We start from the raw sequence: 72,089 nt of genomic DNA, 5'->3' as shown, positions 1-72,089 counted from the left end.
TTATTTTCAGTTTTTGTGCAATTCTCAAGCTCTGCAGCTCTGCAGCCTCAACTTACATTTTCAAAAACGTTAAAATGCTTAAATCGCAGCTGCAGAGCTCCAGAATTGCATGAAAAAATAGGGCAGAAGCCCTAAAGGCATGCTGGGTATGTATAAGGGAAGGTGCCAGGGTTAAGGGAGATGGCAGGAAGAGAGCACAATGGGGGGAAACAGCCCTAGCCGTGTAAATGAGAGAGGTGTGCAGATGGCTGTTCTACAAGCAGTACGTTTGCATTCTGTTTTACTCGTGTGACTGCTGTGAGAAATGAGCTGGTGTGATAATGTCCTTTATGAAGTATCAAAGGAATGGGATAGTCCATTATTATTCACAGGATGGCTTCTTTGGTGGTGCAAAATCATACAACAAATGTCATGCAAAACTGAAATTCATAACTGCAAGGCAAGAAAAAGAAGGCAAAAAGAACTGTAAACATCTTTATTTGCAGGGAATCTCTCCATTTTCCTCAAGTGACTAGCAATATAACTGAAAGAATTGTCCAAAACACCACAGAGTCTTTGGTTAATCACTGTGCTAATCTACCTCACCCCTCCAGAAACTCTATTCTAGCCATTGTTGCTTCAAAGCAATGCAGGGTGGGGTGCAGTTGGAACCAAAAGCTGTATTCCCCTTGACTCACATTGTCCTATGAACTTCCTCTTAACTTCAGGCTGGGTAGGAAAACAGTAGAGTTTATTACCACACCTTCTTAGTGAATAGCAGATAAGTGAAGGTGGTACTAAGGAGGAGTTCACCATAAAACAAAGTCAGTTTTCCCCTTCCACCCCATAGTAATATGGGATCAGCACCTATTTCAGTCTTTCTGCTGACATTTCAGTTTTGTGTTGACAGTGCTTTTTCTCTACTCTGCCACCAGCCCCATGCATAGGCCAGCAGCTTGCTCACACCAGCAGAGGCTCCATGACTATAACTCAGTAACTAATCTATTGATAGATGCAGTAGACAACTGATCATCAATGTATATGTGAAATTCTTTTATAAATAAGGAAACTGAGCAAGAGAATGATCCAGCACTTTGCCCAAAGTCACACAGGAAGTGCAGTGAAGAGCCAGGAAATGCAAGCAAGTGTTATAGTTCCACTTTAGTGTTGTCTTGAACCACAACCAATCATGCAACAACAAGCTGAATTCCAAGGAAGTGACTCTGTTCTGTATGTGGCTTTTAGTGTTAGCTATCTCACCTAGATTGGACCAGACTACTAAAAGGATTAATGTATCTTTGATGAGTCTAGGACATAAGAGAGACTCTGCACTCCATAAAGTTCTGGATTGCACTGAGGTTGTTACCTTCTTATTCTTTGTTGCTTTATGGCATAATATGAAACTTTACTTGCAAAGATCCCCAGGACTAACCAGCAGTGACCATAATAGTCAGTTGTCTGCATCTTCCCTTCCTTTTCTCTCACCAAGGCTCTATAAGTTATTCTCAGTCATAATAAAATGGTGTTCCTTATATAAAATAGCAAAATCAAGGTTTGCCTTTGGGAATTAATATATTTTAAATATATTTTTAAGCTCTGGATAGCTGATAAGAATCTGTGGATATGTATCTCTGAAGGCATCTTCTATTTCACGGTTTGTCCAGTCTAAGATGACTTTGAAGATAAAAAACCCTAAGAAAAAGATGGGGGCCTTGAAGTTACCCATCAATATAAGTTAATATCAGGGACAGTAGATTCAGTGGCAGGGACACATGGGTCACTTGGTCAAGATCTTCCCACTAATGCCTTACCCACTAATGGTGTGTTATATTATATTTAATTTAAACTACTTTAATTATTTCTATATGTGCATCTACACATATTCATTACCATATACAAATTCCATACAAATCTGAGTGTCTTTTGCCCTCTATTTTGATGAAGCACAAATGGCCACCCTAACCTTGGCCAGACATGGTAGTCTATACTTTTCTATGGTCCCACACTTTCAATACCACAATGCAATTTACAAAGTAAATTGAAAAACAGCAAGATATAGAACAGTTAAAAAAAACTGATACCTTTATAATCACACATAGAATCAGACAAAATTATTCATCTGTAATCAAATGTTTAAAAAGCCAGCTTTTCATTGTTCACCAAATGGCAAGCAATAATCAGGCTAGGTGCATTATGTAACCATGGTGTGATAGCTCATAAGGCCCTGTTTCTCAAGATAGCATGCTTTGTTTTTATACCAAGGGGAAGATGGGACAGAGACCTGGGTGCTGATCACAGCCCACAAGTTTCTACATGTGATGATGTAGTCCTTTAGATATCCCAGCCCCCAACCATTCATGATTTCTAAAGACTGACACCAGCCCCTTAAATTAAGTCTGGAAACAAAGTGGTAACCACTGATGTTGGAATAATATTAGAGTTGCATGTTCTGTGCACTGAGTGCAAGATGAAACCTGGCAGGTGCATATTGAGATGAACATCCCAAACCAAAGCTCAAACGAATACATTGAAGCAACTCCAACTAAATTGGTATTTAAATTGGCTTTCACCTACAAGTAAGTGTTTCTGGTCTACTGACAGTGTAAAAGCTATTGCCATGGAGGTTAGACCTAAACTAGTGTAAATCATGTGATCTGTTTCACTGTTGTGTCTTTTGCATTTGCTGAAGCATATAATCTCACTGGATTAGATGGGGTTTTGTTCTTGACAGTTCAGCCTAACAGACAACAGGTTAAAACACAACAAAATAGCTGTTATATAACCAAACAAGTTATTTCTTTTAAGAAGAAACTTCCTAGAGAGTGAAGACAGAATTTCAAGGTTGTGTTAAAACAGTTATAGACGAAGGCCAAAATTCTGTTAGTCCCAACTAGAATAGACTCATTAAATCAATTAATTTGCTCTAGCTGGGAACAGCAATAGGATTCAGACCAGTGTGTGCTAGTAGCTAGAATTCTTTTCATCCACTAAGGCCAGTCCTAACACTAGATCTCAAGCAGTCCATGATAAGGGGCAGAAAGTAGCAGCAAAGTGGTTAAATTGTGTGTACCATAGGACCTTTCATGACCTCTCCCCCTTAAAAAAAACCAAATACAATAGTCCCCTACCCTCTGGTTCAGTAGGATGGTGCTGTCCAGTTTTCAGTGCTGAAAACTGGACAGCATTGTCCTGCCAGTTGGGCAACTTTGCAGTTGCATCGTCCTGCCAGTTTGGGCAACTTCTACACATAGAATGAGAGCAAGGCATCTTTGCAGAGGGAGCAAAATATCTTGGGTTAGCTCTGCCGGGCAGTCCACATACACACATATACGCACACCTATTCTGCATAGCACTTGGAGCTTTTTCCACTCAGCATTCCTAGAAACCCAGCAAAGAGCCCTGGGGGGAAATTCAGAAAAAACAGAAACCACCTGCTAGCCTGAGGTCGAGGCCCTTTCACACTACATGATTATAGCACTATGGATCCACTTTAACTGCAAAGGCTGCATCCTGTGAAATCCTAAGAGTGGCAGTTTAGGCAGGGGCACTTAGCATTCCCAACCAGAAAGCTCCTCTAGTGTAGAAATGTAGCTATGTGTGGGGGGGGGGGGGGGCAAATGAAACCATTGCCCCACATAGGAATTCTAAGTGCCCCTGCCTAAACTGTCACTCTTAGAATTTCATAAGACGCAACTTTTGCAGTTAAAGTGGATCCATAGTGCTATAATCTATTGCTTCAGTCCCCAAATTTCTAGTTTTGCAGTAACTTAAAACTTCAGATGAGTCAAGAAAAGGGACAAGCAAAGATAGCAAGGGAATGCAAACATAACAAATAGCTGTGAACAATTTTCAGTGTCTCAATGTGCAATGCTCGAAATTTGGGGACTTAATGAACCTTTCATTGTGGAGGCAGAATTCTTATTTTCAGGGGGTCAATGCCCTCAATTTGACCATCCCCTGGTAGCTACATCCCTGCTCTAGTGTCCCATCAAACCACAAATCTCCACAGGATGCAGCCATGGAGAGCAAAGTGGAATCTCAGTGCTATAATTATAGAGTGTGAAAGGATCGCTAAGTGTTTGTAGTACTTGTGTACAGTGTCTTAAAAGACAGGCCTTTGGTCATTCTAATATCCAGGTAATGCAGAAAGTTAAGAGTAGCAGAGAGGACCAACTCACCCTGACACTTTTGGGGCTCAAGGCCACTGAAAAAAACAAGATGAGCAGCAGAGAAAACAAGGCCAAGCCAGTACATAAGGATCCAGTAACAGGGATGCTGCAGAGGGTACTGCCACTCAACAAAAAGTGGAACAAGAAAAAGAGATGCTTTCTGTTTAATTCTGATGAATTATGATCCTCTTATAAAATGAAATAGGATTCTTTTCCTCAGCTCATAAACTCTGAGGCCAGACTAGAAAGGTCATGGTAATGTGAATCTTGATGAAGAACAGGAGAGATTTTTTTTTCTTGGAGGATTCTATTTTCTCTCAAGCCTATGACAGGAAAAAGAAAGCAAGATTCTGAAAGAAGGTATCCATCCACCCAAGCAAGGCTTTCAACCCAGGTGGGAGTTGCACAGGAGTCATTTATACTCACCTGCTGAAACCAGAATAAAGAACAGCTGAAGATTAAAAAAAAAGTGCATCTACTGATTTTAATAAAGTCTTAATTTGTTCCCTGAAGCAAGAAGCTTTCTGATTAAGAAGAGAAAGTCTGATAAAAGATGGATGTAGGCTCAAATCTGTAAACCATGTATGTTGTAAAGAAGAACTAGGCACCTAAAGAAATGTAATCTTTTCAGAATACTGTTTATTATCCATATTATCCATCCTTATTATCCATATGAATGTGTTAATACCATTGAAGAAAATTTTAATTAGAGCCGATCATATATGTGTGTGTGTGTGTGTGTATATATATATGTCATCCAAAATGTAATTCATTCAAACTGCAAAAAATTGCTGTAGGCAATTCATATGAATAATGTGTGTGTGTGTGTGTGTGTGTGTGTTTAAAATAATTAAAGGGTATAACCAGTAACTTTTTGTATTAATAAAATACAATCCAATAAACAATTTCAAGATCACAAAGTTAACAACTAAGTTATTTCATCTCTACTTCATTATGCTTCCTAAGGTTACTGAATTTCCCTCCAAAGATAAAGATATTTAATTCACTAACTCTTATCTATAACTTATAAGCAGTAACTTTTAAGCCAGAAGACTAAACCATTTTGCTTAGGTGCAGCCAAAGTATTTTTATACCTGTGTGGCCAATTTTGCCCTACAGTTGCGAAACTATCTTCTATGACTCCAGAATAAGGGGATAATCTGGGTGTGACTTATTCTCGTAAATCTGTGTTTGCAGCAGGATTTCTGTAAATACTTAGCATTTTGTTTCATAAAGTCATTGCTGTTCCTGTACCATGTGTCTCTTTTTACTTACAGAGATTGCACGTGGTTGGGGAGGTAGTGAGCTTAGTTTGGAAACCCCTCCAAGTTCCAACAGCTTTTCTTCCTCTGTCTGGCATCACATCCAAGTAAAGTATGAGGAGTTGTTAGCAGCCTTGACATTCCCATAATCTACCCTGAACAGGTTTCTCCAGTTTAGGGATGAGTAAAATTGAGCTGAGCTGTCCACTTTGTGAGTTTTGTATTACTGTGGACTGACTGCAGGATGCTTACTAACTTATCTTTGGTTGCTGGCTTTTCTTCTCTTCTTGGAATGTTATCCTTTCATCCCATCAAAAATTATATAGCAATGAAACTATAGTGTGCCATTCCAGGGTGAGACAGCCTTCCCCAGCCCCACATCATCAGCAGTCAGCCAAACTCTCTATTTTCTTTTTCTCCCTTTCTCTCTTTTTAAAGGTTTACAGAGCGGAGGCATGGCATTACAGAGTGAAACTCCAGATAGCCAACCCTATCATCTTCATTCTCCAGAATGCAGGTTCCCCTAGGCCATTCTGAGCAGAGCCTGGAAAAGTTACATTTTGGATGACAGCTTCCAGAGTTCAATCTAGTGAGAGATTCCAAACCTAACTTTGCTGAGCTTTGTATATGTGAGCCCCGGAGATACTCTGAGAAAGGAAGGTTACAATTGTGGCCGTCTGGAGTGCCAGACCACCACGCATAACAGCACGCCCAATCCCACTCTCCATCCCACCCATAGGGAGAAGAAGGAACAACATTGTGACAGCTAGAGGCATTGAAACCTGCAGCTCTTTCACACTATACCATTATAGTGCTATGATTCCAGTCTACAGGGACGTAGCCGGGGGGGGGGGGCCGAGGGGTCCAGACCCCCCCCTTCCATTAGAAAAACAAATGGCATGCACTGCTGCACCACTGTGCCCAAGCCCCATTATAATGGTGGCACTTAGTCTGCCCCCCTTCCTAAAATCCTGGCTACCTCCCTGCACTCTAACTCCCATGATTCCATCTTATGATTCCAGCATAGCTTTCTGGATGGGAATCCCAAAGGGCCCTCCCTAACTTGCCAATCCTAGGATTCTCAAGGATATTGCCATCGCAGTGGAAATGGGATCATAACACTATATTTGTGTAATATGAAAGGGCCAGCGGTGACTGGCCAGATTTCTAATTGCAGATCTAATAACAACCCAACATTTGACTGATAGCTGGACATGCATTTGCAAACATTTTTGCAATTTTTTGCAGTTTGAATGAATTTAACAGCCTGAACATCATGCATTTGTTACTCAATAACTCAAAATATGGATAATAAGAGAAATTTGGGGAGATTTGGGAAGCAAATGGGGAAGATCAGGAAGCAAAACACTTTTCTCCTTCTGCACTGGACCCCTTAGCCAGTGGGGGGCAACCTGGAAATATTGCTTTGATTGGAGTACTCATAATCTAGGTTTGCCAGTAATAAGGAATGGTACGTATTGCAAGCTGCAGTCCTATGTACACTTGTATGTGTGAGAGAGTGTGTGTGCGCCTTCAAATCACCCTTCGACTTATGGCAGCCCCTTGAATTTCATGGGGATTTCTTAGGCAAGGAATACTCAGAGACGGTTTTGCCAGTTCCTTCCAGTGAGATGTAGCCTACAGCATCTGGTATCCAGTGTTGGTCTCCCACCCAAATACTAACCAGAGGTGACACTGTTTAGCTTCTAAGATCAGACAAAGATCTGGTGCCTTTAGGGTATTTAGGCCCCACTGACTTTAAAGTAAACTCCAACAAACTAAACTGGACTTGAAGTCATGTGTTTAGGGAGTAGTAAAAAGAACGTTGCTTTAATATAACATGAAATGGTCCAGTTGGTGAAGCCTATTTCTTTTTTTAAAAAAAATCACAGTTGGGTCCTAGGTGAAGATACTGCTTCAGTGTGACATTCAGATATGCAAGCTGTGGGGAATCTGGAATGCTAACTTACAATCTCATCTGTGTTTATAGTTGCTTACAAGAACTTCCAAAAAAAAAAATCTGTTTTCAAAATGACTGAGTATCACTGAGTAGTGAATTTCTCACAGCAAGGTGTAGAGCATGGTTTGCTTACCTGTGCTGTCATTTGCTGGCTTGAATCTCTTGTGAATTTTTGCTCCAGAAATGCTTTGATGATCTCAGCTCTACTTTGCCTTCCCTTGCTTTTCCCGTGTAGGAGCCTTTGTTGTAACCTCCTGCTCCCACTCGCAGTACATACTTCAAAGTGCTTTCTGTTCTCTGCCCATGGGTTGCGACATTGATCTGACTTTCCAGGATAACACCCAACACTGGCAGTGCTTGTGATACCTGTTGCTCTTGGGAAGGTGGGGCTGCTTTCCCTCTGACAGTGGCTCTGGAAGAGCACAAAATGAACTGGATCTGATTCTTGATCTCTTAGCAGAAAAACCATCATTTATTTCAGTCAGGAGAGACAGAAGCAAACCAAGCAGTCAATTGACCCAGCTTTCTGAGCAAGATGCTCCCTGCAGCCCAAGTGGGAAACTCTGTTTAAAGACCTCCAAAGATGGAAAGTCTGCCACCCTCTAAGGCAGTCTATTCTACTGTTGAACAGCTAGCTCTTGACAGTAAAAATGTTCTTCCTAATGTTTATGTGTAACTCTTTTCTTTTACTTTGAATCCATTGGTTTATATTCTAACTTCCAGAATAGCAGAAAGCAATCTTGCTCTAGCTTCAGTACGTGTGTGCCTTCAAGGCACATTTACATTTATCTCTGTTGAAATTCATTTTGTTAGTTTTGACCCTGTTCTTCAACCTGTCAAGGTCATTTTGAATTCTGATCTTGTATTAGCTGCCCCCTAATTTGGTGTCATCTGAAAATTTGATGAGCATGTCTTCCATTCCATCATCTAAGGAGGAAAAAAAGAGGATAAAAAAGGCAAAATCACATGATAAACGCACAATCGCATGTCAGATTTTCAGATGATGTCGCACTCAATCAGGGATTATCCCGGGAAGAGCCAGGAATTAAAAGGGAACAAACTATTCATGGGATATCCCTTGAATAGCCTTCTCAATACTGCGATTGAAGCACAATTAACAGGGTGTGAAAGCTAATTGTGCTTTAATCATGATATTGGCGAAGAAATCTGGGCATTTTAAAGGGGTAGCACTGGCCAGGGGTCTACCCCAACTTTATGTATGATATGTTCTGCATATAAAATAAACAGATAGGGTGATGAAATACAGCTTTGCCAAGACCTTCTTGCTAACTGGAAACTATTCTGTATAGTGTTCTGATGGTGGCCTCTTGTCCTGAGCATCAGGTCAGTCAAATGAGAGTGATCCATGATCTACACAATCAAAGGCTTTTATATAATCTATAAAGTACAAACTGATTTTTTTCCTGAAATTTCTTGTTGTGCCCCATTAGCCAACATACGTTTCCAGAATGATCTCTGGTGCCTCTTCCTTTTCTGAGTCTAGCTTGGGTTCCATAGATCAAAACATTCCATATCCATGCAGCTGCCTCCTCTAAGAAAGGAGAGCAATCCTATTTCATTTTCATTGCAGCCTGCTTCAATATTTAAAATCAGTCATAGGGTCACCCACTTTCTTGCTTTTTTAAAAAAAATGTACATCTCCTTGTACATTTAACCCACTTTGCAACCTTGACTCTTTTGCAATAAAGAAATTCCCTCACAAATGCTCCTTATCGACAGATTTCAGGATTACTTCACTCACTGTTGTATTGCAATAAGTATCTGCTGGAGATGAAATATCTGTAATCTTGATTAACACAGTACAGCATTGCACAACACTTGATGAAGGAAGCAAATCTTCCGCTGAAATAGCAGGGGATTCATAAAACAGGCTGGAATTGCTCAATTTGGGGAAAAGCCAAAGCACCTTGAATTTCCAAAGTTTGTTGTAGCTGTCTCGCTGCTGTAGCAGGTTCACATTTTCTAAGCAGCCATCTACAAATAAAAGACCCTGACAAATGAAAAGAAAACCCCTGAGACTCAGACTCAGTACTTATTAAAGATTGTGTCATTGTACACAGAAATTTAACTCTCTGTCTTTAATATAGTATCTGCATACAATATGCCGTTGCAATTTCATTGAATTAATTCATTTGTTTTGATAATTCTATTCAAAACAAGGGATCAAAAATCTGAGGCCAACTATAAACAGGCAGCAAGGGACAGCGAGACACCGCCCCTTTCTGCCCCGGATTGTTGCTGTATCAACATGTGAAAAGCAGTTACTTTCACCACTGCTGCCAAGGCACCATTAGTGCCCTGGAGCATATGGTGACGTCTCTTGTGCACCACCCCATTTGGACACAGCGCACAAGGCACGTCATCAGCGTGTGCAGCGTGTGGACGCACATGTGCCAAAATGGCACCGAGAGAGCACGGAGCATGCAGACACCCCACTCTCCCAAGCCCTAATTTCAGTCCCAGGCTGCCACAAAGTGGCAGTCTGTACCGGGCCTTAGTTTCCTCAATCATGAGCAGATTTTTAAAATATTACTGACATTCAGTATTGCAGTTACAGATCTGTAACCTACAGATCTGTGACATATCTTTATTTAGTAAGATTACTTAGTCTTACTGTAAGACTATGTAAATCCCCCCTCGCAAGCTCCCCTTAATAGCCAGCAGGGAGATTGGGTGGAAGAAGTCTGTTCAGCTGCCAGTCAGAACACAAGAAGGAAGATGTTTCGGGCTCTCTCCCACGAGTAAGTGAGACTGTGACAATCAGAAGCAGAAACCCTGTTGCAATTCCTTGTTATAGCATCACTTGCTTGCTGGTGGAAGGAGTTGGAACCATCATTCTACTTGATCCCAGATCAGCAGCTGAGTAGATCTCCTTTGCCCAGTCCAGTTGCTGGCTGTTAAACTGGCTATCAGGCCTGGATATGTTACTTATTTATGCATGCATAATTAAATAGCCAATGTAGCCAAAAGTGCTTGTTCTTAAAATAAGCCCTTGTGAAAATTGCAGTTGAAAATACCACCTTGAAAGATGTATTTTAGCATTTATCTCACCTCTGAGGGAATGTCTCTTCTCCAATGGTGCCTGCATAACAGCCAGCATCCTTTTAATGACATGTGTAAGCGTAGGTTGTACTACTTATTCAGAATGTTTTTTCTGGACAGTGCAGAATGGCTGTATGCAGCTGATGGCACCATAAGTGGAGTTGTACATGTGGGGTCATTGCACATACAGTAGTACATTAAAGTGCACACCTTAATATGTGGATTCACATTGCCTCTATCCATTATCTTTGCCTGTTGCACACTGTGGTTGCAAAATGGAATGATTGCCATCTGCTTTGACTATGAGTGCACATACTTGTGCTTCATATTCAGTCCAGAGACTGAGTAAAATAACTCTTCTTGCAGATGTTTACGCTGTGTTGAAACAATGCAGGATCTTAGCCAATAGGTGCTATGCAAATAAACATAAACATAAATAAGGCTACAACCTTGTCATAACCATGTAGAGGCTTATCTGAGAGTGAGTTTCATTACATAAAGTGGGAATTACTTCTGAGTAACCATGCATATGATTGTGCTCCAAAGCATGATCCTTGCTTCAGTGCTATTGTAAATTGAGTAATTAATACAATTAATTGAGGGATTTTTTTCACTGTGTGACGTTCCTAATACTCAAGAATACACTTCTAACAGTTCTAAAACTAGGGAGTATTTGCTCTGACTTGCAAGTGATAACTTTAGAGACTGTTTTTGTATGAGAAAAATATTTAATTTATTTGAAAAGTTTTATTCCATTTCTTTTATGTTTGTTCATACATACACCAAAACCTAAAGTTTGTGTTGGACCAAACTTGGACCAAAACTGGTATACCACCTTTTCAGATATACAGTGATTTTGGGTAAGAGATTTACAGTACATAAACACAAACACAATGCATGTGGGAATTTCAAACATTTTCAACAAAAGTAATTAAAAGGTTTTAAAAACCAGGATGCAGGATATGGCAGGGGGCAGCTCTCTCCATCCCCAACACTTGGCAGTCCCCCTTCCCACCATTTTAATGAATATCCTGATTGAGTTTAACTTTCTTCAGTTTATTCCAAAGTGAAGACTTAGTCTCAGGGCGACCATGAGGCAAAGTGAGGTGGCTGCCTCAGGAAACAGGTTTCTGGTGTAATGAAAAGGCAGCCAATTCATCATTATCAATGTATTACAATTGTGTTTTCCCTGCAAAGGAGGAGTAGAGTTGCTTACTGGATTTTCTGCCTCAAATAGCTAAACTCATTTTATTGCCTTTGATACTGTAATGAACCTTGATTTGGGATAGAGCCATGAGCTGTTTCACGTCAGGCAAAAAATGTCGAGTTCAGCAAGCCCTCTTTCTCCATGATCAGAAAACATGAAGAGAATGCTTCCTCACAATAATGCAACAATGAGAATTTAAAAAGCCCGCTTTAGACTGACATGAAGGGGACAAATAAAACACAATCTTGCTTTCTCAACCTAAATGTCAAGTAGTTTTCCTGAAAAAGAATGAGTTGGCATATTGGGAAATTAGCCAAATATCATATTCCCTTTTGTCATTGTTTTTACCTTTCTGAGCTCCACATCCTGTAAGGTAAAAGTAAAGGCAGTCCCTTGTTATGAATGTCTAGTCATAACCGACTGTAGGGGACAGTACTCATCTCCGTTACTAAGCCAAAGAGCCAGTGTTGTCCGAGAACTGCTCTGGTGGTCATGTGGCCAGCAGGACTGCACCAAACACTTTTACCTTCCCACTGAAGTGGTACCTGTTTATCTAATTGCATTTGCATGCTTTTGAACTGCTAGGCTGATAGAAACTGGGATTAGTGACAGGAGCTCACCCCATCATGCAGCACTCGGGCCTCAAACTGCCAACCTTCCCATCTTCTGATCATCAGAATTGGCATCTTAACCACTAAGCCAATGATTAGAATTCCTTTATTCTTGGGGATGGGGGCGCTTGGACCTGAGAGACATCCTCGTGTACAACTCAGTTTGGCATCAGTCTTACAACAATGGTAGTCCTGAGTGAACCTTGGTTTCTCTCCTGTAAAATGGGAACAGAGGAGTGTAGAACACATGAGCCTAAGCATACAGAATTGGAAACTGGCAATGCAATGAACTGAATTCTTTTGAACATGGTAAGTATGAGGCCTAGAGGAGAAGGAAGTATGCTATGTAGGAAAGTACAGCTGTTTTCAGAGAGCCAACTCAAGGACACTCACAAAGTCTAAGACAGTTTCTGCCTTGCAGGCAGAATACTTAAGAATACTGGAGGAAATGCAGCTGGCATTGGCCTGTGTATGGTTGCACAAGCCAGCTCTGCAGAATGAATTTGCTCTAGCCATAAATTTTGGGCATGTAATTAGCACGTGTGGTTGGCACTGCTTGGATGAGCCACCAAAGCCACTTGCTTCCAACAACAGCCAGGAAGCCTGTTTTAACATGTGATGAATTTAAGCACAGAAATACCAAGCGTTAGACTTGCTCTGCGATATCAGACCAAACATTTGGTCCTACTGCCTGCGACCATGACAGTTACATATTACCCTTCCCAGAAGACTACAGGAAGGCAGGATGGTGATTGCCATCCATGTTTGCCCCCAGCAGCTGGTACAGGTAGGCAGTTAATACTTCACTGCAATGAAATGGGCAGTTAGAGAAGCACTAACTGCCCAACTCATTGCATTGTCATTGCATTACATTGCCTTGCATTGCCACTCCTCAAAAAGGGAAGCTCAAATTTGTCAGCCGTCGATAGCAATTGTACACTTGTTCAGTCCACCTTGATAGTTCAATGTATCATGGATTTTTTTTAAAAAAAAACTGTTCAAGCTAGTATCCCTTACTTAGCACTACTTCTGGCAATTCTAATACCATTGTGAAATAAAGATTTCTTTTTTATTATTTGTCCTAAAACAAATTGCAATTTGATACCATCGTATGATATGATGGCAGCATTCTAGGATACTGGAATGTAAAAAGAGAGAGTACACAGATGATGATGTTATAAACCCTCTTGAATGTACAGTATAACCCATCTGGGGGTGATAAAGCAGGAAAGATTGTTTCTGTCAAGCTTGCCTAATGGTCAGAGCAAAATGAAAATATGTACAATTCCTTTTGCTTAGCTGTTTTTCCTCCCACAAAAGGACTTCCTCAGGGACATATGCCTCAACAATCAGACCTGCAAATTAAGTCCATGCTTTCCTTCGAATGACCAATCACAAAATAAAGCATGCTAAATGCTAGATACACAGGTGCAGAAAATCATGTGCTGTGACAAACAGATATCTTTCACTAAGTGAGGGAGCGCATCTGCAAAACTGTCAATTAATATATTATCTAGTTGAGTCCCTGTCTCCAATTACAGACCTTGGAAGGATTTTTTTTTACTACAGTTCCCAGAATACCTTTTGAAATGCCCTGAATTGCCAATGGCCATGCTAGATGGAGAATTTTGACAGCTGTAGTAAAAAAAACCTTTCCTAGGCTCTCCTCCATTATGAGGAGATGATTATAAAGTTGAATTTGTAGAGGCTGGACCACTGGCTGATTAACTGTTTCATTAATATATATCTGATCTGAAAACATCTGTTTTAGTGGTTCGTCCAAGCAGGACTAAGTAACACATGCCATTATCATGCCTAAGGAGCTTGTTGCAGCAGCAATCTCATTCTGGAGAGCTCACTGCATATGAACACAAGCTATGAAGCAAGATCTGTGGTTGTCTACACTGCATAGTTACAGCAGTTTGATGTAACTTTAATTCCCTGGCTTTGGCCTATGGAATTCTGGGGTTATTAGTTTGACGAGTTCCTTGGCATTCTGTAGAACTTTAGCTCTATGGCTCTCTGGCAGAGAATTTTAAGCACTTCACATAATTACATGGAGTCATGGCACTTAAAGTAATATCAGAGCACTATAATTGTGCAGTGTGGACAATGCTTCTTGCTGTGAGAGCAAGATGCTCCTCTGTTCTTTCACAGGGGTTTATCACACGGGGGAAATTGGGACTTAATCTGAGAAAACCACACAATTGACATTAAAATGAGATTAACACAAGAGCCATTATCCTGTGAAAAATAAAAACCTTGCAGAAAAGAAAAGAACTTTATAATATTCTGCTTCCTGATGGGAAATCAGACACATATATTGCCCAGCCTTGGTCAGATCTGTTTGCCTGGATTTTGAAACTGCCTCCTTCTGAGCACTTGGTGAAAGGGATACAGTGTGCTGCTTCTAGACTGGGATTCTAGACTGAGCAGTGCCATCACCTTGTCTCCTTCATAGAATTGGGAAAAGGGGGAATCCACCATGGATGGGTGTCCAGACATCAGCGCTTTCCATTGCGAACCCACCTATCTGTCTGACCTTGGAAACTAAGCATGATCAGCCCTGGTTAGAACTTAGACTACCAACAAATATCAGCTGCTGTAGGCTATATAGGAAAGCCAGTGTGGCATAGTGGTTTGAGCATAGGACTAGAACTCTGAAGACTAGAGTTAAAATCCCTGCTTGGCCATGGACACTCACTGGGCTACCCTGGGCAAGTCACACAATTTCAGCCTCAGGGGAAGGCTGAGAAAATCTCGCCAGGAAACCCCCATGATAGGTTTGTCTTAGAGTCACCATAAATTGGAAATGACTTGACGGACACCACAAAAGAAGAACATATGGAAGGAAGGAACTGGCAAAACCACCTCTGAGGATTCCTTACTTAAGAAAACCCTAAGAAATTAATGGGTCACCATAAGTCAACAAGCAACTTGAATACACACACACACACACACCTAACAGTTCAGAGAAGTTCACATTGCAGGCTCCATGCCGTTATACAACATTGGCCTCTCTTGCCCTAGACCTTTTCTTTGGGGAGAAGTGGGGCGAACAGGAGTCTCTTTGCTAAAATGGTAGGAAAAAGACTACAGATAAGAATGTAACCAAGAGCTTGAAGTTGCTCTGGAGATAAATCAGAATTCTATGCATGATGGATGCTATGTTCAAAAAGGTGGACAGCCAGACAATGGATGTACAGGTCCCTTCAGATGTTTTGGACTTTAGCTTCCAGAAGCTCCAATCTGCAGTGGTGTCACCTGGTGCTCATGGGTTCTCACACACACATTCTCCTTAGTAATATGTTTCGTACTAGTGTTACTCATAAATCGTAATTCCTGTATATCAGTGAAGGTAATGGAAATAGTTATGACAAACACAACTAACAAAATTAAAATCATACCTTTAAATTACAATATCATATACATAGCCTAAATGTATTTACATGTACATAGTTTCATGTGATTAAAGTGAACATTTGGTAAGTGTGATGTTTTTAAAGAAAATTTAAAAAGTATTTTTAAATTATTTTTTAAACAAATTTAATTTAATTTAATTTAAATCTTATTTTAAAAGAAACAACTGGGGCTTCTCCTTTCTCCACCTACTGATCCTGGCCCCACTCACATAATCTCTTCTGCATTTTAAAGAAACACAGGTGAATGCCATAGCCCATTTCTGCCAACTGGCAGATGCTCGGGGAGCAGTGGTATCAAACCCCACCACCACCTTAGGATGTCACCTGGTGCAGGCCATACCCTCTGGACCATCCTAGTAATGCCCCTGCCAGCCTGTTCAATTAATAGTTAGGGACTGTGGTAACTGTAGTAAAAACTATCTGAAAGACCAAAGATTGCTCATCCTTTAAGGAGGTGGCACAAGATAGTTTAAAATTTAAGTTGCAAAATAATGCATTTCTCTGTAATATTGGGCTCCAGCTGCATGTACCTGGAAAGCAAGCATTGAAATGTGCTCACTTCCCCCACTAACAACTGTGCAAATGTCAGTGGGCCAGCAAACCATGAACTTCTTACAGGCCTGCTCATAATTTAGCAAGAATCTCTCCTTTCCCTTTATGGTGTCAGGCATTGACTCATAGTGAAGGCACACACCTCCAGAGCTTTCCAAATGCTCTGCAAAATGGGTGCAGTTTCCTCTTGTCTCACGCCACCTCATTATGCTGCTTATTATCCTATTCTATCCTGTCAGTTAAGGATCTAAAATGCTTCCTCAATTGAAGACACTCCTGCTGGGTGTAAGTAACTGCTTAGTTTTGGTATCACTTCATTCTGTGTGCTCTGCAAGGTCAGAGAGGAGGGAGGAAGAATGAGAAGGAGAAACTAATATAAATCATGTGCTGGAACAAAACATGAGACAGAAAAAAAAGGCTTTCAGGGGCGGTTCTGAATTTTACAAATGAAGCCCACCTCCATATTTGGGAAATCTAAGGAACTGGTATTTTCAGCCATCTTGAGGGGGGAAATACAAATAGGCATAGATTTTAGTCCATTTATATGGAATAGCTTATTAAGCAACTAAACCAGAGCCGGGCAATTTGTGGCCCTCCAATTGCTATTGGAGTGCAACACTCATCATTCTTCATCATTGCCTATGCTGGCTAGGGTTGCTGGGGTTTGTAATTCATCAACATGTGGGAGACTAGATGTTCCCAAACTGTAATCAAAATTGTGGTTAGTTCTGTCTGTTTAGGTGTTGGTAGAGTGCAGTTGCTATCTTCCCTCACCACTGGTTGGGCTGGCTAGAACTGCTGGGAATTGAAGTCTAAATCATTGGGAAGCTCAAATGATGCACAATTTTGTCCTGTATGGTGAAGAAAACAAAAAGGAATGACAAAAGGAAAAAACAACAACAAACTTTTAGGAACTTTCCAAAACTGGTGACCAAATTTCAAAATTAAATAATTCTTACTTCAATCCTGTTTCCACATATCTGGGAGCAAGTCCCATTGAACTCAACAACTGGAGTGCAACGTGAACATGCTAAATCGGTAATCAAACATGCCAGTTAAAGCCCCATTTTTGGAGTGGGATCAATGGATTTTCCACATGTCATAAGCTAAGCTAACCACTAATAGTGCCTTTATACAATATTGCTGCTTCTTATTTTATTTGCAAGCTTCCTAAACCCATGGAGAAATACTCAGCAGGGTTTTAGAGAGTTAGTGACTTTTGTGTATTTCTCCAGCAGAGGGAGCAATTACATCACTGTTAACTAATCAATTAGCAAGGACAAGTTTAAGAGCATAGAGGGTTAATGCAAAGACTCATGGTACTACAAAAGGACATTGCAGGGCAGGCCACATGACTGATCCAATACAATGCTTGATGATAGGCTTTGCCCATGAAACTGGAAGTTTATGCTGTGATAAATCTCTTCTTTGAATTGCCACAGGTGTTGTTGTATTTTTTAAGGCTGCAACTAACACCAGAAATTTAGGCCACACTGATGTCCTAGGCTTGATCTTTTGGGTGAATAGTTCCTAGAGAGATAGCCAGCTGTGTTTATATATAAGTTTATTTGTATTTTCCCACTTCTCCCAATGGATCGAAGTGGGATTACAACCAAAAATCTCCATACAGGCAATCATGTCTAAAATACATATCATAAAAATATCACAAAGTATAAAAATGTCAATTACAGTAATCTCAGAGCAGCAGGCAGTTATGCTGTTATGACCGGAATTGGGGTTTCCTAAAGTTCTTTATAGAAGGCCAGGTGGGTATGCCCGCCGGAAGAGATCTGTCTTTAGTGCCTTCTTAAAGGCATCTAGGGTTGTGATGAGACGGATCTCCTCTGGCAGATTGTTCCATAACCTGGGGGCCATGGCTGTATATGCTCTTTTTTAAGTAATTGTTAGTCTGACCTTTGGGTAGTCTAACAGATTCTTCCCTGTTGTCCTGAGGGTGCAGGGCAGATTGTGCAGGAACAGGCGTTCCCTCAAGTAACTCGGGCCCAAGCCATGTAAGGCTTTAAAGGTAACAACCAATACTTTGTATTGCGCCCGGAAGCTAATTGGCAGTCAGTGTAAGGATTTTAGGACAAGTGTTATATGATCTGACCTGGAAGTTCCAGTGATCAATCTGGCTGCTGCATTTTGAATTAATTGAAGCTTCCAAACCTGGTACAAAGGTAGCCCCATGTAGAGAGCATTACAGAAGTCTAAGTGAGAGATTACCAGTGCGTGTACCACCATTTCAAGGTCCTTTCAGTCCATGTAGGGACGCAGCTGGTGTATCAGCTTAAGCTGGTACCAAGCACTCCTGGCCATTGCATCCACTTGAGATGATAACTGTAGAGATTGGTCCAGAAGTACTCCCAAGCTGCTAACTTTGTCCTTAGGGGTAAGTAGGGTTGCCATATCCCGCTGGTGGGCGGTACTTTCCCAGTTTTGGGCAGGGCCGCACGGTCCCGCCCCGGTTTGGCCCTGCCCCTGGGATTTCGCCCACCCCCGGGCTGAGGGGAGTATTCCCTCCCCGCCTTAGCCCCGCCCCCGTCACCACAGCAGCGAGGGCGGGGCCCAGGCTGGGGGAAAGCCTCCCTGGGAGGAGTATTCCCTCTCCACCTTAGCCCCGCCCCCGCCGCCACAGCAGTGAGGGCGGGGTGAAGGCCGGGAGGGAAAGCCTCCCTGGGAGGAGTATTCCCTCCCCGCCTTAGCCCCGCCCCCGTCGCCACAGCAGCGAGGGCGGGGCCCAGGTCTGGGGCTCCTATTCAAATGTAGGACAAAAAAGTGTGTCCTACATTTGAAAATTTTGTCCTACATTTGTCCCGGTTTGGAGGTCCATACCTATGGCAACCCTAGGGGTAAGTGTGCCCCCATCCAGGACTGGGTGACAAATCTCTGTCCCTGGACTTGGGGTGCCTATCACGAGTACCTCCGTTTTTGCTGGATTCAGCCTGAGTTTGTTTTCCCTCATCCAGCCCATTACTGACCCCAGGCAGGCATCCAGAGGAGAGATGCCTTCCTTAGTCACTGTACCAGTCAGAGACATAGAGATATAGATCTGGGTGTCATCAGCGTACTGATAACACCGTGCTCCATGACTCCAGATGCTCTCTCCCAGTGGCTTCATGTAAATGTTAAATAGCATGGGGGACAGAATGACGCCTTGTGGGACACCAGATGTCAGCTCTCTCTTAGAGGAGCAGCTAGCTCCCAGCATCACCATCTGGAATCTGCCTGAGAGGCAGGAACAGAACCACTGGAGCGCAGTGCCCCAAAACCTAACTCTCTCAGGCATTCCAGAAGGATACCGTGGTCAATTGTATCAAAGGCCACTGAGATGTCCAAGAGCACCAACAGGGTCACACTGTTTGGCCTAAATCCACTTGATATTGTTGTTATCTGCCTTTGAGTGGACCTTGACTCATGGCAACCCTATGGATGAGACATCACCAAGACCTCTTGTCTTCCATTGGTCTGCTTAATTCTTGTAGATTTACAGGAAAAGAGATTTCACCTTAACATTAAGAAGTACTTCTTGACAGTAAGAGCTGTTTGACACTCCCTTGGAATGTGGTGGACTCTCCTTCTTTGGAGGTTTTCAAACAGAGGATAGATGGTCATTTGTTGGAGGTGCTTTGATTGTGTATTCCTGCACAGCAGGGAGTTGGACTGGATAACCCTTGGGGTCACTTCCAAATTCTATAAGGTTATGTCTCTGAGCTTCCTAATTGAATTTAGCCATCTGACATACAGTCTTACTCTCTTTCTACTACCCTCTACCGTTCCTAGCATTATTGTCTTTCATACCTAATGCTTTCTCATGATGTGGCCCAAAGTATGACAGCCTCAATTTTATCATCTTGGGTTCTAGGGGCAATTCAGGATTTGGGGCACTGCGCTCCAGTGGTTCTGTTCCTGCCTCTCAGGCAGATTCCAGATGGTGATGCTGGGAGCTAGCTGCTCCTCTAAGAGAGAGCTGACATCTGGTGTGAATCAGTAGGGAGAAAGTAGCACTCCCCTGCCCAGCCATTTAAAGTTGTAGTTGGTGGCTGTTTTGATTTTGAGGTGGCCAGTTAGGGCTCATCAACAGTCAGATATCCCAGCTAGTTGAGGAAAATCCAGACTTTAGAAACTGCTTTTGGGGGGATTCTGGGAGTTATAATTTAAAAAAATAATAAAAATTGGAATGTACAAAACAGAATGGAAACAGAGAGAATAGAGGAGCACTTTGTTTTTGCCATAAATCACATGACTCTCATTATGCAGGGTTCACGTCTACCATCCATCAAATGGATAGGCAAGAGGCCAGAGAATTTATTGGGCCTAAAATGATTTTAATGTTTCTATTCCAATTTCCTCCTGAGGAGCATGAAGTGGCATTTTAGCTTTGTAAGACTTCTATGTAGTTGCTTAAATCAAATCTTAGTGACATACCTTGTGTGAAACACAGCCTAGCTGCTACTGGGTCATAAACCTCAAAATACCTATCTACCCACCCTGTGCCCAATGCTTACATTTTTTTCAAGTGTATACACTGGGCACTTAGGATGTTTATATGATTGAGTTTCAAACATCCTAAGTGCCCAGTGTATACACTTGAAAAAAATGTAAAACTCTATATGAGTTTTAATCTCACAAACACTGTCATCTGAAATACAGGTCTGGAAATATACATAGCAGGGGATGGTGGTTGGCTGGCAGTCTGTGTATATTTTGTCTGTGTGATATTGAAATGAGATGTCAAATTGGACAGAGATTTAAACCTGGAATCCCTATTCTATCTGACTAAAAGCCAGGAACTATAGTCTGCCATATCTTTTTGCTTGCAATCCTAGCTGGCAGAGTGGGTGGTAAGGGATTATCAGAGCAACAATCCAAAAAAAATCTGGTCAACTTCACTCACCCACTCCTTTTGTGAACCATAGCTGTTTGAAACATGCTTAAGCCATACTTGAGAGTAGGCCAACATCAGTCCTAGCTAGTGCAACCAACAGTGAGGGTTTCATGGAAGTTATAGGCTGTAGTCAATTTATGGAGGCCACGGATTTCCTCAGCTCCTGCTACCAATTCATGCTATTTGGAAGAAATGGTACCAAGGATGAGGCTACAAGTGGAAGCTCCTTTTTTGTTCAGCTTATCAAGTGTATTGCAGCAGCCCAAAAATTGATTATCATAGTAAAACCACTTTATATATATAAACAGGCAGTGGTCTTACTCGCTGCGTTCATATTAAGTCTATATATATATATGGTCTTAATATGAACGCAGCAAGATTTCAAAACCTTTGGAATGTAAAGCACTGTGGACTCACACTAGTATCTGCGTTTGCAGGCTTAATTTTGGCCATGAACAAGATTTCTTGGAATATGAATGTACTAAAATATGATCCTCATTCTAATTCCTTAATGTTTTGTTACTATGGTTATTTGTGTGCCTTCAAATCATTCCCACTTATGGCAAGCCTATGACAGGGTTTTCTTGGCAAGATTAGTTCAGAGGGGATTTGCCATTGCTTTACTCTTAGGCTAAGAAAGTATGACTTGCCCAATTGGTTTTCATGGCTGAGTGGTGATTTGAACCCTGGTCTCTGAAACTCAAACCACACCATGATGTGCTAATCTTATAGAAATCAGCATTTCAGACCTGGAAGCAACTTTTCCTTCCAAACTATAACTAAAAGACTGTAAAGAAAGACAAAATGCAGTAGTTTTCATTAAAAATGTTGTAGTTAGGCAGTGGCAGGAAAAAGAATGCAGGTGCCCTAATAAGCATTTAACAATACAGTCTTATACAGACAACCATCCATCCATCCAGTGAATACATACCAAGCATCTACAGAATAGAGATTTTATATGCATGTACATTTAATAAACGGAATGCTTGGTTCTATAGATACTTACTCCAAAATTATAATAAGACAAATTCCCCATTTCGTGTGTGTAAATTGCAGTCTGAAAGATATATGAAATGGCCTGGTGCAAAAAAGAAATGTAGATTGGAAAGGGGGAAACTGCTTTTCACCATGATCACAAATTTCATAGCACATTTAAATCAGAGAAAGCCCACTGAATAAAAGCAGCAGGAGAATTGCAGTTGTTGTGTAATGGCTAATATAAACAAAGAGCTTGGCTAAGACTTTACCACAGTTCAAATTTGCTGAGCACTGGCCCTGGGATGCTCAGATCATGGGTCAAGGTAATCATCTTTTTCCCACTGCTGCCAAATAATAATTCAAATTTTCTATATGGCAAATGGGCTCTCTGGTGCTCCAAAGACTATCCCTATATTTACCCAGTGGAGGTTTCTTCACCTGTCTCATTGGTACAACTTTGCTTCTTCTATTTATATTTATTTTAACTATTGCCAAAAGAAACCTTTACAAAACTCATAGAAAAGTGTCAAAGTATTGTAAAACAGCCCATGTGCTAATAAAACCATGGAATTGGTAAAAAAAAAAAAAAAAAAACCAGACTTGCTCCAATTGGAGTAAGTGAAGGCAGTGGGAGGCGACAAGGCAAGAAAGGTATACAGTATAACAATATACTGATCCCAAAACACAGTCATAATTCTAAAAAGAGTATTCATGACAGATAAATATGGATCAACCCAAATGCCCACCTCCATATACATTTTTTAAAAATCTGGTTGGATTTTATTCCTGGCTATTCTGAAAGCCATGCAATCAAAACTCTGCAAACAAGCTTTGAATTGTGCTTAACACTGATTTCCAGCTGTTTTCGGTATTGGTAATGGTGCTGATTAATGCAGCTTTCATCTTTGCTCTGATTCATAATGTGACAACCCCAAACAACAATATACAAATATTGATAGGGTGGGAATCACCCTGTCACTGTTGGTGCTACTATCCACAGAGCTGTGAAATTTTTGTTGGAAGGTAAACACAAATTAAGCTCCTATGGGAGGAAAGAATGCTTATATCCAGTGATCATACACTATTAAGTTCAGAGTTCCTATAACTTTTGAAAGGGCAGGTGAACCCTGGATGCCTAATCTGGCCCACAGAAGGTCATAACCTGGTGTGCCAGAAACCTCACCTTGACCTCTTTGCTGGAAGTAGAGGAGTCTATTAAAAATGGGAGGTCACAGCCAGGATTTTGCTGCCTGTGCAAAGAGCTTTCAGCAGATGTTATCTGCCAGAGTAGCAGGTGGAATCTGGGTAGGTGCTGCTTGCCATGGCACACTACTGCAGCAAGGGAAGAGAAAAGCTGGCTTTGCCAGTATGGCACTTGCAGCCCAACAACAATGAAGGATGTAAGGGCCCTGCTCTCTGTGACATCCAGTCACTTGACTCATCCAAAAGTCTAGGCACACCCTGAGGAAGCTCTCATTCATAGCAAGAGACCTGATGGATTGCACTTTGTGATCAAAATGTAATACAAAGCAGGGGGGAGGGAAACAAGCATCTCCAAAACATTTATCTCTTTCTCATCCACAAAAATCTTACTTTTCTTCCCTTTTGATTTCAAAACGCCTATGAGAATTTTACATACTTGGCAAGGTCTCTACAATGCTTACATCAAAGCTTATGATGGATTGAGATTTCTTAGAACTTTCTCAGAACCCCAGATTTGTGAAGGAGATTAGAAAGGGCATAGGGTGAACTGGGAGGAAAGTCAAGAACAGACATAAGCTTAGTTCAGAGCAAAGCAACTGGAGCAGGTGTGTAGAAATGATTCATTAGTCATACTTGCATCCTGCCTTTCTTCCAATGAGTTCACAACAGTGTTCATGGTTTTCCCCCCTCCTTACTTAATCTTCACAACAACCTTGTGGGCTGGGTCAAGCTGAAAAAGAGTGGCTGCCCCCAAAGTAATCCAGTGAGGAACCTGAACCGAGAATTCTCAATCCCAATCCTACAGTTGAAGCACATCTTCATTTGCAAATTGCAGACTTTCCCTCAACAGGTGGCAACCTGGATTTGAAGCTATGGCTACCATAGTGTTTAGTACTAGCCTCAAAATGACTTGTTATAAATATGGCTACTTTAGGATAAAAACACAAGAGTGAACTGCTGAAGCCATTCTGCTATTTAACATGAGAGCAACATGCAGGTTGAGTTTCCCTTACCTGATATGCTTGGGATCAGAAGCATTTTGGATTTTGGAATATTTGTATTTGCATATACATATATAATGAGATGTTGGAGATGGGATCCAAGTCTAAATACAAAATTCATTTATGTTTCATATATACCTTAGACATATAGGCTGAAGGTAATTTCATACAATATTTTGAAAAATTTTGTGCATGAAACAAAGTTTGTGTACATTGAACCATCAGAAAGCAAAGGTGCCACTATCTCAGCCACCCATGAAAAAAGTTTTGGTTTTTGGAATATTTCAGATTTCAGAATTCCGGATAAGGGAAACTTAACCTATAGTAATTTATATTCCAGTGCTTGATTATACTTTTATGTCAACATCCATTATCCCTGGTGAACTATATATAGCTCAAAAACTATAGATGTTCCAGATACATTGGTTTTTGTAATAAAGAGGTTTGATGTTTGAAGTGTTCAGACTTCTCAGTGAAACTTTTACATTTCATGGGGTCTGGCAGCATTTAACAGCAAAGTAAAAGAAGGACTTTTTGTAGAAATAAAATGGATTTGTACTCTCAGATTTACTGAACCAGATGTGAGCCCAATAAATTAGAGTGACAAAGACCTGCTACAGTTCAGCATTTTGTGCTGGCCTGTGGGCAGAGTTAGGGTGCAGCATCCACACACTGGATGTTCTAACCCTGCCCCCAGGGTGCATGCTGATCCATAAGGCGCGTGCTATCATGACACCCCTCCGGAGCTGCATCCACATGATGCAGCACCAAAGGGGTGTCATAAAACCATGCCACTGTGGCTATGGGCACCCCTTGGAGGGTGCAAAAAGGAGCCGGTTTTTGCAGCTCCTTTTTGCGCTCTCTAGAGACCAGATCGAGGCCACAGCATGAGGTTGCCACAGCCCCAATCAGCTAGTAAAGGCACAGCTGTAGATCACCTCTTTGGAGTGGTCTGTATAGCCCCCAAATCCAAAGTCCTCCCTAGCACATTTATTTGGGAGTAAGACCTAATAAACCCAGTGGGGTTTCATTCTGTGTAGATATGCACAGAATTACACTGCACACTCACTTTTATAATACTTGCCTAAATCTAATTGCTAGTCCTAACTATAGTAGGCCATACTCTCCATCTATACACATGTGGCCAAGCAGCATCAGAACATGGTGAAAAGGATACAGTCAGACAAAAAGTGGGCAAAAGGAATTAATGGAGAACACACAAAGCTACTATTTTAAGTAGAGAAATCCTAGGATTTATTTACTGTGTTTAGGAAAGAAATGGCGGGGGGGATCAAGCCCAGTTGGAACAGTTGGAAGGAAAAGAGTATGATCTACCTCTCTTCTCCCCACTGCTGAATTGAGTGTAAACTACTTTTGCACTTTGAACTCAGTTTGCAGCACTTGAAATAAACTGAAAACAAAGAGAGAAAGTGGAAGAGGGGGGGAAAGTGGGGTATTTTAAGAGCAGCTGAAAAAGAGATAGCAGAGGATTAACTGTGATGTTTATCACACTATGCTCTTAAAGAGCTACTATTCCAGTGTGACTCCTCTAGCAGCCTCCTGTTGCATGCTGGAATTGGCAGTTTTAAGGAGCTGAACTTCTCTGCCTGAGAATTCTAAATACCCCTCCTTAAAACTGCCAATCCCAGCATGCAACAGGAGGCAGCTAGAGGAGTCACACTGGAATAGTACCTCTTTAAGAGCATAGTGTGATAAACATCTATGACTATCCTTGCCAAATCAGGATAGGTGGAGGGTATGTTAGACCCACTGAATGAACTGATGAAGGATAAATTGGGACTCATGGAAATTGGGACCCATTGTTTTATGGGTCTACTCCATTTGGAACTGACAGCTGGATTTGGGTCAGTGCAAGGGATAAGATACTGCATTACAGAGGTCTCCTCTCTGTGTAAGCCCACATTTTTCATGCAATCCACCCATGCAATGTCTACATAGCGGCCAGTGGAGAGCAGCGGATGTCTGAGAAGCAGCTATGTCCCTATAGTTAGATACACAATGGTAAAGGCATCCTCTCGGACCTTCCAGGGTTCCTAGAGGTGATGTCATCAGTTTGCATCAGGCTATAAGGACATAGACAGTTGTTTGTCAAACATCCCCTGCACTCCACCCACCACAGTATGGGGTAAGCAGTAGGGAAAAGATAGGTTGGGGGGGTTGGTCATTGTGTGAGGAAGGTTGATGATTCTGAGCTTTGCAATGACCAAACAAGTTAACTATGCAGATGTAAACTGGATTTACATCTGTATAAATTACTAATACAGTGCTAGCCTTGGGTTCACCAACTCCATGGGGAAAAACTGCAAGTCTTCTCTTATATTTACTATCAGTGATCATACATTAGAAGCATTGGTTTTGTTGTCAACATTCATAGTCGTGCATTTGCAGACATTTGATAAATGCATTTTGAATAGCTTCACAACATGAGTAAATGTTGATAATTTTTTTAAAATCACAATAAATCCATTGAACTCCTTTTACAGCTAGATATCTAAAAGCAATGAAATCATATTATTTTAATATCCTGAATTTCTTTTCTGCATGTAAAGCAGAAAATTATTGTCTATGCAGGAAACCTCTCTGAAGCTGCTTCCACATTGCAGAAATAGTTTGACACCACTTTAACTGCCATGGCTCAACGCAATGGAATTCTGGGGATTGTAGTTTGTTATGGCGCCTAAATTCTCTAACAGAGAAGGCTAAATGTCTCACAAAACTACAGTTCCCAGAATTACATTGCATTGAGCCATGGCAGTTAAAGTGGTGTCCATCTGGATTAATTTTGTATTGCAAATGCAGCCTGAGATTTTAATGTTAATGACTTTTGATAATTTTTAGTTTTAACAATGAAAACAACCAGCACCACCACGAAAAATATAACCAGCCATTCAAAGCATTTTAACAATACAGTGTAAATGGACCCTTTGTTAACTTTTTGCTTTCGTATGCAGCCTATGTCCTTCTGTTATTCAGGTGTGACCCAATATGGGGCTTTCTAGATATATTGGTCTACAACTCCCAGAATTATCCAGCCATTATAACGTATGCTAGCTGGAGGATTGTGGGAGCTATGGTTCAATTGAGGGCTTCTAGGTGGGAAAGGCAGCATGGCATCCTCCTATATTTAAACTCCTCATTATGTGATTTTTTAAAATGTGTTCCTCTCCCAAAGACATTTGGGCAAATGAAATAATAATAATATATTTCCTATAAGTTGTTCTCCTTGTCGCTATTTATGTCTCGTGGAATGGTGATCACAATGCCACATGTGAAAGATCACATCTTTCTATTCTGTAGAAACCAACTTGCAAATAAAAAACACCATGTTCAGAGGCACAAATTGGGATTCTCATTCCTACTACACTCATGGAAAATTGGGACATTTCCACTGTCTTGAAATGTAGCAAGTCACAAAATAATTTCTATTATGCACCTCTGAGTTTCCACCTTAGCTGCCCATACAGGCAATTTAGATCAATTTCCCAGTTTATGCAATGCAAATACTGTATATATAATCTCTTTAGCACCAGGCTGCTATCTGGCAAACTGCTTCAGGCAAGAAGGCAGAGAAGAGAGGATGAGATGAGAGCTGGCTAGATTTGGGCCGTTTGTTGTGGCTTTCCAACTGTTAGGATCTCTGGCAGGTGTTTTCTGGCAACTTAGAACTGTTTTGTTGTTCCTTGGTTCTTAAAAACAGCTATCTGAAATGGAGAAAATAATTCTGTTAATGTAAAGAAAATGTAGGTACTGAGTACAGCAGGGTTGGAAATCATGCACCCCTCCAGATGTTGTTGGACTGCAAGCAATGACCAGAATAGCCAGTGCTAGGAGTTGTAATCCAACATCTGGAAGGTCACACTATTCCCACCCTTCTTACAGAGTAACTGCTAACGCAAAATCATGAAGCAACAAAGATTTTCTATATAAGAAGCTGAGAATACCATCCATTTTAAATCCAGCATCAGACCCTGTTTCTTGTGACACACACACACACACACACACACACACACACACGTGTTTTAAAAGCTTCACATATCTTTTGGAATAATCACCTAAACCTGGGAATAAGACTGGAACAAGGGAATGCAGTTTAGCAAGAAGAACTAGCTTTAGATTTTCCTCCCTCCATTTTACACATATAATTCCAACACTAGGATTGCACCCGAATACTCCAAAGTTGCCATGGTTCAGTCATATATCTGCCTAAGTGAATGAAATGGACATCCATTTACAAACCCAGGTTTAACTCCACATTCTGCTGGTTGGCAAACAGACAATTATTTTGCAGTTTGAAAGCAAGACTAGAAAATGAGGTCCTCTGGATGCCATTTGGCTTGCATCAGTCACAACGCAACCAGTACATGCAATAATCAGGGGTGGTAGGAGCTACTGTCCAACTCCATCCAGTTTCCCAACTCTCTTTTAAAGCTACCGTCAAAGCAAATGAGGCATTCAATAAGTAGGCTAGAAAGCGGCAACCAAAGCGAAATAGGGGCATTCTGGTCAAGGAGATGGAAGGCCACAGGGAGGGAGCTCTGTCAGCACAGTACAGCTGCATGGTTACAGGCTGGTCAACTGTGCTCAGTACAAATTACTAACTTCAGTGTTATGTGCTTCAGGTGTAAAGCAGGCATGGGCAACTGTGGGAAGCTAGAGTGTCACAGTAGCAATCCGAGAGACCTTGGGGGCATACATTCCACATCTCATCCCCACAAAAACCCTGAGCATTTTTGCCTCCAGATGCCCCCTCAGTTTCAGGGGGTTTTGCTATGCTTTTAGCCTCCCTGGACCATTTTACACCCAGGGAGGCCTTCTTTTAAAACAAGAAATGACTAGAAGTCTCTTCTAGTGTTCAAAAAAAGCCTCAAATGGCCCAAGCCCCCCCCCCCCAAATTGTTTTTGCTCAGTAACTGATTTATTTTCAAAAAATAAATTTTTTTAAAAAAAAACATTGTTTTTTTACATACAGATTTTTGTGCAAAGAAGTCTCAAAATGTGAAAGATTATTAAAAACAGAGTTGTTTTGTTTTGTTTTTAGTTCTTGTAATCTCACCTAGCCGTGAGAGATTTTTTTTTAAATGATTAATTCTTACATGTAAGAATGAAATAAGCCAAGATTTACATCTGGACCCAATGAGAAGCACAGTGGTGTCGATCAGCAGCATACATCTGCCCCATATTGATAAAGCCATACCTGGCATTTCCCCTCAGGTCCCACTTAGCAGCTTTAGCCTCTTACTACTACCTGCATCACACTTGCTATTTCTCCAGCCTTAAAGGTAAAATAGTTTCCATGCTGCAGTTGCTTAAGGCAATGGAGGGAAGTGCCAAAAGGCTGAATGTTCCTCCCCACGAGATCAAAACCCCATATGTGCAAAAACTAGCATGCCCAGGGGAAGGCTAGATTAAAAACCTTCTTTCTGACATTTCTTATACATCTTATATACTGGCTACTTCTCCCCCCCCCCCAGTAAATGAAAACACTTAATCATGTCTTCCACCATCCACAATCTCAGGTGATACTCCCCCCCCCCACCCCAATACAGTTTTACTACCTTAGATTTTGTTAACGACAGAAAAGGGCTCCTGTAAGACTCAGGGGGGGGCGTTCCCACTCATCTAAAACTCGCATCATGATTCGACTTAAGGTCTTATCGTTCTCACTTAAGCCCGAATTAGACCTGCATTACCCCGGAATCATTCCCATAGCGATTCGATTCAGATTCAATTTAAACTGTATAAATCAATTTATACATTTTTAAAGCGGGTTTAAAAATAGTAGGTTATAACGCGGGTTATTTTCGAAACCGGGATACGACTCGCTGTAACAGAATGGGAACGAATCGGTGTCTGATTCGGGATCCCAGCGATGGGAGGAGCAACAGCCGAGGGGTTGGTTTGTGGGTGTAAACTTTTCTTTGTCTTCTCCTTCGCTGTCTCCATCTTTTTTCTATCGTTCTTGCTCCGGAGCCATCGCGAAGCAGGTAATTAACCCCAAATTTCAGGGGTTAAGCATATGCGCTTATAAATATATATTTTAAAATAAATTTGGGGTTAATTACCTGCCTCGCAACGGCTCCGGAGGAAGAACAAAACTGCTTGGGAGCATAGCAAAGTAGGCGGGTATGCGCATAAGCGCATCTCATTGGCTTATTTGGGGGGGGGAACGCCAAAATAGGAGAGAGGGTAAAAACGGACAAGAAATGGGAACGGGGGCTATGATAAATCGAATAATATTGATATTCAGTAACATGATGACATGATGATGTCACGTTGATTGACAGCCAATGAGAACGAATTGTAAGTCGAATCCGAGTTAACATTAAATCGATGTAAATAAAATGGGAACGACAGAGAGGTAATTTAACCTGGTATATTTAACCTCATTGACACAAATGGGAACAATTGAAAAAAATCGAATTGAGAATCGCTGCTTTTTAAATCGCTGCATTTATAACTCGCTGCATTATAAGTCACTTTAAACACTAAGTGGGAACGCCCCCCAGGAAGAAAGAAAGCATCTCGCTGAAGACAAAGAGGGTGGAAGAGACTATATGATGGTCTTGCAAGGCTGTTTTTTTATCTGGTCCTTTGGCCAACAATGCTAAATAGCATAATGCTTCCAATGCCTTTACTCGTAGGACTAATGTTAATTTCATTAGCTAAAAATATACCAAAAACTCCCCTAACCCAGCCATGATAGGAATTTAGATCCAATAATGTTCTAGAATGTTACCTCTCAATATTGGGCACTTTGCTTCTTATGTACCCAGCTTACAACTACCTGAAACACTTGTATAAATTCCTCTTTTTTCAATAGTGCAGTCAGCTCAGTTGGTAAGTTCGTCTCATACCTTCTAACACCCAGAACTACTTCAGCATTCTTATTTATAAAATACATAAAGTAGCACCCTTCTGAGTTAAGCTCATCATGTATCCCTTGTGTATCCATGAATATGGCAGTAGGGCTCTATAGCTTACAAATCAGTGTCTTCTATGACATCAGGATTCTCCAAAGTCTGTTTCCTCCTCTGGACAGCATCCAGAATCTTTTTCCTGGGTCCCAGTGGGATATGTATACTCTTCAGATCATTGTCCGAACACAACATGAGAGCTTCCAAATCAATCTTCTCCTTCTTAAGGATTGAAATGAACTCAAACATGTGCAAAGAGGCCAGGAAGGTCTCCAGGGGGCTAGTTTCAGGTTCAATATCATCATCTAGTCCCAGTTCCATCTCATCCCATGGCAGCTCCTCCATGTTCCTCTCCTGCAGGCTGTTGGCACTGCCGATGCTGTCATTGAGACTTGGCGAGCGCTGCAGGCGGCTGTGAAGCTTAACACCTAACCTATCCATATTACTTTCTCCCAGCATGCTGGGATCCTCCTGACCAATCCCAAACAGTCCACTACTGACATAGTTCCTCCGGAAAACCATAGTGCCTAGACCAGGGCGATTAAATAAAGAGTCATGACCAGAATCAGTGCTGACCTCAGAATGGGCTGAGTCCATGTGCAAACCTGGGTCACTTATGGCACGGGAGACAGTGTCCTCATCAGTCAGAAACATGTCTCTTACATTGCGTCGAGTCCACTCCTTTGGACTGGCGTAAGTGCCTTGTTTCACAAACATGACATCATTGCCCAACTGTAAGCCAGACAAGGAGCGCACACTCTTTCTCCCATCCTCATAGATTTTGAATGTTCCATCTACCTGTTTCTTTTTCTCCAGCTTTTTCTGGATTTTGGTCTTGCCCTTGGCTGTGCCATGTATGGTGGCCTGAGAATATGGCAATGATGTCATCATAGACATGTGCTGGAATCTCCTGCTCAAAGTGCTGCTGGAGTAACTGGAGAAGCTCATGGTATCTGAATGGTCAGACATCTCCTTTTTGTACCTTTTCTCCATCCTCTCATGGTGCTTCTTCTGCAACTTTGCACAGTCCTTAATGCGCTTCTCTGCATCCTTGAAGGCCTTGTCCTTCAGCTTGCCCACCAACTTGGGATTGAGGCTGCTCTGCTTGGCAGCAATGGAGTCTAAGTAACGCACACACTCCATGTGGCCTTTCATAGCTGCCATGTCCAGTGGTGTGTGGTAGTCATTATCCAGACACCAGATATTGGCCCCAAAAGACACCAGGAAAGAGAGGCAATTCAGATGCCCATTGGCTGCAGCCAGATGAAGAGGCGTGTTCCCCCAGATGTCACATTTGTCTGGATCACCCCTAAAACAATATGGAAAATAAAGTTAGCACTTAAAAAGTCCTATGTATCTCAAATGTAGACATTCATTGGAGCATAAGGAAAAGCAACAACAATCTGTTTACAGTGGTCCCTCCACATTCGCTGGGTTTAGGGGTAAAGGCCCCTGTGAATGTAGGAGAGCCATGAATAAAAAACACTATTCTTTTTACCTAAGAGAACACCCCACTAAGTACTTTAACACACTGGGGCTAATTTCAGCATTAAAGAGAAATTAAAGCGCATTTAAAGCTTCCTACAAATTAAGCGAAAATGGCAAGTAACTGCGTGAATGATTATCACATGCAATTGCACAAATAAAGTGATATCGTAAATGTATTGTCACTGAAATCCTGAAAGTAAAAAAGATGCACTTTAATGCTTCTTTGCAACCACTTTAATGGCAGATTTTGTGTGACATCGTGTGAAATTGTTTCACGTGATTATGCGATTTTTCCGGGATATTCAAGGGGTAAACCCCAATCTCCATGTGATAAACTCCTAGGAATCTCCAGGTCTTCCAGTGCAACTCTGTGATCAACATCTGCTAGAAGTTGATCATAGAGTCATGTTGGACGCCCTACAAACACCTAGAGAACAGCAAAACTCTATGGTCAACTTCCAGGAGAATTGTGCTGTAAGACTTAGAGATTCCTAGAGAGAACATATTAATCAAAACTGCAAATAATCAAAGCTGCAAAAATCAAAGCTGCAAATGTGGAGGGCCAACTGTAAACTTTTTAAATTCCTTTGAGCTCACTTTCTCTGTGTATCTGATATTAATTCTTAAGCATTTCTGAAGAATATTTTAGCAAATGAAATTGTAGCCATTAACCTTCCACAAAGCTGCTTCATGTACTTCCCAGCATGTACCTAACTGCAGAGCTCTTAATTATCTGCAGACTGGTGAGATAATGGCCTGTTACAGACTGCCAAAATAAAGCTGCTTCGGGTCTCTTTGGAGGTATGCTATTTAAATGATGTGTGGGTCCTAAGAGTCCGGAGGTCACACCAAAGCCACACTCCATTCCTAAGCAGCTTTGGTGCAGATTCTGGATTCTTAGGATGCATGCATCATTTAAATAGCATACCTCCAAAGAGACCCAAAGCAGCTTTATTTTGGCAGTCTGTAACAGGCCTTTCTGTTCATGTAAAGGTGCTATTGTGGTCCTCCTCCTTCTTGGATGCATCACTTGTTATTCACCACCCAATAATCTGAGTGGAGAGCAGCTGATTCTTCAAACACATGGTCACCCAATGCCTTCATTTACATGAATGCATGCTTTATCATTTAACTATAGCTAATCCAGGACTGCATCCTCTGTAAAAAAACACTGCAGCAATAAAATAATTAAGGGAAGCCTTCTTAATGAGGAAGAAAAAGATAGGACCGTTGCCAGTACAAAACTATGCCCTGTGTAAATAAAAGCCTGGTGAGAATGACCAATGACCTCACTTTCACAATGCTTGTTCTGGGAGCACAGGATATGAACCTGGGACGAGTGCTTACTGGAGCTGCATGGCTAATTTGTTTATACAGTATGTGATGGCAATGAGTATGTGAGAGCACATCACATAAGCTGAATTGGCTTCACATAAGCATCCTTATGGCTGACATAACACCTCAGTTACCATAACACCTTATATGATGAAGCACTAGCTATAAAACTGAGATTGCTGAGCATGCAATCAGGGAATGCTTATACATTAGGATAGCGGTGGGCAACTATGAGAGGGTAGGGAGCCATATTAGTCCCCTGGGAGATCTTGGAGACTGCACTTCCCACTGAAAAAAAAATCCAAAACAAGATCCTCCATGGTCTGTGGGAGGCATTTTGTCCACATTTTTGCCAATGTTTTGTCAGTTTTTAGAAACAGGAAATGACCGGAAGTCACTTCTGGTTGGTTTACTTTAAAATGGCCAGGGGGAGCCCTAAAACATGGTGAAAATGTCCCCCCATGTCCACCAGAGGACATGACTCCTGGCAACTCTAAGAGCCACACAAATGGCCCTGGGGCTTCTTGTGGACCATGGGCCACACTTTGCCAAACCCTGTTTAGGACCTTGCTCTCTGTTCTTGGAAAGCAATCTTTCCATTCCACCTAGGTTTTAATTTCTATAGGCCTTCTGTTCAGAGCCATTTGGCAGAGGTGTCAAAGTTGGCTTTGAGATTTTTCTTCTGCTGTACAGTAATAGAAGACTATCTGAGACTCCTCAGGGAAACATGTATTTGGGTGGTTTTAAATGAAGAGTTCCTGGCACTGCCAATCAAAATAGATTGTTAGCGTTCCCTTCTTACTCTTCTTAACAGATTACTTATGAAAAGGAAAAAGATGGAAGAATCAATGAATAAACATAAGAGGGTTACAAATGGAAGATCACATTTGTTACCCTTGCAAAATTCTGTCCTTGTGATGCCTTGTCAAAGCACCTAGAAAGCACAAATATGAGATTATGCTCCATTTGGCACTCTCAACATTTTTCATGTCAGCATACCCTCCAACTGCCCCGCAGGTACATTCCCAAATAATTCTCTGTTGACCCATTTTTCTGTTGCTTTCAAAATGTCCCAGTTTCTTTATCCCACTCCCACTTTCTCTTTTTATCCTCAGCTTACTTCATTTGCTGCAAATTGAGTTCAAGGTGCAAAAGCAGTTTGCACTCTATTAACTCATTGTGGGGACAGTAAAGGAGGCTGCTCAGGCAAAAGCAAACTGCTGCAGCCTCTCCTAGGACATTATCACACTGGGACCGATTTAGCAATAATTGCCCTAGTGAAAAGGAACAGGAACAAAAGCACAATAGCACTCAATATTTTCACACTTTTGTGCTTTTGCGCAAAAGTGCAAGAATGCCGCAATTGGCTTTCTCACATACCAGGCAATAAATCAATATTATTTGGGAACTGGTTGTTGTGTGCATGTGCTGTTTAAATGCTGAATTTCCTGGGCTGCTTCTGCTTTCCCTTTAAATAGTAAATATCCCTGGTTGCAGCCCATTGCGTTTCAGAAGTAACAGTTGCCCGGCTGGTGTTGCCTCTTTAAATGGCTGGGTTTCTTTGACAGTACTGTGACTGAAGCACAGTTTGCTTTCACACACTGGCAATCATGCTCCATTTGTGGTATTGAGAAGGCTATTCATGGGATATCCTGTGAATAGTCTGTTCCCTTCCATTTCCAGGCTCTTCCTGGGATAATGCCTAATTGAGCGCAATGTTGTCTGAAAATCTGATGCCCAGTCGTGCAATTATTCCAAGATTTTGCCTTTTACTTCCCTCTTTTTCCACCATGTGATAATGTCCCTAGCTTGTATTCTTTCTCAATAATAACATGCCATCTTGACCACACTGTGGTGGGGCTTGGCCACATGTGTCCCCGTTTTCATCTCTGAAATGATATGCATCAATGAAATGAATGAAATCCCTTCTTCTAGGGTTCAGTTGAATTATTATAGAAATGAATAGGAGCAATTCTACCTCACTCACTTTCATCCTTTCCCAAATCCTTTCAGTTTTTATCTCTAGAACCTGAGGCTATGCATGCAATATAAGTCTAGATTCAAAAGAGAATAAACACAAAATTTCTATGTCCATGCTACCTGCAAACAATAGCATCACTGATCAAACCAGTAATCAGCCCATCTTTTTCCCCCGGGGTGCTAAGTAGACACGGGAAGTCCACTAGATGTTTTCCAGGTGACTAGGGTATAGTGGATGTTGTTTGGCATGGTCAAATCCAACCTGATAAGTAAACCAAAACAGTGTGGTAGAAGTTATTGTTGTTGTTGTGTGCCTTCAAGTAGATTCTGACTTATGGTAACTTTAAGGCAAACCTATCACAGGGTTTTTTTTGGGGGGGGCAACATTTGTTCAGAGGGGGGTTGCTACTGTCTTGCTCTGAGGCTGAGAGAATGTGACTTTCCTAAAGTCACCCAGTGGGTTTCCATGTCTGAGCAGGAATTTCAACTCTGGCCTCCTGGAGGAGTCATCCAACACTTAAACTTAAACTACACAGTAGCTCACAGTAGAACAATATTTAGCTTTCATTTAGTTATGATACATGCAAACAAGCATTGTCTGTTTTCACTTAGATGAGGAAGACCCAGGTTCAAATTTTCACTTATCTGTAAGCTTTCAAGATGACTGTGGGGCAACCATACTATTATTTCATTCACAAGCTTGCTGTAAGAATAAAACTTGGAATGAGGTGAAGGGAACAGCATCATGTCACCTGAGTTTTTGGCTATATAATATAATGTAATAAATAAAGGTTGTTAATGGCCTTGAATTTTATACCCTAAGGCAGGAGACACATTTTTAAACAATAATGTTTGAAAGGCTCCTCAGGCAGTCTCGAATCTTAGGTGCTCTTCCAGGTGCTGAAGAGGCTGAATTCTGAGCATTTTGACAGCTAGCCCTGATGCTTCATAAACTCAGCATTTTCCATGCATGGAAGAAAAATAGTACAGTCAGTAAGAAATGGCGGGGAGTCGGGGGGCAGAAAGTGATCTGGGAGCAGCAAGTTGGATGGAGGAGACTTTTTCTTGCTTTTTGTGGCGCTGGTGGTGAATCATTTCATCCAGGGCCTGGCAACAGGTTCAATCTGACTCCTTGGCTAGCCCGCCCTCTTCCCCTCACCTTGATATTGGCCTATCAGTAGTGGGGAATTCAGGGAAAATATAAATATTTGATGAATTGCAAGAAAGGAATAAATTATTGATGGTGTTTGGTTAAAGAGCCAGTGAAACTTTAAATGCCGGAGCCGGGGCGGCTGCTAGTGTAGATTGTGTGAGGTTTTGTTTATGTTTGTACTGAATGAGCACATGCATACTGGCACTAGGTGTGTAGACTTGTGTGCAAATTGAGGAGTGGGCTCAAACCATACTTTCCTTTCCTTCCACCACCTCTCTCACTGTAAGCCACTGCTATTTTAGCAGGTAATAAGCTATTTTGCAGAACATGTGTTCCAAGGCACTCTTACAGCATCAAACACAATCTGTGGTCAGAGAGAAAGGGACAGAATGTGTCTTATGGTCAAAGCAAATACCCCTTCAGGCCAGTTCATGTTATTCCCTTCCCACAGTAGATCTAATGCAATAGGATTTCCCTAAGGATTAAGCAAGGCAGTCACCAGAAAATAAGGGAGGTTAGCTCACTTCACATATAACATTTTAGTTTGAAAGTCTTGCCTTTCTGGACTACAGTTTTCAAAATGTCCTTGCCGACACAGCCAGTATCCATGCTGTTTGGGGATTTCTGGGAACTGCAAAAGGCTGCAATAATTTATACCAGCTGGTGAATTCAAAAAAAGTAAATATAAATAAATAAACCCCCTAACCTAAATCCAAAACACACTGCAGAAAAAATCCCGTTTGAGACTGCTTCAACTGCCGTGGCTCAGTGCTAGGAAATCCTGGGAATTATAGTTTGTTGTAGCACCAGAGCTCTCACACAGAGAAGGCTAAATGTCTCACAAACTACAGTTCCCAGAATTTCCTAGCACTGAGTCAGGGCAGTGAAAGTGGTTTCAAACTGGATTATTTCTGCAGTGCGTTTTGGATCTATGTCTCTCTTCCCCTTCGATCTGCTGAACTAGACTCTGTGTAGGAATCAATGCATACACTGTCACTGCTGAAACAAAGAAAACCTGTCTACATCTCACTGCCCGCATTGATTTCTTGACCGCTGTGCTCAAATATTCAGAGGAGCCATAGGGTCAAGAGGCAGGATGTAATTACAAGGTTTTTTGTTTGTTTTTTTTATTGATAAGAGACAAACATACATAGTCATAATAACATAACACAACAAATACAACATCCACCATCACATCCTACTACAAATAAATCCTAATCACTAACCACACCTAACATAAAACATAAAACCAATAATGAGTTTCTTTGAGATATATTGAACACTCTCTATTCATCTACTTCCAGTTTTCATTCTTTCATCCTTGTCATAATCATTTATAACTCTAGTCCCCGGCTACATAATTTACCAGTAATTAAAGGTTCTGTATATTTGTGTAATTACAAGTTTTTAAAAAATATATATTTGAACCACATGATTCAATGATGCTGAGCATAATTTGGCTGAGATTTTATTAAATTAGTTTGAAACAGATTAAAAACACTTATACATTTACAAAACACAAAAGTTAAAAAGTGATTAAACTGTTAAAAAAATTAAAACCAGTTAAAAGCATAAACCATAAATACAACAGCACAATCAAAACAAATAAATAAGAAATTTAGCATATAATGCAAGGCTCATCAAAATAGAAAGGACTTCACCAGTTTGCAGAAAGAGAGTAAGGAGGATGCCAGTCTAACCTTTGGGGGAAAGGAATTCCAAAGCCTGGGGGCAGCCACTGAGAAGGCCCTCTCACATTTCCCCACCAGATTTACATTTGAGGGTAGTGGGACAGAGAAAAAGGCCCCTGTCTGATATGGCTCAAGATGTTATTGCCTGAATTAGGTTTCTATAGTTAAAATTGGATTAGATAATAGACTTTAAGTGATTTATTTCACTTTCTTATGTTCACCATCCTCCATATATAATATTTCGATATACTGGTAGTTTCCAACATGGTTGAGGCTTATTATGGTGCTAGTGATTTTACTTATTTATATAATGCCGCTTCCTCAACCCTTGGACTCAACCTTACCAAGTGAGAACAGGTACAGATTTTTTAAAAAGTTATTAAAATATATCAGAATTAAAATATAATTATATCATAAATAGAATATAAAGCAATTTTAAAACATGCCATTTAAAAATAAAATACAGACAGTACAGCACATTATTAAAATCCTCCCCTCACCCCCAAGCAGTTAGTCCCTAAAGGCCACAATAAACAAAAAGGAAGGGCATCTTGGAGGGTTCCAGACTAGCCCCTCTAAAATGGATTTGCAGAGCCTGGGGGCATCCACTGAGAAGACCTTTTCCTGTATCCCCATCAGAAGTAGCTATGAGGGTGGTGAAAGAGAGGGAAGGACCTTCCCAGAAGATCTCCAAGCACAGGCACTTTGTAAGGAAGAATATAGTCCTTCAAATAACCTGAACCCAAGCTATACTTTGGGCACATCATGAGAAGGCATGAATCACTGGAAAAGACAATAATATTAGGAAAGGTCTGGAAGGCAGTAGAAAGAGAGGAAGGCCACATGCTAGATGGATGGACTTTATTAAAGAAACCATGAATATGAGTTTGCAGGAACTGGTGGGGGTGAAGGTGTCTCATCCATAGGGTCGCCATAGGTCGAGATCTATGCGAAGGCAGTTAACAACAACAACAAAGCTGTATAGGGCTGTTTATTCAGGGTGACCAGACATTCTCCTTTTCCAGGACATGTTCTACATTTCAACCTTCTGTCCAGGAAGAAAACTTCAAAATGTCCTCCATTTTGAGCATAACTAAGTAGCATGAATTTATCTTTCTACTAGTGTTTTTAGCTTTTATTTTATAATGTCTTACATTGTTCCTGAATGTCCTACATTTTTCAATGCCTTGTCCTCCTTTGCGGTTAAGACATCTGGTCACCCTGTGTATATTCCTTTCATGGTCTGCTAAAATGATCATCATCATCACCACCACCATGTTATGTAATAATGACAGTGAGACCAAAGCAACCCTGTGAAGCAGCAGAGGGAGTGAGAAAGAACAAGATTTCTCAGAAGAGAAATCTCCCTTTCTAGACCAATACCAGATCCTTCTTTTTAGGGAAGATTTGATCAACCTAATAACACCTAAATCTGGAAAACATCAATTAAATCAAATTAATATATGACAAAACACACTGAAGTGGGAATCAACAGGTACTGGGAAACTATGGGGGAAATCCCTTAGAAGGCAGAGCAGGATCGGTGGCCCTCTGAGGAAGTGCCTGGGAAGGCTGGATTGCAGCAAGTTCCAGGCAATATGAACATAAGGTACAATAACAGGTAATAAGAATGTTATTAGGCCATCATCCTTGCATAATGGTTTTACATACTGTGCCACTTCCTCACTTCAGAGCACTCGATCTATGTTGACTCTGTGCTGAGTCAACAGCGTTAGTGCTTCTAATTAGTATTTTTTTAAAAACAAAAAAACCCTTACAGATAAACCTACAAGTATCTTCTGAGTCACAAAGTTACTTTATGGTTCTGATTCTCATCCCTTCCGTTTGCTACCATAGATTATGACATAATAGGTTTAATTTAAGTCCCACTAATTTCCATACATTGTATTTGAGTGATTGTAGGTATTTAGTATTGCCACTCCCCCTGCCAGCTCCCATATCAACACTATGTGATGGACTGAAATGTAACAGCGGTATCTTTGCACAGCCTAGTGATACAGTTGTGAAAAGAGGATGCAGCATCTGTTCAATTCCTGTTCTGTCATTACTGCTGGACACTGGCCATTACTGCTGGATATTGGTCAAGCTTGTGCTTTTGTAGGTATGTCTGAAACTGTTTTTGGTATTGTTTTAATTTGCTCACTTTAAATTAAGTTTTGTGGTTTAGATATTGTTTTGAAGGGTTTTTTTAAAACCTGATAAGCCACAGTAGAACCCTATGTGCCACAAACACAGGATGTTGCAAGTTATGTCAGAACAGAAACAAAGCCACGTTGGACCAGACTAAAGATCAGACAAGTCCAGGGACCCTTGCACACTACATAATTAGAACACTATGATTCCACTTTAACTGCCATGGTAACATCCTACGAAACCCTAGAGTTTGTAGTTCAAGGCCCCTCCTTAAACTCCATATCCCAGTATCCCATAGGATGTTGCTATGGCTGTTAAAGTGGAATAATAACAATGTAACTGTGTAATGTGAAAGGGTCCCAGCGTCCTCTTTCCTGTCTGATGCTTTTGGGTCTGGGAAGTTCACAAATAGAAAAGTAGCACACAACAACTTTGTGCTTTCAGGACTGAGCAGCATACTGCTTGTGATAATGGAGATTAATAGCAGCCATTGAAAGCCTTATCTGCCATGAAATTGCCTAATTCCCTTTTAAAGTCATCATTCTTGGCAACCACCCACTACATCATGTGACAGTGAATTCCATAGTTTTATACATATTAGATGAAGAAGTACCTTGTTTCATCCATCCTGCATCTTTGAGAATTCAGATTTGTTGATGACACTAGGTTCTGGTGCTACGTTATGCTCAGCACACACATTCAGAAGCAAAGCAGAATTGGGTCTGGTCAGCACTTGGGTGGAAGATCACCCAAAATGGAATATCCCAAGGACCTCTTGGGCCAAGAAATAATTTAGCCTGAGCTAGACGAACCCATGGTCTGAGTTAGCATAAGACATGTGTTCCTATGAGACAGGGAGAAAAATGCCTCACAACTTCGTTACTTTCGTCATACCATGCATAATTTCATGAGAGTCAAGCATAAAAGTATGGTAAAGGTGTAATCAAGATAGTAGCCTATCTTTACAAGCTCCCAGCATCCTTGATATGATCAGCTATAACAAGCAGACATTTTTGGAATAATATACATATGAATCACCAACATTCTATGCCAAGATAAAATGGGCAACCAGAAAGTTGAGAAAGAGGGGAAAGAAACAGATAGGTGTTTGGAAACCTGTGTTCTTTCACCTATAGTAAATAAGTTGCTCCCAGTATAGTAATTACTGGGAATGGGAGGAGAGAACTGAGCAAGATTCTCACATGTAGAAGCTTGAGTGGCTTTACACTATCATCAGTCAGTTAACCAAACAACACCTTCCTTTCACTCCTTTCTGCATATTTACAGTCCACACCATCAGGGACATGGAGTAATTCATAATATTGCTGGTAATCTACTCATACCTTCTTGCAGATAATGATTCACATGCTTGAAACAGCTCTGGGCAAGGAGCAACTTTGCCAAGTGTAATCATACATCTTAAGGACCTCTATTTGTTTGCCTTGAGGGCTAAGATAGGTTGAATTAAATCCGTGTGTGTGTGTGTGTGGAGCTGCCTCAGTGCTCAAGGGCATATATATATATATATATATATATATGCATATGCCCTCAGGCAGGGAAACAGGAATCAGTGGATACATATGGGCCAGGGGATGCAGGAAATACAAGGAGATTTGTGCTTTCATATTTCAAGATAAATATGGAGGAAAGCTGTAAGAACACAGAAACCTGGACAGGGGAAAGAGAGCTGTGGATGAACAAGAGGCCAGTAGGGGCTTGCAGGAATAAGCAATGTTGTGCACAGGCAGAATATTTAAACAAAAAGCAGATGAATCATGCTCGTTGTCAGATTCATCTACACCATACATGCTTCCTTAAAATTCCCACCATTTGATTAACATTGTGCTCAGTAGTAATTGCCAAAGGCACCCAATTTGATGGCTACAAAGGCATTCTGTGAATGTATACACGCTTCATCCCTAAAATCTGGTATCAGCCTTCCCTTTTATCCATTGGGAATTGAAAAGATTTGGTTCCCTAAGGTTAGCAATGATTTCCTAACTGAATCAGTTCCTTGAAAATGGATCTTCTTGTTCTTTGGTAACACTGTGTCTGCTTGAACTGCACTGAAATCACTTTTGTATATCAGTCCTATGTAGAAATACTGCACAGTCTGCTGTGACATAGAGATTATAGACAGATTGTGTAAAAATCATGTGTGACATTGTCTAGACTTTTTAATTCATCACTTCTATCTATTACTACTATCTATTACTATTTATATCCCACCTTTCCCCTCAAAACTGGGACTTAATGTAGCTTACACCAATAGATAAACTAGAGTGCATCCTAAATCTAGGAGATTCCACCTCAACGTTAGGAGGAACTTCCTGACAGTAAGGGATGTTTGACAGTGGAACACACTCCCTCAGAGAGTGGTGGAGTCTCCTTCCTTGGAGTATTTAAGCAGAGGCTGGATGGCCATCTGATGGGCATGCTTTGATTGTGAATTTCTGCATGGCAGGGGGTTGGACTGGATGGCCCTTGTGGTCTCTTGCAACTCTATGATTCTAGTATTTAGCCAAGATATATATACACACCTGATATCTTCCCTCTACATCCCTTTCTCTTGCATAAGCTCCACTCAGTGCCTAAGCACTGCTGATACAGTACTATACATACCTAAAATGGTGTTTAGTCTGCCTAGGATATAGGTGTCCTACAGAATCTATCTGGTGAGGTTTTACAGTTTCCTACAGAAAAAGTAACAGGAAGCTGAAGTTATAGAAATTCAAATCCAGACTAGAAAGCACAGAGCAGATCACTCTAGAGAAGGGTTTCTCAACCAGGGCTCCCTGGAATCCTAGGGTTCCACTACATATCATGACTGAATTTCAGTTGGCCCTACAATATATATATTCCAAACAGCAATACAGTATTTGATTTTTGCCATTTTATATATGGTACACCATTTTACTATGTCATTGTATTTAATGGAACCTGAAACCAAACCCCAGTGGAAACCAAGAGCCCACGGTATAAACATTTTGGACAGCAGATTTATGTAGGGATACCCTAAGGCATGAAAATTGTTTCAAGAATTCATCCAGGATTAAAAAAAAAAAAAAGCTGAGAAAGGTTAGTCTAGATTTCATGGTCTGGACTTTCTGCAACTTGAACCATACTGTTTCCCTGCCTTCCTGAAAATGATGCCTTATATTTTTGTTGGTCAGTAACTCCAAGAATCCCCCCAAGCTGCTCTGGGAACTGCTATCCAACCACATTCTGGGGGCACTAAGTTCACAAAGGTTGTACTGTTTTATCGAGTGCTTCCCAAGCTGTTGAATGTGGCAGACCAGCATTCCCCCCTCCTTCCAAATATGCCAGGAACTAATAATGTATTTGCATCCACTGGGCACAATTGTTTCTTTTTTTCCTAGAAAATATATTCAGGGGTAACCATGTTGACCATGCAGCAAAACAAAACAAAGTCATGCAGTAAAATACATCAAAATCCATAAGAAAGCAATACTTTTAAGACCACTTGCTTCACACAAGACAGCAACAACATGGACCTCAAGGAAAGTTACTTTTCTGTTGCTAATTGAGTTGAAATTTTATTAGCTGTCTTTCATTGCCGTTTGTCCCTGGTCCCCACATGGCCAAGAAGGGGAGTGCCCTTTGTCTGTATTGCAATCCCTTCAGAACAATTGAACTATAACAGAAACAACATCTGATACAAAACATAGGCCAGTGACTCTATTACCATCACTTTTGTTCTTCATGATAGTTTAACATATTTTGCCTGACAAAGAAGCCTGTGGTGCTTTGAAAGCTTGCATGATGTATTTTGCACATTTCAATTGGCCAATAAAGGTATCATTCTTTTGTGGATTCTGGATTTTGTTTAACTTGTTTTCCTAGTAATTAACCAAGGATTGACAGCTGATGGCTTGTAGACCAGCACCAGTCTATGGACCACCACTTTGAGTAGCCCTGATTTAGTCCACAGCTGAATTATGTCCCTTTGAAATAAGAGAATTCCCTCTTGCATTCTCTCAGAAGTGAAACAATATGAACAGAAAAGCCATTCTTTAATAAGAGAGTCTGTTTCCAAAACAGGACAGTGTGACATACTGTCAGAAGGTGACTTCCTCTTCGTAGCATCTCCTGAAGACTTTCATTGTCTAGCCCAAACTGCCCATTTTCCATCTCAGACACCCCCATGGGAGAGATTAATAGAAAAATGCACTGAAGAGCAATTGTCTCTGAGAGACTGTGGCACCAAGTGCCAGTTTGTGTCCCTCTTCCCAGCCATCCCATTAATTCTTTTTTTTTTTTCTCTCTCTCTCTCATTAGAGCACAGCCAGAGATATGAAAGAGGTCTTTTGTATGTCTAATGAATAGTGCAGGTCCATCAGTAAATCCTTCTATCTTCCCACAGCCCTGCCTTCATCCATCATCTGTGCTAGATGAATGACAAGTGTGGTGTTTATGCTGAAGTGTGCCCTTATACACACTCACAAATCCTCTGCCAATGACCATAATATCACTTCATTATTTTCCTCCAGACAGACTGAAAGGGTAAACTTGAGCAGTGGCTATTCAGCTTATCTGTGGACTGAGCCACAAGTTCAAAGCCACCATGTCCAAGATACATACAGTGACAGATAATCAGCTTTTTAGGAGGTGCACATTTTCTTGCAATATCCTTGTAAGTTTTCACAAGGTTGCACTTCTAACAAAGCAGGTTCAGCCACTAATATCCAAAAGCAGCTGGCTAGAAAGAAAACAAATTACTTCCTCCAGTCATTACCAACATTTAAGGTGGCTGCTTATATATCATCAAAGGAGAACAGAAAAGCATCATAAAAAGGAGAGCGCATAATACATTTGCTTATGCAATTTCATATGCATATATGCACATTTAGAAATAAAAATTATATGTGGAGTCGAAGGCTTTCATGGCCAGCATTTGTGGGATTTTCGGGTTATGTGGCTATGTTCTAGAAGAGTTTCTTCCTGATGTTTCACCAGCATCTATAATTACTATAGTTCAATAGCAATACCATGCTGAAACTTTTCATTTTATATTGTGCAACTCCCAAACTGGGAACTGCAAATGGACCTCTTGTCTGATTTGATAGCACCTAGTGTTCCCAGAAACTCTCCACTTTCTGAAATAAAACGTTCTCCCACTAAAAGGAGGTGGGGGGTCACACTCTAGGAAGCATGGTTCTCATTTAAAATAAGCTTCCCCCATCCTGGTCCTGTGCCTCATTTTCTAAAAAGAAAAAAAAAGATTTCTATAAAATCAGAAACAGACTTCCAGCCAGTTCTGGCCCTTGAACCCACCAAAGGTGGTCACTCATCATATAGAAGAATTACATGTGACCAGTTGACCTCTGTGTCTGCTCCATCTGCTGCCCAAGTACTCAGATGAGCAGCTTCAATACTCCTTCTCTTCCTTCTTGTGATTTATTATTATTATTATTATTATTATTATTATTATTATTATTGAACTGGGCATGCACTGGACTGGCCTTCAGATAATGGAACCATTCAAAGAGAGGGTTGTCCTCTATGAATGGATACCCCACCACAAAAGTGTTAAACTCCTTGCCCATTTCTGCTCCTTCAAGAGACAGCAAAGCAAGTGTACTTACTCACCAAGGGGTACTGCTGTTAAGAAGGGGGTGTATAGAGTTATAATACTATGATTCTACTTTAACTGCTGTGGCTGCATCCTATGGAATCCTGAGGTGTATAGTTTGGCTGGAGGCTCCCTGGCTGAGGATTCTAAACCCACCTCCCCCTCAGCTGCTAATCCCAGGATTCCATATGACAGACCCACAGCCATTTAAGTGGAATCATAGTGGTATAACTATACACTGATTGCTTGGCAAAAAGCGGGATAGAAATAAAAATATTATTTTAATATTATTATTATTATTATTACATTGTGAAAGGGACCTAGAACTAAAACTGACATTACATGAAAGGAGGCCTGATGAGTACTGAGCTACTGCAGCAAATTCCTTTTATCTGGTCAGTTCTGTGTTGTTTTTAATGAAGCATCAAAGTGTATTGCTTCTCTCTATCTCAATGTGTATCTGTGTGAGTGTGGGGGAGAGATTGTAGCCAGTGACGGACCCTTTAAAAAACAGCTGGCCCCATCTATCTGTCTTTTCCTAATAACATTCATCACCAAAAGGGCAGGAGCATTCTTCAGTACTATATCCTCCAGCTGACAGCAAGCACACATTTTTCTCGGTCCATTAAGCACTTGCTGAGCTGCAAGGAAAATTCTCTGCTGGAACCATCTATTCCAGTTTTTATATTATTTCAATGGCATCTTTCTGCAGAAGTCTGCTTTTAAGCCATTTTGCTATGGCAGAATCATTTGGCCATCCTCGTCCCTTTTAAAAAAAGAAGTTGCTGAAGCCAACGTTTCAGGTCCTTTCGCAAAACATTTTATCCAAAGGATGCTGCTAATTAGGAGGTATACAGCAACCAAAGAAAGGAAAAGCTGCTGTTTGCCTGGATCAGTTGTTACATGTAGACTGTCAGATATCTCAACCTTTTACAAAACTCAGAAGATAGTTTTTGGAGTACCCCCCCCAACCTGTTCAAAAAGTAACTGTTCAAGCTCCAGTCCTATGTTGCATGTTATCTTTAGAATGCAGTCCTGTCCTGTGAGATGAGTAAGGCTTGCTCCCAAGGATGTATGGATGAAGACATCAAGCCAAAAATACAGAGGAATTCAGCTTGCACATCATATAATATGAGAGTAGTCATCCTAGGCTGTCAAAGGAATAAGATGTGAATGTAAAATTGTGTGTACCATCAGTTATGTGGATACCAGAAATCTTCCATTTTAAGACAAGTCATTCTTTTTTAAATTATTTGTTCTTTCCTTATATGTTTGCTTTCCTTGTGAAACTGGGTTCTTAAAAGGCTTTGTGAAAGAGGCCTGCCTCAATCCAAAAGTTTCCTCTATATTTCTGTGTTGCTTGCTGTTTCACTTTAGAAATGAACGGAACTCCAGGATACAGCCAAAGAAGTCTGGGCAAACCCTAAGTGACCCCTTGCAGACATATTGGGTAGACTACAGCAACCCTCCATTTTTTCCATCTCAGTTCATCTGTAAAATGGGAATAATAGTAGCCCTGCCTTAAAGAGCTGCTATGGCACTGGCCAAAGGGAAGTCTTTATATTATTTGTTCTTAGTAGAACTACCATGTGCATAATCAAGAAAGAAGCCCTCATCCAATAAATCTGGGTCACAGTCTCAAAAAGCATCTCTGCAATACAGTAAATAACCAAGACACTTCTCTCCCTCTCTCTCTCTCTCTCTCTGTTGTAAAATTTGGCCTTTAGGGGACAAAGATTGAGTGCCTCAGACAGCATAATCTAGGAAAGGAATCCATTTCTCTCATTACCTCTCTTTCCTCTCACTTCTCTTCTTCTGTTATAATTTACAGCATTAGTGATTGTAACAGAGAGAAAAATAACAACATAACCCCAAGCTGCATTTTAGCATGTCCATTTGACAGGCCTACTCCATTCTTTTTAACACACTGCCCTAAATGGATCATACAAGAAGGGAACACAGGGGATGCTACTATCCTCTTCAAAAATCAAGACTGCTAGAAAAACCTATTTCCATTTTTTCCTCCAAGGAGTGCTAGTGAGAGAAAAGAAATATGTCCCTATGGGAAGCAATGCACTTCTTAAACCAATTTCAGTTCTCTCTAGTTGTACGTAACAACAGAGGATACCAACAACAGAGGAATGGAATTTAGGTTGCCAACTTTTAACAGAATATTGACAAAAAACAGCACTGGAATTCACTCACAGGACGTCTAAGGGTTCAGTCGGGAAATGATTTGGGGGCAATGTGGATATGACAGGCAGAGAAATATAGGAGATGTTATAAGTTAGAATGGGAGCCAGTGTGGTGTAGTGGCCTGGGTGTTGAACCATGATGCTGGGGACAAGGGTTCCAATCCATGCAAACTCACTGGGTGACCTCGGGCAAGTCACACTTTCTCAGCCTCAGAGGATGGCAATGATAAACCTCCTCTGAAAAATCTTGCCAAGAAAACTGTATGGTAGGTTCACCTTAGGGTCACCATAAGTCAGAAATGACTTAAAGGCACACAACAGAAACAACAATTAGCTGGGGCAGAGAGGATGCTTCGCTCACCCCCACAAGTTTAGCACCCATGCAGAGCTTTTCTGTTATAAAAGCACCTTTAAAACAGGGCAGACAACCTTCATCCTGAAGTTAAGAGTCACATAGGCCCATACATTAAGAAACCTATTATTCCCCATGAGTGAAGAAACGGATTCCCATTTGTGTGAGAGTTGTCCATGAAGAGAAATGTGGGGTTTTCACTGGGCCCTGAAACAAAGCAAAAGAAATCATGCAAAGCTCAGGACTCACCCTCTGCTAACTATCAGCCGCAGTGCATCCAAGTTGCCATGGTAGGCAGCCCATAGGGTTGGGGTCATGCCATCCTCATCGGGGGAGTTGAGGTCCTTCTTGGTGGCTTCTTTTAGCAGATCAAGATAGCCATCCCTGGCTGCTCGGTGGTAGTGATCATTCATGATGGTGCAGCCTTATTCCCTGTCCGTTGCATTAGGAAGGAAGAGAGGGGACAGTAGTAAAAGAAGAGGCATTGAGCTGGAAGAGAGAGTTCTAAAGGAGCAGCTGCCAAGAAGGAGAAGGAGGGAGCTGTGCTACTAGGACACCTGAGAGCCCCTGACCAGTGAGGGGAGGAACTCCTCATATTGAATGCATGAGATTATTTTCTGTGGATTCCCCTGGGTCCTAAGGAATCCTCACATCACCCTGGTATCTCTTTAGTTCACCTCAGCAAACCCCTTCCAGAAGAAATGAGTTTCTTTTGCTGGTACTTCCTAGTAGTGAAATGGACTGAAAATACAGTGTTTTTGCTGTTAACTGCTGTCAAGTCAACTTCAGTGTATGGCGACCCTATGAATGAGAGGCCTCCAAGTCATCCTGTCATCAACAGCTCTGCTCATGTCTTGCAGACTCAGGGCCATGGCTTCCTTGACTGAGCCTATTCATCTGGAGCACAGTCTTCCTCTTTTCCCACTGCCTTCTGTCTTAACAAACATTATTGTCTTTCTTAGTTAGTCAGATTTTAGGTTATCTGTCAAACTATCATTCTTTAAAGGAAGTTTACATCTTCTGACAGCTAACTCTATTTTTCTTTCCCCTGGCCTTGTCATCTTCAAATCTTGGATATTAGCTTTGTGAAGATGTTTACTTTTCCAAAATTTCCTGATAAAATGACTGCAGCCAGCATTTCTCTTTACCATGTCAGAACTATCCCAGGCCCTGAAATTTCAGGGCCAAAACCAGAGATCTAGGGACAACCCCTTGTGGTGTTACAGGAGTGAGGCCTTGGTGATCTGTAGGATCACACACACCCCAAACCTGCCCTCCGGTGTCATCATTAAGCACAATGCATTAGGTATCAACCATAGCTGCTCAAAGTACACCATTCATTTTTTTAAAGAAGTCTAACAAATGGAAGGTATACAAAAACACTTTTCAAGGCAGTAGTGTTGCCCTGAGATTCTTCCCTGTCTCTAAGACCCCCCCAAAAGAGGAAGATGATGCCCTAAAGGCCATAATAAACACACTTTTCCTGCATGGCAGAGGGTTGGACTAGATGACCCTTGTGGCCTCTTCCAACTCTATGATTTTCAAGGCAGTGCTTTTGGCCTGAGATACCTCCCCCTTGTCTTGAGGACTGGAGAAGAGAGGCCAGGCTCTGAGATGTGAGAACTCTTGTTTCCATTCCATCTGACTCAGAATAGCACCTGTGTGTTATAAGAAAGTAACTCTTGCCAGAGCAAGAGGTGACCATCACAGAAAATGGACTATATTCCAACCTCCGACTTTAAGATAGGAATGTGACCCTACAGATGCTGCTGGACTGCAGCATTCATAATCTCTCATGACTGGTTATACTGGCTGAAGTCCTTAAAATTTTCAGCCCACTCTGGGGGCCAACCATCACCCAGTAGCAGCACTATCATTGGCATCGACCAACATGGTAACTCATGGTGCCCCCCCCCCCAATTGACTTTCTCACATACCACACCATACAGAATCCTTAGTAAAAAATTTTGTATTAATGTTATTCATAAATCCTAATTCATATATATAATGGAATGTAATGGTAATAAAGTGGGACCTTAGTATCTTTGTGGGATCCATTCCAGACTCCCTTGTGGATACTAAAATCCGTGGGACCTCAAGTCCCATTGTCACCAATGGCAATGCATACATGTAGCCATGCTGCCATTAGGGACAACAGGACTCCAGGTGTAGTCCCGTTGTCCCTAAAGCCAGCACAGCTGTGTGCTTGTGCCACCATTGGGGACAATGAGCAGCTTGCCATCCATGGATGCTTAAATCTGGGGATGGCAAATCCGTGGATATGGAGGTCCCACTGTAGATGTGACATAAACAACTAGCAAAATTAAAATTATACCTTTAAATTGCAATATCATACACACAGCCTAAATGTATTTTCATGTACTTGGTTTCATGTGATTAAAGTGAAAATTTGATAAAATGTGATGTTTTTAAAGGAAATTTTAAAAGAATTTTAAAAATTGGAATTTTGAAAAGAATTTAAAATTTTATTTTTAAAAAACCTTTCTCCTTCCTCTGAGCCTGGCCCCATGCACACACTTCAGTGCTTTTAAAGGACACAGGGGAACTCCACAGCCCATATCTGCCAAAGGCAGATGTTTTGGGAGCACCCCCCTTTAGGGTGTCACCTAAAACATGTGTATAGACACAGAATATGGGGGATGGAGGGGTCCCTTTTATAATGGCACACTCATTTTTTAAAATGGCCTGTACAAAATGGCTTTCTGAGCTGTTTTGTATGTTACGCTGCACCACGCTTGAATTTGCCATGAAGTATTCAGGGCTTAACTGGATGCCACTCTGTCAAGAGTATTTGTATGATACCTATGGTTTCAAACAGCTGTTTGGTGCTTTCACACTTTACATTATATATATATATATTTTAAAAAAAGCTTTAGGTCTACCCCTAAAACAGTATGGACTGAGTAGAGCATCCAACGAAGGGCTTACTCTTTTCCAGTCTCTTGAGAATACCTGGTCCTCTTGCGCCATCTATTGCTTAGATAATGGCACTCACAGAAAAACTCTTTTTCCAGAAATATATATTTGTTCTCTCTTAACCATACTGTTGGATGCATGCACCCCATTTCCTATCAAAGAGAAGTTTTCAGGGGCTGCAGTGCTCACCCAGGATTTGGGTTTTTGATGGTTTTTTATTTTTTTGTGTGATATAAACACAAGTTGTGCTTTCAGATTCCACCTCTTCGTCAGATTTCTAAAATGCATAGGAGCACAGAATTTCTTTGCCTCATTTCAGGCCCACAGATATATTTCTTACTCCATACAGAGATCTCATCCCCTGATTTCCTGATATACACATGCAAATCTCTCATTCCTCCCCTCATTTAATGGGAAGGATGCAGAAGAGCCAACATGGTGCAGTGGTTTGAGCTATGGCTCTGGGGGATCATGGTTCAAATCCCCACTCAGCCATGGGAGTACATTGGGTTGACCTTGGGCAAGTCACACTCTCTGAGTCTCAGAGAATGAAACTGGCAAAACAAATAAACAAACCTTGCAAAGAAAACTTTGTGATAAGTTTGCCTTAAGGTCACCATAAGTCAAAAACAACTGGAAGGAACCCGACAAGAACAAGAGAGAAAATGAGTCCTCTCCACTTCTCACACCTTCTTGGACCATTCACTGGAATGGTACTGACTAGTTAAGAACAATAAAAAGGGCTTTTTTGGATATGTCCGCAGCAAAAGGAAGAAGAAGGAAACGGTAGGGCCACTGCGTGGAGAAGATGGCAAAATGCTAACAGAAGACAGAGAAAAGGCAGAATTACTCAACACCTTCTTTGCCTCAGTCTTCTCAGAAAAGGCAAAGGGTGCTCAACCTGAGGATAATGGAGCAGAGGACAGGATAGGGGCATTTCAGTACAGAATAAGTAAAGAGATAGTAGAGGAACACCTTATTAATCTAAATGAATTTAAGTCTCCGGGACCAGATGAACTCCATCCAAGGGTATTAAAAGAACTGGCAAATGTAATATCGGAGCCATTGGCAATAATCTTTGAAAACTCCTGGAAAACAGGAGAGATCCCAGCAGACTGGCGGAGGGCAAACGTTGTCCCCATCTTCAAAAAGGGGAAAAAAGAGGATCCCAACAATTATCATCCAGTTAGTCTGACATCAGTACTAGGAAAGATTCTGGAGCAGATCATTAAACAGAGAGTCTGTGAACATCTAGAAGGCAATGCCATAATCACAAAAAGTCAACATGGGTTTCAGAGAAACAAGTCATGCCAGACAAATCTAATCTCTTTCTTTGATAAAATTACCAGCTTGGTAGATGAAGGGAATGCTGTGGATATAGTATATCTTGATTTCAGTAAAGCCTTTGACAAGGTTTCCCATGACATTCTTGCAAACAAGCTTGTAAAATGTGGGCTAGACAAAGTAACTGTTACATGGATCTGTAATTGGTTGACCGGCCGAACCCAAAGGGTGCTCAACAATGGCTCCTTTTCATCCTGGAGAGAAGTGACCAGTGGGGTCCCACAGGGCTCTGTCCTGGGCCCAGTGCTATTCAACATCTTTATCAATGACCTGGATGACAGAATTGGGAGCATACTTATCAAATTTGCAGATGATACCAAATTAGGGGGAATAGCTAATACCCCAGAGGACAGGATCAAGATTCAAAATGACCTGAACAGACTAGAAAGCTGGGCCAAAGCTAACAAAATGAAATTCAACACGGAGAAATGTAAGGTATTGCACTTAGGGCGGAAAAATCAAATGCACAGATATAGGATGGGTGACACCTGGCTGAATGAAACTACGTGTGAAAGGGATCTAGGAGTCCAAGTAGACCACAAGTTGAACATGAGTGAACAGTGTGATGCGGCAGCTAAAAAGGCCAATGCTATTTTAGGCTGCATCAATAGAAGTATAGTGTCTAGATCAAGAGAAGTAATAGTGCCACTGTATTCTGCTCTGGTCAGGCCCCACCTAGAATATTGTGTCCAGTTCTGGGCACCACAATTCAGAAAGGACATTGAGAAACTGGAGCGTGTCCAAAGGAGGGCGACAAAAATGGTGAAGGGTCTGGAAACCATGCCCTATGAGGAACGACTTAGGGAGCTGGGGATGTTTAGCCTGGAGAAAAGAAGGTTAAGAGGTGATATGATCGCCCTGTTTAAATATTTGAAGGGATGTCATATTGAAGAGGGAGCAAGCTTGTTTTCTGCTGCTCCAGAGAACAGGACCCAGAACAATGGATGCAAGCTACAGGAAAAGAGATTCCACCTGAACATTAGGAGGAACTTCCTGACAGTAAGGGCTGTTCGACAATGGAATGCACTCCCTCGGAGGGTGATAGAGTCTCCTTCCTTGGAGGTCTTTAAACAGAGGCTGGATGGCCATCTGTCAGGGATGCTTTGATTTGGATTTCCTGCATGGCAGGGGGTTGGACTGGATGGCCCTAGTGGTCTCTTCCAACTATGATTCTATGATTCTATGATTCTATGACTATCAGCAAGCCTCTATCAAGTCTTAAGAAATACTGCCTCAAGATTGCCACCCTGATTGCTCTTCTGACAGATATCTTTAAAAGGACAAAATTGGAAGGGACTGTGTGGGGTTGTCTTGAGCAAACCCCCATAAAAGCTCAGGAGTTTAGTCACTCTGGCCTCTGTGAGGAAGGGTAGGATTTAAAACAAGCTAAGCAGGTAAGAAAGCAAACAGAGCAACTTGATTTTTCTCTCTGTTTCCTTAGTGACCTATTGCAGGTGCCCCCCACCTACACTTCCCAACTAAGGGGAACATAGAATCTCCATCTGCAATGGCATTTAAACTTTCTTCGAAACTGTATACATCCTTTGGAAGTCAAAAGAATGGAATTTGCTTTTTTAACCAAGGTCTGCAGGTGTGACTTTAACAGAGGCTTGCTCTACAAGAGTTGGTGATATTGATCTTCATTACAGTAAAAAGATTCAGTTGCTGAGATCAGCATATCAAGCTGCTGTTAAATGGACAGGAACAAGATGGGCTAACACCCAGCCAGCTACTCCCTATACATTTACAATCTTCCTACCTCCCTTTGGAGGAACGTCACTGTGCTTAGGTATTTGCATGCTAAACTAGAATTCATTTCATATATATATTCTGCCCTTCCTTCAAACTGTATTGTGCATAGTTCTCCCCCTCCCCATCAGTATTTTCAAAATGGATCACCCTACCTTAGCCTGATGGCCTAACCATTTCATCCCACTGCCTGCTTGTGGAGCAAAGCTGTTGCCTTCCCTTTACAAATTTTTTTAAGCCAAATTTGACTGCAGCACTTACACTGGGCCAGCAGTCCTTGCAACTGACAGGATAGGAAGATAGATGACTATTCGTATGGTATCATAAAGACAGGGACAGCCCAAGCTAATTTGCAGCCTGAGACAAAGGACAAAGTGTTGTACTCTCCCTCCTTCCATGTTCAGAAGCTGTCCAGACTGTTGGCTGAATTTTAATACTGGTGGTGGGATAGTGTCTTTCACTTTGCTTGAGGTTGTTTTTGTTAATCTTTGTCAATATGATTTTGAACTAATGAATGAGGCACGTTCAAGTCAGCATGCTATCAACAGCCCTGTTCGGGCCTTGAAAACCCAGGGCAGTGGCTTCCTTGACTGAGTCCAGCAAGCTAATTTAGGAGGTGTAAGACATGGCATGGGACACGAGACAACTCTATCTTCCCACAGAGGAAATGCTTCCACTAGCACTACCACCACTACCCACCTGCTATCTGAGGTAGTTTTCTCATTCTGCCCAGTGGCAGGACTGGGTATACCTAAGGACTTAGGTATGGCACTTTTTATGTGGAAAGAGATGAGTCTGTTGTGCAGAGTGCAGAAATCAAAAGTTTTTTTTAAAACAGCATTGAAAAAGATGGTTCAGTGGTTTAAAAGGCACCTCTCAATTTCTTAAAGGCACAAAACAAGGCACTGGGAGAATGGATGTGGTACTGAAAAGTTTTCACTTCCAGCCCAGGACTGACAGGTGGATGCTAAAGCAAGACCAAGTTGTGGTCCTTTTAATGAAAAGTTTAGGGACCGCTGCTTACGTTTGTGTCAATGTTATATGACAAAAAACTCCCTATCTTTTCCCTGTGAAGTGACCTTGAGCCTATCTCTTCTCTCATGCTTTCTTCCCTAAAATCAGCTCATGCACAAAATGGATCATGTGAGCCCTACTGAGATGTTTATGAGGCCACACTGTCAGCCCCATCTATGGTGTAAATCACAGAGGCATCCAGAAAGATATAAATTCCTGGGCAATTGTGAGCTGGAAGCTTATACAAAAGCAGGGGTGAGAAGAACAGAAAGTCAACTTGCAGGCAGAAAACAGGTGGGTGGAATGGCTTTTGCCTGTGACAACTGTTTGTGCCTCTTTCTTCTAGCTCTAAAAATGCTAAATATTGGGAGAAAGACCTAACACTAACAGTACAATCCAGTGCTCATTTACTTTCAAGAAAATTCTATGGCTTTCAGTGCAGCTGACTTCCAAGCAGGACTGCAGCCACAGGTGGAATAATCTTGTATGCATTTACCTGGAAGTAAGCCTCACTAATCTCTGTGTGTTTTACCTCTGAGTGGACATACATAGAGTTGAACTGTAAAACTCCTGGGGAGTAAGTGTAAGGGTTAGGAAGCTTGTACAGTAGCCAATTTTACTGCAAAGGGTCCTTCTGTACTTCTGCTGAGGCTGCTTTTCTTGAATGTTTCTTAAGAATCTCATGAATGGACTGTATTTGACTGAGTAGATCGTAAGTGTGCTATCAGTTGATCATCCTGAGGTCTAAAAAGCACCCCAGATAATTTAGGATTGTCCTGTTGCTCTCTTGGTTGTAATAATCTAGGAAAGTGTGGAGGCATACAGCTTTAAAAATTAACATAAATAGCACATTTCTCATCCCTCCACCTCATGTTATGAGGCATGACACTAATAGGAATAAAGAAGAAAGGAATGTGTATCTCTGCAGGATTTTTGAAAAAGAGACATTCAACTGAAATTGTATGTACTAAGATCAGCAGAAGATTTCAAATCCTGTTTCATCAAAAGGGTTTGGCCAAATTTACAGTTTTGCAAATTTTGCTGTTCCTTTCTTTGGGCATCTGACTCTTTCCTAGTTATTTTATCACCTTCATCCTCGCAAGGATAGGTGCAATCTGGACTGCACAATACGAAATAATACATTTTGTCCTGATGTGTTGTGTTCTCTCCCTTCTACTTTTCCCCATCCATGCTATAGGAATTCATCAGTCCTTGTTAAGTCATGACTGAAGTATCTATCTGGAAAGACAGTGAGATCAGACGTGAAGATTCTGTCATGGGCTCGGGTCAGAAGGACAGCTTTGGACCAGATCAGTTATCTCCTATTGGCCAGCACAAGTTCCCACCTGCTTTGACCCACAGTTCCAAGGAAGTCTGGAAGAAAGGAGGACGTGTCTTTTCAGTTCTGTTGGCCATCAACCTGGTGCTGCTAGCCTGCACTTTAGTCAGTGGAGGGGCGTTCCAAGAAGTAGCCCTGCATGACTATGATGTCTTTTTCATGCTCACCATTGTGATGCTGATCACCATAACCTGGATGCTCTTCTATATTTTTAGCACTTCCAAACGGCAGGCTGCCATCCCCTGCAAGGACAACCATGCAGGACCCATCTGGCTTAGAGGTAAGAGGTAGCTCAAGACAAAAGATTGGGCAGAAAGAGCAAAGCAAAATGAATATGGCCATTTTTCGCAAGGGATAATTGCATGAAGGGGATATTTTATAGCTGTAAAGATCAATCATAGCCATAAGGGTCTAACCTGCATTTGTTTTTTTAAAAAATGTCAGCTGAGTTCTGCAACGTGCACAATGTGAAGAGCTATAAATCAGCAAACCTTTCAATTACAGGGGAGAAAACTTTCAAATGTCAAATGTGAAATATCCATAGCATTTGGCAATAGTTAGTGAAGCTGGAACATCTAGCTAAAAGATCTCCAAAGGACCCATCAAATGATGTCTTAGAACTAGTCCACCCTCCAGCTGCAGTCATGTATGAACCTGAATTGCTCTTCTATAGTGATTTGCAAAGCTGCAGAGGGCAAAAGTAAGCAAGTGGCATGTTCTTACTAGAAGAGGATCAAGTGCAATTCTTTTTCTGGCAGTTGCCCACCAAAGCCCACTATGTTCCCTGAATAAGCCTGTCCAATCAGGGGCTTGAAGGAGCTCTGATCATATTGAAGTTCCTTTCTCAGCAGAGGCAAGGAATTGTTGTCTCTCCAGATGTTTTAGAGAACAACCTCCACAATCCTTTACCATTGGCATGTTGGCTCAGGTTTATGGGAGATGAAGTTCAAAACATTTGGAGATCCCAAAGTCTACCAACCAAAAGCCACAGAAAAGATTAATCAATCCTGACCATGTATTCAGACTTCAGATTTCTTTGAGGCAGGATGTATTGTATAAAGTGATATGCTCCATCTTACATGAGTGTGGTGGTGCACTGAAATCATAAAATACAGCTCCAATTTTAGCAAAATGGTGCACTGAAGCAACACCATGGGCTGATGATTTATAACAGTGGTGTTCAAAGAACCTCCCTTTACATCTACATGTGGATGTTGTGCCCCCCAAGTCAATGCAGTATATGAATAGAAATATTTTGTTTATTTAATGTGCATATTTTAATTTGCACATTCATATTTTAACATTTTATAATGAAATAACATCTTTCAAATTATAATAGTTTTAAGTAAATTCAATATTTAATTCAACACATGTATAAATTTTACACATAAAAAAGTTTGGATGGAGGAGGAAGGATCAGGGCCTCCAGATCTTACACACACCCCTTTGAGCAACTCTTGCATGCACCCCCCGCCCCAGGTCCTGCTCCTCCATTTGAGAACTGCTGATTCAAAAGATTAGTCAACTCATGGCTGTGTTATAAAATGGAGTATGTTTGTAATAAGCTGTAATGACATTTGGTTTTCTAAACAGGAGGCCTGGTCTTGTTTGCAGTCCTCACACTCGTGATGGATATATTTAAGACGGGATATTACTCCAGCTTCTACCATTGCCTGACAGTCATCAAAATCATGTATCCAATTGTGCAAGCTTTGTTTGTGGTCATCCAGGTGAGTGTGGATATTCCTGTTGTTCTGGTACACAGATAATAGTAGTGTGTGCCACTATGGCTGAGGTGAGCAACCTTTGACCCTTCTTGGCACTACAACTTCCACAATCCTCTACCACTAGCACTCCTAGCTGGGGTTTCTGGGAGTATAAATCCAAAAGATCCAGAAGGTCATACATTCCTTCTATGAGATACTATCTGGTGGTTCACTTGGGTATAGTTAGCTGAAGCCTTTGATTTTTTTTTTCTCTTTTCTTTTTTTTGGACTGCATTTAAACATAGAAAGCCATAGTCCTGCAGAAAGCATTCTAATGGGTATAAATAAATTTGCCACTAATTGCACCATAGCATTTTAGTATCACTGCCTAGAGTTCCACAGATCCAGGCAACCAAGAAACAGATTCCTAGTTAAAGTTTCCCTACTGCCTCTGTGGTCACCTTGCTTCCCTAACAGGTGTATGGGTATAGGTTCCAGATATTTATTGGAGACTGAAAAAAGTGTGAGACCAATGATCTCACAAGATCACACATACTAGATTCAGGACAGACATTTCTGCTTCATGAGTCTATCCTCAGATTTTGTTGGCCTGAATCCTGTTGTTCATCCCACTTAAATAGATCCCTGTTGAATCAATCGTGATTTATTTAAAGGGTCCTCTCAAGCTAGGACTAACTCATAGTCTTTATGGAACTGTTTATATTTAGTATAGAGCATAAATAAAGTCAGATTAAGGCATATTTCAACCTACACATTTATGCCACTTTAATACCACTTTAACTGTTGTGGCTGCATCCTATGGAGTTCGTTGTCTGGAAAGAATTCTGTGGAAGAGAATTCTCTGTGTGTGTGCGCCTTCAAGTTGCCTGTTGACTTATGGTGACCCCATGGATTTCATAGGGTTTGTTTAGGCAAGGAATACTCACAGGTGATTTTGTCGATTCCTTCATCTGAAAGATAGCCTATAGCACATAGTATTTGCTGGCTGTCTCCCATCCAGTACTAACCAGGACTGGCCCTGTTTAGCTTCGAAGATCAAATGGGAACTGGTGCCTTTATGAAATTCTAAGAACCCTTACCTAAACTACAATTCTTTGGATTCTATAGAAAAGAGCATTGGCAGCTCACATGGTATGAAAGTGCTATAACTGTCATGTGACCTTATTCTCACCTTGAAATTATGGCTTGAATCCACAGTATAAAACAGTCAGGGTCACATATGGCAAGGTTCTTGGTTTTGGCTAATTTTACACACACACACACACACACACACACACACACACACCTTTTGCAGCCTATTGCTTCCCCCAAAAAACTGTTTTGAGAACTAGGAGACCCTCTAGAATGGCATAGAAAGGGATGTTGAGGGAGGGGAATTTAATAAAATTAAAAACTTGTCCAAACCAAAGGATTTTCCATTGGCCCAATAGCACAGCTGGAACTAGACCTTTGTTTTCATTTTTTGTCTGAATACTTAAGTTTTTCACAAACAATTTGAGGAAAATCTTAACCTCCTTAACATCCCTTCACTTCAATAAAATCATTGGCACTTGTTAAATTCATCTTTCTGAATGTTGCCTCCATGAATCTTGGGACAAGGATCTGATGTACTGAAAGGATCTGACATATTGAAAATGGAAATTGTTTCCATTTTGACCAGTGATACAGTAAACATTTGAAGTCTTCCCCCAAAGCTAAAACTCTTTTCCATGAATGGTATGTGAAAAATTACAAGATTCAAAAATATAATCTCATAATGATTTTTTAAGAGAGATAATATGCCACACGATGATAAGATCAGTCATATTTTTGTAGCTAAAAATTAAATGATTAGCATCATAAGTTCACTATGACTGAAGTGAATGAACAAAAAAGTCACTAAATGTGGTTGGAAGAATATATAAAAGTAGCCTCAGGATTAATTGTTTTTTGCTTCACTTCTGCTTCTCTCCTATTTATTTCTGTACTTTGAGGAAAGTGTGGAACATTCTTGAAAAGTGATTTAAAGACATACTTGTTCTTTTCCAGACTTATTTTCTCTGGGTGGCTGCCAAAGACTGCATCCATGTGCATCTGGATCTTACCCGGTGAGTGTCCAGAACACCTAGCTGAATCCTTCCATGCTGTTTCAACTTCTTCACTGAACTGCAGTCTTGCCTGGTTGAAATGAGACCAGACGGTCCTTATCCTAACATAGTTTTAATAACAGCAGCAGCAGCAATAGCAAGCCAGTTGGGGCCTATTTATTCTATTATTTTATTTGTTTTATCAGTTTATATCCTGCTTTTCTCCTTATGCAAGACCCAAGGTGCTCTACATCATTTTAAAAAACAAGATACAGTTAAAGCATTAATTATACAGTAGTTTTAAAGGAATTAAATAATTCAAAGCATAGTCAGCATGGTGTAGTAGTTTGAGCATTGGATTATGACTCTAGAGACCAGAGTTCGATTCCCCGCTTGGCCTTGGAAACCCACTGGGTGACCTTAGACAAGTCACACACTCACAGACCCAGAAAACCCCGTGATAGATTTGGCTTAGTGTCGCCATAATTCAGAAATGACTTCAAAGCACACAACAACAATATACTTAAGCGTGTGTGTGTGTGTGTGTGTGTGTGTATACTGATCATGATTTTAAAAAAATAACAAACACGTCCCCACCACAGACCCTTTCTGTCACTCAGATTTTGAGTCAAAGGCCTGCCTGAATAAAGAGATCTTGCAATAGACAGGAGCATCACTAAGGGAGTGTAGGTTACATCAGGTGATACCTCAAAAAAGACTGTAGGGTGGCAAGAGCAGCCCACTCCCACCAGCAGCCGCTAGTGGGGAAAAGGCTGCTTTCTGGGTCTGGCAGGTCTGCTGGCTGGGTGGGAAAGCAGGTCACATTCTTCTCCCACTCCCAGCAGCCTGAGTGGCAGTTGTGTGTGTGTGGAAGGGGGGTGCCAGGCAGGCTAGGTGTGATCTTGTTCAGGCTTCCAGCCAACTTGATGCAGGAGAACTATCGTGCTCTTTGGATCCTGCAGGATGGAACAGTTTGCTCTTCCACCCACCTGTAACTTTCTCCTCCTGTGCTCAGTAAGACAAATTATTCAGGCAACTGCATGTTGCTGGACTCAATCTCTCATCAGCCTTTGTTAGTGAGGAATGCTGAGACTTGCAGTTGAACATTTTCAGGACCTTGGATCTTTTCAACCCTATTTTAGGGGTGTGGGGAGATACAGGTGTGGAACTAAGGATGCTGTTGCATCGAAAGTGGGTGCAGAGCGTACTTGTTTATTTAGATGTATATCCCACCTCTCTTTCCAAAATGGGGACTCCTGATGAAACAAAGCGGGGGGGAGGGATAAAAGACACCAAATTATATTAAAACTCAGTCAAATTCTGTTGTTCAAAGCATTGAACTAAAAGCAATTTAGAAGCTCATCAACAACACACACATACAAAACAACAACAACGCACAACACTCTTCCTATTCCCACTAAAAACCTCTTCCTCAGCTGCAGGACAATTGCCCTAAAGGCTGCCTGAATAAAAAAATAAAGTCTTTGCGTGCTAGAGGAAAGACAGCAGGGAGGAACCAGCCTAGTATCCCTTGGATTGGAGGTCCATGGCGGAGGGGGGGATCATTGTGGGGGCAAAGTGACTAATCCCCTTTTGTAATCCAGGAGTGAACTTGTCCTTGGTTTCAAATTCTCCCTTTCTCTTCCTGCAGATGTGGCCTGATGCTCACCTTGACCACCAACCTAGCAGTGTGGATGTCAGCTGTCACCGACGAGTCTGTGCATAAGGCTCAGTCCAAGAATCCAAATGCAAGCACTACACACAGAATGGGTACGTGGTTCAGGAAAGGCCACTGTAGTGTTTTAAGCAAAACAATTCTAAATCAAAGTAGCAACCCCTTTTATTCTTGCTAATAATTATATGAATTGCTTTTTTAAAAAATGCCTTTGCTTATATCAAAGAGCTGCTTATTTGAAAGCTGATGTCAGTGAAAACTTCTGTTGCATATGACTGAAATGTAGGTTGCACCTTCTCTCCCAGCCCTGTATCTTTGATGTCACAGCCCTGCATTTGGTCAAGATGTTGTGGTTGTTGTCCGCAGTTCAGATGGTATGGAAGGGTATTCATACAGGTGGGGCCCTCCTCCTTCTGGCCATGTGGGTACTGGAAGATTCAGTCCAGGAAATAAATTTAAAATTCTATTAAAAAGACAAAAAGCTATTGCCTTTGAGATCCAGTTAGTCAGTTAGTAATCAGTTATTCTTTAAGGTGATGCTAGATTACTCCCCCTTAAAAGACCATTCTTTTTTAACCCAAATGTGTTTATCTTCTCTCTGTGCAGCTGGGTTTAGAAGTAGCACATCTGATAGTTGTCCTTGTGACACTAATCTCTGCCAGATCTTCCAGAATGGCTATTTTTGGCTATATCCCTTCAATATTGAGTACAGTCTCTTTGCTTCTGCCATGGTCTATGTCATGTGGAAGAATGTTGGCCGCCTCATAGACCACCATGCCAACCACGTCCACCAGCTCAAGTTCAGGCTTTTCAAAAGGACTTACTTTCTGGGCATTGTTGCTGGTTTCTTGATAATGGTGACAGGCATAGGTGTCCTGATTGTCTATGAGGTTCAGGTAAATTCAAAGGACAAATCTGAAGCAAAGACTGATCAGGTCCTCACTATGTACTACATCTTCAACATCGTTTGCCTGAGCCTGATGTCCCTCGTCTCCATCGGAGGCTCCATCGTTTATAGATTTGACAAGAGAGACATGGACCGTCACAAGAATCCTACTAGAACCTTGGATGTGGCCTTATTGATGGGTGCAGCCTTGGGACAATATGCCATTTCCTATTATTCTATTGTGGCTACAGTAGCCAGCAAACCAAGAGACACTATAAATGCCCTCAACTTGAGCTATTCCTTACTGATGATTGCTCAACACACTTTCCAGAACATTTTTGTCATTGAAGGCCTCCATCGACAACCCATAGAAAAAGAGGACAAAGTTAACCCTCAGGAGAAGGATATCTATGGGCTCACTTTTGTCAACATGAATGCTGTATCCCTCCGTGTTCCTGAAAGTGGGAATGCCTTATCATCCACTGCATCTCCAGGGCTAGAAATTCAGACCCCATCTGAAGTAATGCAAGCGGTCAAGGTCCGCACGAAAATGAACTGGAGGCGAACATTCTTAAAAGAGAGTTCCTTATTCCTCCTCCTGTGCAATGTGACTGTAAGTGAAACCATTTTATTTGTGCCTAAACTGGCCCGTTCAGCTAAGAGCTTGTTATGAAGACAGTTTCGATTCCTCATACAGTATTTATAACTATTTGTATTAGTTAAGAAAGTATACTAGGAAATTCCTATTCTGAAAATGACTGCTCATGTATAGCCTTGGTCTCTTGTTTTGATCTAAGTCCAGTGTGGGGCATCTGTTGACTGAACCGCTTCTGTCCACAAAATTGGGAAGGAGGAAGCCCTCTTCTCCACTACAGCCCTTATTCTCACCCTCAAAGTCTATTTTGTTAAATTCTCTAAAGATTATTTTTGGCTGGTGCCAAAAGCTGCATAGGAAGAAGAGAGAAAGAAAGGTCTGATTTGCTGGGGCTGCAGCACCAGCCCAGTGTTGGATTTAAGCCATAACATTCAGTGCTAGTTCCAGCCTTGTTATCAAACCAAAATATTTTCATGTCAAATGATGCTTTCTTTGTCCTCAGTGAAACTGGAGATGCTACAAAAGATTGGAACAGCTTTCCCTGCCCCATCTCTTTTCTTCCCAGTGAATTTGACATGCCTTTCAACAGCTTGGACAGACACCAATTGATTTATTTTATTTTATCCTAGTATGGGGACCAAGGCAGTTTATAGTATAAATCAAAACAAAATACAGCTTAAATAACATATGGTACAAAAGTTTTTTAAAATTAAATAAGTCATTGTATTAGAAACACTAATTTAAAACATTTTACAAACATTTAGAACACAATGATGAAGATGAAAGTACAGCACCACCAGTAAAAGATTTTTCTTCAATACTCAGGCTTCATCTGCACTGCAGAAGTAATGCTGTTACACACTGCTTTGATTGCCATGGCTCAATGCTGTGGAATTCTGAGATTGTGGTTTTGTGAGCTATTTAACCTTCTCTGTCAGAGAGCTCTAATGCTGCAATAAACTACAAGTCCCAGGATTCCATAGCATTGAATCATGGCAGTTAAACTGGTGTTGGACTGCATTATTTCTGCAGTGCAGATGCAGCCTCAGTTAACAAACAAAGGCCTACCTAAGCAAAAAGGTCTTTGCCTGTAAGTGGAAAGAGCAGAGGGCGCCGACTTTAGCTTCCCATTGTGATGAGGTTGGATTCTGTAGCCTGGCAGCAGCCACTAAAAAGGCTCTCTCCCATTTCCCACCAAATAGGCTTGTGACAGTAGTGGGACTATTAAAAAGCCCTCACCTGAGCATCCGTGATTCAGGCACAGACAGTTGTATAGAATGATGCAGACTTTCAGAGGAATCTGTCATCTTTTCATGTTTGTCTTGCTGATGCCTTTTTTCCCTTTTTGTCTCTGTCCCAAACAGCTCTGGATCATGCCAGCATTTGGAGCACGGCCACAGTTTGATAACAAAACAGAGCTCACTTTCTATGGCTACGCCATGTGGGCTGCGATTGTGGACATCTGCCTGCCTTTTGGCATCTTCTACAGGATGCATGCAGTGGCCAGCCTCCTGGAGGTCTACATCATGTCTTAATGGGAAAATGAAGAATTGGTCAGAAGAACCCACATTTCTCATACCTCCCAGGACTCAAAGCCCAGATTGCTGCACTGAAGTGGGGGGACTGAGTTTTACTTGGGTCTGAGACCCCAGCGATTAGTGGGCATTACATAGTAGTACTGGCAATCCGAATATACCCTATGTGTTTTCTTTGTTTTTGTGTCTCTTTATGTTTTGTTAAGTAATTCCATTCTTTCATCATTCACCTTCTGTTAACTTTTTTTGTTTTTCAAAGGGTTTGTTTTGTTTGTTCTGTTTTGTCTAGTCTACCAGTAATTGCTGACATACACTCTATGGCTTAAATCCAACGGCTTAGTCCTAAATAAAGTAGAACTACTGAATCAAGGTGTTTGTTTAAATATTGATTCACCATTCAACAAATGATTCAATGGTTCTACTGTAGTGGGGACTAACCAATAGGATTCCTAGAGCCTAGAGGGGGCCCTGCAAATTCTTGGTTGCTTTCAAAGACCCTTTGACTTCAGTAGAACAGTCTGGGGGAAGCTCATTTTGAAAGAAGGATGGAAGACATTGAAAGAAGGATTGGAAGTCATTGAACCTTAGTGTAGTTGGGATCAGTCTGTAGGTTCCTCCTCTCCCCCTTCACCCCTTTTCTAGTACAGTATTCATGAAGACCTCAGGAGCTTGACCCTGTTAAGAGCTCACACTTGATAAGGAGAAGCCTGATGTCTCACAGATTTCAATGGAACTTACTTGCTGTCCTGAATCAGGGCCCATAGAAAGAGCAAACAATTATGCTATCAAGGAGGGTATTAAGATATACTAGTTTTTAATGGTAGCGTAATAATTTTTTATGAACCTATTTTTATATAAAATATTTATTGATTTTCATTGTGACAAAAACAAGGGACTGAGAAGACCATAATGCAGAAACTATTGAACTCAACACAAGGGGCAGTGCTTAGCTGCAGGCCTGCCTGAGGATGTCATCCCCCTCGCCACATGTGAGGGAGCACATATACCTCAGATGTTGCAGGAAGTGGAATATTGTCCCCCTTATCCCTGCAAATTCCACTGAAGGAACTCCATGATGATGTGATGAAGTATCTGCAGAGAGACTGAAAGTCCAAAGCCAGTTGAGGATAGTTAGCGTTTCTTATAGTTTTCTACATCATGCCCACCCCATTCCCTTTTAATTCAATGCCAAATTTGCTATGAAGGTGTAATAAATAATGGGAAATTACTGAAGACACACTTCAATACTGGCTAGAAATATCAACTGTCATCCTGATCAGAAGCTATGAGATGGTAAGATGAGCTGACGATCTTGTTATTGCTGGGGATTCACAATTTCAGTTAATGACTGGATGTGACCCTGAAAATGCTACATTTTTAGCCTGGCAATGCCCCCAACCAGTGGGTTTTCAAGACACTGGAGTACTGCAAAACGATGTCTGTTCTCAATGCCAGGTGGGTGGCTTGTCAGACATGACAACAGAGCTAGTTACATCTGATGACATGGGATATCACTCATCATGTTATAAATTGTTCATAGATATATGTTAAGCTTTGGCTGTCAATTAAGAAATAAGGTTCATTCTTTTAGAACATCTTTCTTTCAGCCTGGCATCATCCGGATGTATGGTCAATATTTTTTATCACCCTTAACTGGCACAGCCAACGTTTAGGTTATAAGGATGGAACCTCTAACCCAGGGTGGAAATGATGCAACCCTCCCCCATGTTACTGGACTGCAAGTGGCTATATAGCCAGCATAGCCAATGATGAAGAATGCTGGGATTTGCTGTTCAGCAGCAACTGGGGGCTGTATGATTCCTACTTCTGCTATAGCCCAACAAATCTGGAGGGCACCAGGTTGGGAAAGATTATTCTGGAATATCCCTGCTCTGTTAGCCACTGTTCATACAAGACATCGCAGGGTGGTCCACTGAGTGTCCTGTGCATCTTTTATTAAAATGTAGCTAATCTAAAACTATCACGTGGTTTAGTTTCATTCTGTGTTTGAAAACAACACTTGCAAAATTACAGAGGTGAGTCAAGATAAATGGAACCACTTGAGTCTAGGTCCTTGGGACCACCACTCTCCCCAGAATTCCACAGATCCCGATTTTCTAGCTGGCTTTCTAATAAACTTCTGTTTCATAGTCAAAAAGTTTCTTGTGATAGCAAAATCTGGGTTCTTCTGGCAGGTTTGGAGGTTTCACCCTGATTCAGTAGACCTCTGCAAAGGCATGGCAACAATGACAGCATGGTATATGCAGGGAGGACTACTGCATACACAGTTACTTGATGCAGCTTTCTGAACCACAATGTTAGATCCCAGTATGTTCCTAGGGTACTCCAACTTGGTATCGTCATGGCTTTTTAAAAAAAGTTTTGTAATGGGTTATTTCCAGAGTAAAATTCAGCAGCATCTCTGTTAGAGATGAATTTGAAAAGTCTTGAAAGCTTTGATCATGGCTTGGTTTAGTTCTACCTTTCTTGGTGCCTTTAAACCACAGGAAAAAAAAAATGGCTGTATGTTATGTAGGAACTAAGAAATCACCTGTAGTGTGAGTGTGTTGTGGGGGGGGGGGGGTTCTTATGAAATTGTATTTACAATAGAAAGAAATGATCTTTTTTCCTGTTTAGAAAATTGTGTGAAAGAACGACAGTAGGTTGGTTGTAAAACTATTTTCCACACAAGTTGAAAATGTCCAATGAAATAATAAAAGAAAATCATGCCATTTGATACTGCAGATCTTGTATTTTCTTTTGAAATTCACAGCTGCCTATTTTATTAGCCTGATTGCACAGGACTTCCTTATTGAAAAAATTCAAAACTTTTGAGGGGAAATCAGGGATAAGGAGTGGCATGCTACTACAGTGGGCTCATTCCCACTTACATTTAAACCGGTTTGGGATTCACCCTCGCTCTGTGTTGGTAAATCAATTCCAAAAGGTCTGTCGTTCCCACTATGAAAGTGGATCTTTTCATTAGTCCCATGCAATCACTTGTTTTTTGGCATGATTGTCGCCCTGGTGGAACAATGGTTAAATGCCCGTACTGCAGCCACTCACTCACAAACCATAAGATTGCAAGTTCAATACCAGCAAAAGGGCTCAAGCTCGACTCAGGCTTGCATCCTTCCGAGGTCGCTAAAATGAGTATCCAGATTGTTGGAGGAAATTAGCTTACACTGTGTAAACCACTTAGGGAGTGCTTAAGCGCACTGATAAGCAGTATAGAAATATACTTGCTATTGCTACTAGTTTGGGCCGCTTCAAAATGCATGTCAATCATCTGGGCATCATCTCATCAGTGACATAAGCAGCAGGCCGGGGCAGCCCAGCTTGGGAAATATATATATATATATATATATATATATATATATATATAATTGGATGGAAGAGTCAATTCATTGGTTTTGCAACTGCAAGTAGTTGCAAAACCAGTATTTGCAAAACCAATGAATCGAATCTTCTATTTTAAAAAATTAAAATTAAATGGACAGAAGATATGATTCATTGGTTTTGCAACTACTTGCCTCACTGATTGCAAGTAGTTGCAAAACCAATGAATCACATCGTCTATCAATTAAAAAAAAACATGCACCCGTAGGTCACACCACAAGCACAAAGGCAGTGCTGAGGGGGGTGGGGATGGTGGATCTACCAAAAACTGAAGAAGGATGGTAAACACCCCTCTGCCATTAGTCCCTCCCCTCCAGAATGGTGTAATTCAGATCCATTGTTTCCACTTATTGAACACATTTCGGAATCTGTTCTTTTCAAAAGAACTGCTATGAAACTAGTGTGTGGGGAAAGGGGGGGTTGCGTTTGCCTCGCTTTATCGTGACAGAAATCGATCAAAGTAGCATTGGAACCAGTTTCAAATGGGAACGATGGTCATATAACCTGATCAGCGATCCACTTTAAATCATAGTGGGAACGCACCCAGTATTTTATTGGTCAGCCATTCTCTTAGATCTAACATGGCACAGTGACAATGTTGCATTTGGATATGGGGGGAAACAGAGTGAAGAAGAAAGAGGTAAACATATTTTAAAGTAGAACCACAGCATATCCTTTACAAGAAACTCAGCGAGGACACTCAACATACACTGCTTTCCAGGGAATTACAACCGGTGGTGCCTTCCCCACTAACTCCTCAAGTCAAGGTACATAGTAGTACATAGAGGCTGGCCAAGTTATTTTGGCACTTGAGGCAATAACTAAAGGCCATAAATGTCTCTCTTCTTGTAGTGCTGCCAAGTTTTCAAAAGCACTAAGAGGCAGTTAAAATTCATACATGCAAGGTTGACAGTCAGGAAGCAGCTATTAACAAGTCTGTGTTCTGCCTACATACCAAATGAAAGTATTGGTGTCTGTTAGCCTAACCATGTATTTCTCTGTAAAATTAACACATTATCCACATTCATACACTTCAAGTACAGTGAGCACTCCATATCCACAGACTTTTTATCCAAACATCCACAACTTGAAAATATTTTAAATATATATAAATTCCAAAAAGCAAACCTTGATTTTTCAATTTTATATACAGGACACCATTTTACTGCACCATTGTATTTAATGGGACTTGAGCATCCATAGATTTTGGTATCCATGGGGGTTCTTGGAGCCAAAACGCAGGGGATACCAAAGGCCCACTTTACATGATCTATACATTTCAAACTTTATGAAGTACCCATACTCAAAACACGGTATTTTATTTACTTGTGTATTTAGACATCTTTTTCAGTCTATATAAAAGGAAAAGCTTAGCAGCCGTCAAATAAAGTCATTCTTTCATCCAGCAACCCTACTGAGCTTGACTTTTAAAACTTGAACAGGCTCATGTGGAGTGGTTGGTCCACATAAAATAGATTTAACTGGAGGAAAATTTCATCAAGGACAAAATTATCATGCAAAATTATCAGCTTCATCACTACAGCCCTGCCCTGAACCATGAATTTCAGAACTATATTTCAGGAAGCCAGCATGTTTAGTGTACAGGAAAAGCATACCCAATTGAAGAGACTATCCCAATTAAATCCTCTGTTCCCCCCCCCTTTTTTTCAGCTGCTTTTAAAATTCCCCCTTTCTCTCTCCTTCTTCCACTCTCCCCACCTTTAGCTTCAGCTTACTTCGACTGCTGCAAACTATTCAGAATTCAACTGTCCTTCCCAGTAGGCTCTCGCAAATGCAAACTGCTGCAGTCTCCTTCCAGCTTATGTGTTCTGCTTCATGAATAACATTTGCCATCTTGACCAGACTCTGATGTTGCATGGAATGTGTTCCAGTTTTGAAATGTTAGAGGGTATGCAGATGAGAGTTGGGAGCATACTGGAGATGCCGCTTAGAAAAGGAAATCTGGAATTAGGCTATCTTTTGGAAGCCCCAATGTAAGAAGGTTTACACTACACAACTGCAGTGCTATGATTCCTCTTTAACTGCCCTGGTTTCATCCCATGGACTCTTTGGGTTTTACACTTCATCAGGGATCTTTAGAATTCCTATCCAAAGACTTCCTCTCATGCATCTGACCAAACTAGAAGGGTTCCATAGGAGGCAGCCATGGTGATTAAAGCAGAATAATAGAGCTATAATTGTGCAGCCAGCATGGTGCAGTGGTTTGAGCATTGGACTATGACTCCAGAAATTCCCCATTCAGCCATTAAAAGCCACTGGGTGAACTTGGGTGAGTCACACACTCTCAGCTCCAGAAAACCTTGTAGTAAGATCACCCGAGGATTGCCATAAATCAGAAACAACTTGAAGGTGCACAATATCAAGCAAAAATTGTGCAGTGTGAATGGGCCCAGGGTTTTAATTCCCTCAAATTCCATTAACTTGCATGCCCAAAAGCAGTTCTCTTTACTACTTCTGTCAGGGTGGTCCAAGTATATATTATTGCATGGAAAATTGCTGCCTTGGACATTAACACAAGGCATGTATTCAGACAAGGTGATGCTATCTACCTTGCAAGATATGCAAAGCCATTTAAAAGTTGGAATTGCACATTTCCACGGTTAGAGGTGAGGTTAAAAATACGTTTTACAC

The 72,089-nt window shown here is 41.2% G+C and overlaps 2 protein-coding genes across 3 annotated transcripts; one reads left to right on the top strand and one right to left on the bottom strand.

Moving 5' to 3' along the window:
• Positions 1–27,056: 27,056 nt before the first annotated feature.
• Positions 27,057–49,667, bottom strand: USH1G (USH1 protein network component sans). 2 transcript variants are annotated; one of them, XM_042452851.1, is made up of 3 exons: positions 49,421–49,667; positions 31,298–32,539; positions 27,057–28,017 (listed from the first exon to the last, which is right to left on the bottom strand). In XM_042452851.1, exons 1-3 carry the CDS (start codon positions 49,582–49,584, stop codon positions 28,014–28,016), a joined length of 1,410 nt encoding a protein of 469 aa, XP_042308785.1. In that variant the 5' UTR covers positions 49,585–49,667; the 3' UTR covers positions 27,057–28,013. The 2 variants fall into 2 exon arrangements, with proteins under 2 accessions (XP_042308785.1, XP_042308786.1); XM_042452852.1 differs by lacking the exon at positions 27,057–28,017 and having other exon boundaries at positions 31,294–32,539.
• Positions 49,668–56,404: 6,737 nt separating this feature from the next.
• Positions 56,405–66,038, top strand: OTOP2 (otopetrin 2). Its single transcript, XM_042452850.1, has 7 exons — positions 56,405–56,509; positions 57,414–57,834; positions 59,148–59,284; positions 61,310–61,368; positions 62,999–63,117; positions 63,629–64,521; positions 65,868–66,038. The coding sequence occupies exons 2-7, from the start codon at positions 57,438–57,440 to the stop codon at positions 66,036–66,038; spliced, it is 1,776 nt and encodes a 591-aa protein (XP_042308784.1). The 5' UTR covers positions 56,405–56,509; positions 57,414–57,437.
• Positions 66,039–72,089: the final 6,051 nt, after the last annotated feature.

Source organism: Sceloporus undulatus, chromosome 2 (assembly GCF_019175285.1).
Source record: "Sceloporus undulatus isolate JIND9_A2432 ecotype Alabama chromosome 2, SceUnd_v1.1, whole genome shotgun sequence".
Classification (NCBI taxonomy): domain Eukaryota; kingdom Metazoa; phylum Chordata; class Lepidosauria; order Squamata; family Phrynosomatidae; genus Sceloporus; species Sceloporus undulatus.
The sequence above is the reverse complement of the archived record's forward strand: the minus strand, read 5'-3'. Positions and strand labels throughout refer to the sequence as shown.

Excerpts from the sequence above, each read along its gene's own strand:
- USH1G (XM_042452851.1), bottom strand. The coding sequence starts at position 49,584 with ATGAATGATCACTACCACCGAGCAGCCAGGGATGGCTATCTTGATCTG. Across the intron at positions 32,540-49,420 it reads CGGCTGATAGTTAGCAGAGG|GGGTGATCCAGACAAATGTG; the intron begins GTGAGTCCTGAG and ends ATATTGTTTTAG.
- OTOP2 (XM_042452850.1), top strand. The coding sequence starts at position 57,438 with ATGACTGAAGTATCTATCTGGAAAGACAGTGAGATCAGACGTGAAGAT. Across the intron at positions 59,285-61,309 it reads CTTTGTTTGTGGTCATCCAG|ACTTATTTTCTCTGGGTGGC; the intron begins GTGAGTGTGGAT and ends GTTCTTTTCCAG. Across the intron at positions 64,522-65,867 it reads TCCTCCTGTGCAATGTGACT|CTCTGGATCATGCCAGCATT; the intron begins GTAAGTGAAACC and ends TGTCCCAAACAG.